General features: G+C 37.7%; 1 protein-coding gene across 1 annotated transcript; it reads left to right on the forward strand.

Moving 5' to 3' along the window:
• The first annotated feature begins 33,618 nt into the window (after positions 1 to 33,618).
• Positions 33,619 to 56,729, forward strand: LOC149830391 (linoleate 13S-lipoxygenase 2-1, chloroplastic-like). Its single transcript, XM_090016486.1, has 10 exons — positions 33,619 to 33,654; positions 33,756 to 34,119; positions 34,863 to 35,131; positions 47,583 to 47,820; positions 48,599 to 48,928; positions 49,026 to 49,111; positions 53,340 to 53,450; positions 53,838 to 54,142; positions 54,322 to 54,588; positions 55,706 to 56,729. Exons 2-10 carry the CDS (start codon positions 33,756 to 33,758, stop codon positions 56,463 to 56,465), a joined length of 2,730 nt encoding a protein of 909 aa, XP_089872612.1. The 5' UTR covers positions 33,619 to 33,654; the 3' UTR covers positions 56,466 to 56,729.
• Positions 56,730 to 72,089: the final 15,360 nt, after the last annotated feature.

A 72,089-nucleotide genomic window follows, 5' to 3' on the forward strand; every position in this document is an offset into this window, starting at 1 on the left:
TGGTTTTTGGACTCTATTGGATTAGAGTGACACTGAAAATCAGGGTTTGAGCTAAAATGAGTTGGATTGAGCTGGGTTTTAGACTTTCAAAACTCAAATAAACTGACAAGGTACTGACTCAACTGATCTTTTCGATTAAATTTTCAAGAAAAGTTGTCATTTTTAGAGAAATGGTACGGAATGGTCACTGGAGTGAAGTGAATTACGAATCTGAGCTGACTTTGAGCTAGAACAAAGGTCAGTAATACTGACATGAACTAAAATCGAAGCTCGAACACTAACTCAATTGACTGAACTCAGCTCAATTTCAGTTGAAAGAGCTGAAATGGACTAAAATGGGCTCCCGGACACTAAAAAAATGGTTTTGAACTAAAATTGGAGCACTCAAACTCCTGGTGAACTCAAGTTAGACTCTAGAGAATATGACTGACGGTGAATGACTGACTCAGAGACAATTGGCTTAGATTTGAGTGAGAAATGAGCTCATTTCTGAAGAAATGATCCCATTTTGGCAGGAATGGTCAGAAATGAAAATGGTTTGTTCATTGTGAGCTCAGATGAGCTTGAAATGACTGATATTCTAAATGTTCTGAACTAACCAGTGAGCTTTGTTGACTCCGACTGACTGGGGTCCGGGATGACCTAGGGGTAAAATGGTAATTTTCCTAGTGACAATGGGTAAAGTGGTAATTTTTTGAAACTGACCCGGGGTTTGACTCCTACACTGACCTAACAGGGTTGGCACTACTCGAGGAGGGTTGTTTGAGAATGGATAAGAAAAAATTGGGGTGTTTACAGATGCCCCTCTTTGCTACTAAGTCGGTTTAAGACCGAGCTTAGTGGCAAAGAAAAACACACCAAATTTGGGCTATAAAAATGCCCCAGTTAGAAGGATCTTACTGGATATGAAAATATTAGACCTGATGAAAATGATAGATATGAAGTGAAGAATGAAGAAGAAAAATTTACTTCAAAAAGAAGTGAGATTCAGGTTTTGCCCTTAATCTGGATGGGACGGAAAATACCTCGTGTAGAAACGAAGCTCAGGTTTGACCCTTAACCTGACCGGGAGATAAAATACCTCATCAAAATGAGGCTCAGGTTTAACCCTTAACCTGATCGGGAATGAAATACCTCATCAGAATGAGGCTCAGGTTTAACCCTTAACCTGATCGGGAAATGAAACACCTAATCAAAATGAGGCTCAGGTTTAACCCTTAACCTGACCGGGAAGATAGAAAATGGTAAGTTAGATGGTGAATAAGACAATTTTTTTTTGAAGAAGAAGAGGAATACGGCGACTCTTTTGACAACGCAAAAGATGAATTCTTTCGACAACCCGAAAGATGAGAAAGGTGATCCAAAGGAACAAGGCGATTCTTTCAACAACGCGAAAGATGACAAGGCGATCCAAAGGAGCAAGGCAATTCTTTTGACAACGCAAAAGATGAATTCTTTCGACAACGCGAAAGATGACAAAGGCTATTCAAAAGAATAAGGCGATTCTTTCAACAACGCGAAAAATGACAAGGTGATCCAAAGGAGCAAGGCGATTCTTTTGACAATGCAAAAGATGAATTCTTTCGACAACATGAAAGATGACAAAGGCGATCCAAAGGAACAAGGCGATTCTTTCAACAACGTGAAAGATGACAAGGCGATCCAAAGGAGCAAGGTGATTCTTTTGACAACGCAAAAGATGAATTCTTTCGACAACGCGAAAGATGACAAGCGATCCAAAGGAGCAAGGTGATTCTTTTGACAACGCAAAAGATGAATTCTTTTGACAACGCAAAAGATGACAAAGGCGATCCAGAGACAATTGGCTTAGATTTGAGTGAGAAATGAGCTCATTTATGAAGAAATGATCCCATTTTGGCAGGAATGGTCAGAAATGAAAATGGTTTGTTCATTATGAGCTCAGATGAGCTTGAAATGACTGATATTCTAAATGTTCTGAACTAACCAGTGAGCTTTGTTGACTCTGACTGACTGGGGTCCAGGATGACCTAGGGGTAAAATGGTAATTTTTCTAGTAAAAATGGGTAAAGTGGTAATTCTTTTAAACTGACCCGGGGTTTGACTCCTACACTGACCTAACAGGGTTGGCACTACTCGAGGAGGGTTGTTTGAGAATGGATAAGAAAAAATTGGGGTGTTTACAGATGCGCGTCTTTGCTATTAAGTCGGTTTAAGACCGAGCTTAGTGGCAAAGAAAAACACACCAAATTTGGGCTATAAAAATGCCCCAGTTAGAAGGATCTTACTGGATATGAAAATATTAGCCTTGATGAAAATGGTAGATATGAAGTGAAGAATGAGGAAGAAAATTTTACTTCAAAAAGAAGTGAGATTCAGGTTTTGCCCTTAATCTGGATGGGACGGAAAATACCTCGTGTAGAAACGAAGCTCAGGTTTGACCCTTAACCTGACCGGGAGATAAAATACCTCATCAAAATGAGGCTCAGGTTTAACCCTTAACCTGATCGGGAATGAAATACCTCATCAGAATGAGGCTCAGGTTTAACCCTTAACCTGATCGGGAAATGAAACACCTTATCAAAATGAGGCTTAGGTTTAACCCTTAACCTGACCGGGAAGATAGAAAATGGTAAGTTGGATGGTAAATAAGACAATTTTTTTTTGAAGAAGAGGAATACGGCGACTCTTTTGACAACGCAAAAGATGAATTCTTTCGACAACCCGAAAGATGAGAAAGGTGATCCAAAGGAACAAGGCGATTCTTTCAACAACGCGAAAGATGACAAGGCGATCCAAAGGAGCAAGGCAATTCTTTTGACAACGCAAAAGATGAATTCTTTCGACAACGCGAAAGATGACAAAGGCGATTCAAAGGAACAAGGCGATTCTTTCAACAACGCGAAAAATGACAAGGTGATCCAAAGGAGCAAGGCGATTCTTTTGACAATGCAAAAGATGAATTCTTTCGACAACATGAAAGATGACAAAGGCGATCCAAAGGAACAAGGCGATTCTTTCAACAACGTGAAAGATGACAAGGCGATCCGAAGGAGCAAGGTGATTCTTTTGACAACGCAAAAGATGAATTCTTTCGACAACGCGAAAGATGACAAGCGATCCAAAGGAGCAAGGTGATTCTTTTGACAACGCAAAAGATGACAAAGGTGATCCAAAGGAACAAGATGATTCTTTCAACAACGTGAAAGATGACAAGGCGATCCAAAGGAGCAAGGTGATTCTTTTGACAACGCAAAAGATGAATTCTTTTGACAACGCAAAAGATGACAAGGAGATCCAATAAAACAAGGTGATTCTTTCAACAACGTGAAAGATGACAAGGTGATCCAAAGGAGCAAGGCGATTCTTTTGACAACACAAAAGATGAATTCTTTTGACAATGCGAAAGATGGCAAAGGCTATCCTTTCAGAGAAAAGGCTAATCTTTCAACAACGCGAAAGACGATAAAGGTTACTCTCTCAAGGAGGTAAAAGGTGATATCATGATGTGTCAAGATGGACATCGAGCTCTTCACTTCATGTCAAGATAGTAAGAAAATATTGCCAAAATGTTAAAAATTGTTTGTTGATTCAAAATGCTTGAAATTGATGTATATTGGTATGAAAATATTTTCTCTTTTCTACCTGAAGTCTTCAACTGAGCTTAACTCCATAGAATCACGATTTGAATTCAAAATGCTTGTGATTGGCTTTCTTTCAAGGAAGCTATCAATTTCCTTGATACGAGCAGAAAAGAGAGTATTCTTGATATTGTGAAAGCAATTGGTGAAAGAATATTGATAGTAGAATTTCACAAATTTTAAAGAGGATTCTTGGCAGACTTGGCAGTTTGATATCCTGGGATTCTTTTCTCATGATGATCTTTTTGCACTCTTTTTTTTTGGCAGAATTGGAGCTCTCTTGGGTTTTTGGAAAATTTATTACATCATCCTTCATATTGGAGATGTCCTGACTTTTCTCTCTCTCTCTTTTTTTTGGGGGGGTGGGGGGTGGGGGGGAAGGGTACGTCACAAACTCCTTCATCTTGGAGATGCTCTGATCCTTCTTTTCTCTCAGGGATTATATTGATGGTTATTGGCTCCTTGGTTAGAAATCTCTTGATGATAGTAGAAATTAAATATCCTTTAGGGTTTGTCGGGAGGCTCATCGCAATCGCCTTCATCTTGACGGTGATCTGAAATTTCCCTAGAAGGATCCATCACAAACTCCTTCATCTTGGAGATGATCCAAATCTTCTTTGGCCCTAGGGGTCTAACTCGCATAATTCGTCTTCATCTTGACGATAATTGAGAAATCTCTTTTGCAGATATTTAATTGCAGCTTAAACGATTGAGGAGATATGGAAATTGAATGGATTTTTCTGTATCACCCAGGATATTTCGACTGCCTTATTTTCTAAGAATGATCTTTAAAAATGTGTCATTGACTGCGATCAATACCGATCACTTATGGTTTTGCAACAATAGTGAATTTTCTTTGCTGGCCATATCGAAGATTTATTTTTCATCCTTTTGGCTGGCCAATAGAAATATTTTGAATTTTGAATCTTTTTTCGCAAAAACCTTGCTCTTTCGGAAGTAATGCTGAAGGTATTCTGAGGTAATTCTTTTGTGCAATAAAAATTTTGAAATCAACAAATATTTAATGACAAATTGGCAAAATTTTCTTGAAATCCTTGGTGAAAGAAATTGCTTGAGGTCTAATTGACACATCCATGACCAAATTGAGTCCTGAAAAGACTCAATAAAAGATCAACTCGAAAGTTGGGTTTTGTTTCGACTTACCAGCTCGAAAGCAGGATTTGGGTTGATCGACCAGCTCGAAAGCAGGATTTGTGTTGACCGACCAGCTCGAAAGTAGGATTTGTTGACCGACCAGCTCGAAAGCAGGATTTGTTGACCGACCAGCTCGAAAGCAGGATTTGTTGACCGACCAGCTAGAAAGCAGGATTTGTTGACCGACCAGCTAGAAAGCAGGATTTTGATTGAAAGATTGAATTTGATGGTTTGAAATTGATTGACATTAATGAAATTATAACCTGAAGGCTTAGAAAGTGATAAATATTGATAAAGTTGTAACCTGAAGTCAAGAAAATGACTGGTGTTGGTAAGATTGTAACCCGAAGGCTTGAATTTGGAAATTGATTTACCCGAAGGTCGAAATTAGAAATTAGTTTACTGGGAACGACATGGGTTCAATAGGAATTCAGCCTAAGAATGACATTGGTTCAATTGAGAACGACATTGGTTCACTGGGAACGACATTGGTTTAATAGGGATTCAGCCTAAGAACTTGGATCAAGAGGACTTCAACCTACAAATCACATTTCTGAAAAATATCAATCCAAAAGGGGTTCGACCTAAGAACTGTAAAGAATATTGGATCAGGAGGACTTCAACCTACAGATCAAATTTTTGAAAGTGAGATTAGTTCCAAAGGGGTTCAACCTAAGAACCGGGGATCAGTAGAAATTCCCCCTACATATCGATTTTTTGAGAATGAGATTGGTTCAAAAGGGGTTCAACCTAAAAACCACTGGGTTGAGAAGGACTTTTGGTTCACAAAGAGGTTCAACCTATGAGCCATATTGGTTTGATAAGCGTTCAACCTACAAATCACATTGGTTCCGCAGGGGTTTGACCTACGAACTATCAATTTCATAGGGATTTAACCTAAGGATCACAGTTTAAGAAGGAATGATTCAACTTGTGAGCTTTGAATGGACCAGATGCTAAACTGGGTTTTGAGGGAAGATTCGAATCAGAATTCAAATCTTAAAGAAAAAACTAAATGAATTGGGTTTTAAAAGAAAATTCGAGTCAGAACTCTAATTTTCTAGACCAATTCTAGACATTTGAATTAGATTTGGAAGAAAATTCGAGTCAGAACTCTAATTTTCTAGACCAATTTAGAAGGAAAAGAAAACTAAGGTCGGAACTCGAATCTTCGAAGGAAAACTAGATCCATTGTGGAAGGAAAAGAAATTCGAGTCGGAACTCGAATCCTGAAGGAAAAGTAGATCAATTTGGAAGGAAAAGAAATTCGAGTCGAAACTCGAATCCTGAAGGAAAGGTAAATAAATTAGAAGGAAAGTAAATTCGAGTCGGAACTCGAATCCCGAAGGAAAACTAGATTAATTAGAAGGAAAGAAAATTTGAGTCGAAACTCAAATCCCGAAGGAAAACTAGACCGGTTAGAAGGAAAGGAAATTCGAGTCGGAACTCGAATCTCAAAGGAAAACTAGACTAATTAGAAGGAAAGAAAATTCGAGTCGGAACTTGAATTCTGAAGGAAAACTAGACCGGTTAGAAGGAAAGGGAATTCGAGTCGGAACTCGAATCCCGAAGGAAAACTAGACCAATTAGAAGGAAAGGAAATTCGAGTCGAAACTCGAATCCTAAAGGAAAACTAGATCAATGTGGACACTGAATTTTAAACTGTACAAGTGTGAACACTGGATTTTGAAAATGTACCAGTGCACGCATTATGTTTTGAAAAATTACCAGTACGAATACTGGGTTTTGGAAAATTACCAGCACGAACACTGGGTTTTTGAAAAATTACCAGCATGAACACTGGGTTTTTGAAATTTTACCAGCACGAACACTGGATTTTTGAAAAATTACTAGCACAAACACTGGGTTTTTGAAAAATTACCAGCACAAACACTGGGTTTTGGAAATTTACTAGCACGAACACTGGGTTTTTTGAAAAATTACCAGCACAAACACTGGGTTTTAGAAAATTACCAGCACGAACACTAGGTTTTTGAAAAAATTACCAGCATGAACACTGAATTTTTGAAAAATTACCAGCACGAACACTGGATTTTTAAAAAAAATTACCAGCATGAACACTGGGTTTTGGAAATTTACCAGCACGAACACTGGGTTTTTGAAATTTACCAGCACGAACACTGGATTTTTTGAAAAAGTACCAGCACGAACACTGGGTTTTGGAAATTTACCAGCACGAACACTGGGTTTTTGAAATTTACCAGCACGAACACTGGTTTTTTGAAATTTTACTAGCACGAACACTGGGTTTTGAAGAATTACCAGCACGAACACTAGGTTTTTGAAATTTTACCAACACGAACACTGGATTTTTAAAAAATTACCAGCACGAACACTAGGTTTTGGAAATTTATCAACACGAACTCTGGGTTTTTGAAAAATTACCAGCACGAACACTGGGTTTTGGAAATTTACCAGCACGGACGCTGGGTTTTTGAAATTTACCAGCACGAACACTAGTTTTTTGAAATTTTACCAGCACGAACACTCTGTTTTGAAGAATTACCAGCACGAACACTGGGTTTTTGAAATTTTACCAGCACGAACACTGGATTTTTGAAAAATTACTAGCACGAACACTGAGTTTTTGAAATTTTACCAGCACAAGCACTGGATTTTTGAAAAATTACCAGCACGAACACTGGGTTTTTGAAATTTACCAGCACGAACACTGGTTTTTTGAAATTTTACCAGCATGAACACTGAGTTTTGAAGAATTACCATCACGAACACTGGGTTTTTAAAATTTTACCAGCACGAACACTGGATTTTTGAAAAATTACTAGCACGAACACTGAGTTTTTGAAATTTTACCATCACACAATAGTTATATGTTCCATTTCTTTGCCACTTTGCTTCCACCTTCACTGACAGTATCATACAGCAGCAGGACCCTTTCCTTCACTGCCATTTCACAACATCCAGGCCATTGCTGCCACCTTTCATTCCTTCCATCTACCACATGCCTATGCCTCCCTCTTAAGTCCACTATCCCTTTTGCTACAACCACCATTTGCATCACCTTTAGCTGCATTTTCCTGCACTCCACTTGAGCAAATACATTGCCCTCCATCACTGCCACACTTTATCATTTCTATCATCCCTTACATCACTTGCCATCCAGCTGCCCATCTACAGCATACCCCATTCACCTGCTACTGCATTTTTCCCTGTTACCTGCAAAATTATACCCTTCACCACCCGTTAGCATCTGTTAAGTCATCCCTTCACAATTCCCAACTTTCGACACATGTATATAACTTAGACATATGCACATCACTCATTTCATTGTCCATCTTAACAACCTCACTTGCATATGCCCACTTCAAATAGCACCTACCTGCCAAACTAGTCATTCCCTATGTACTTCACAAAGTGCATTCTCAACCATCTATGTAGATGTCTTTGCACTTTTCCTGCTATTTATAGAAGTGTGTCCAATATGCTATTATTTCTTTCATTTAGCTTGAACATCATATTTAGATGCATATGCATGTTTTCTCATTAATATAAAACATGTGCATGGGCATTTCATTCTATGTCCAATGTGATATTTTGCAAACTTCTATATGCATCTGTTATCTTTTGCTAACTCTGTTTTGCAGGAAAGATGTAAGTTGTTAAAATCCTTTCCTAGATTAGGAATTTATAAATTTAAATTCAATTCAAGTTTGTAATAGCTAGATATTAGTGGGAAATTTATATTTATTGTACTAGATCAGAATGGATGAGCATATAAATATCATGAATTATCTGTTTTCATATCATTCTCCTCTTTTATTTCAAAAAAAAAAATCACGAATGAGAATACGAATGACACGTGCACCATTATATTAAAAGGTGACTAAACCCTAAGTTGACGATTTGCATCAATGACCATAGTCAAGGTGTAAACAAAACTTATGGTTTTCATCTTTTATGGAATAACACTGGATCCACACTGGATCTCTTTTCAAAAATCATCATATTTTTAAATATTTTTCTTCTTTTATCAGAGTTTAACTTAAAATTAACTCAAAATATATATCAATAGTCATAGTCAGGATATATTGAGAGTTAATTTTATTTTAAACTCTATAAAGGCACCAAAATATGTTTTATTCTTCATTTGAATTTAAATATGATTATCATATAATACATGGTATGACCATAGTCAGAATGTATTATATTTTCAATCCCATTTCAATTCATTTAAAGAATAAAATATGCTTTTCAAAGCTCAATTTCAAATCCTTTTAAATTCATTCATCATTTAGGGTAGAATTACATCATATTTTCAAAGTATTTCAAAAATCCAAGTAATTTCGAGATAAATCTTCAAAATATATTTTTAGATCCTTTTTCCATCTCTATTCAAATTCATATATTTCAAATCCTATCTTAAATTCTCATTCTTTTCATTTAAATTCTTTATTTCCATCTTTATTTTTCAAAAATTCATTTTTCAATCTTGAAATGCAAATCCACATTTTCAAACTCTATCCGGATTTTTCAAAATTCAATCTGGATTTCTCAAAAATCCAATTCCATTTTTTCAATCTAGATTTCTTAGAGATTTTAAATCCTTCTTTAACATCCAGATTTCAAAGTCAAGATTCATTTCCAATTTCAAATTCTATTTCTAAATTCATTCTTTAATTCTGTTTTCAAAAGTCTAAATTCAATTTCAGAATTTCATATTCAAATTTCAATTTTAAATTTCGTTCTCATTTTCGAAATTCTACTTCAATTTTTATCTTCAATATTGGATCTTGCTTCTTAAAAAACAAGCTTAAGGTCATTTCAAATCTCAAATATGATTCTGACTTCAGGATTTCGAGTTATCTTTCTCAAAATTCAAGTTTATTCTAAACTTTGAGTTTATAATCCAAAATTCAACTTTTCTAAATCAACTTCAAACCTTTGAATCATTTCTTCAAGTATCTTCAAATCTATTTTCAAATCACTTGGATAAATCCAAAAGTTTCTAAATTATTCTTCTCAAAAAAAGCATACATCTCTGCATTCAACACAAGCATGATTCTTTGTGCATTTAGACTTAGAATAATTTCTTAGATAATATTTAGGCAAGGCAACAAGGCATAAATTTGATCCTTGGTTCGACTACCCCTGGTAAAGGTGCCAAGAACGGTCGAACCTCGTACCGACGAGCAAATCCCGTCTCTCATTTTTCCCGTAAATTTTTCAAAATGGAGGCGATTAATCTTTCAAAATATTTTCAAAAATTAAGGTCAAGTGAGACCTTCTCAAAAGAATTCCTCTATTTTCTTTCTTTTCTTTTTTTTCTTTCTTTTCTTTTCTTTCTTTTCTTTTTTTTCTTTTATCTCCTCTTTTCTGTCTTTTATTTTCCTTTCAAAAAGGGAAATAGAGGTTAGAAAGGAAAAAAGAAGGAAGAGAAGAATACAAGAGGAAAAAATTTTGCGATGATCACAGAAGTTGGCGACCGTGATGGACCTGTCTTCGTCCGGTTGGATTTATGCCTTTGCTTTGCTTTGATTTTGTCTAAGTCTTTATTCTACAAATGTCAACTTTATTTTCATGCAAACCTTAGGAGCTTAGACTCTGTCCTAGCTTACATAATGCATATAGGATTTAAGTATGGTTTGGTAGGACCATATTGAGGAGGTTATTCCATGCTCACTTAGGCTTAGGTCTGAAATACAACTCTCCTCAATTCTAGGGATTGAATGCAAACAATGTATGCAAGTGTATGCTTCTCTTCATTTAAATTTTATCTCTTTAGGACTTGCATTAGAAACATTTATTTTTTTTTCATGTTGAACATTTTTTTCAAAAACATCCCTTCCTATATTGTCCCGGTCTTCATGTTGCTGGGTTGTCTCACTGAACCATAGTTTGGGAGAGAGCCTCACAACTGGACCACTTATTTGGGTTAACTCCCCCCTACCACGTACTTAAGGGTCATAGTCTGAAGTATATCGGTAGGTGCTCAAGGATGTTGGGAAGCCGTTCCCTTAGAACAAAAGAAATTTCTATGCCACGTACTTTGAGCTTTGCCTTGAGTATATCGGTGTATCTTGATCAAAATCAGATGATCTGAACCATAGAGTTAGGATTAAGGTCCTAACAGCCTTTTCAAATATTGCATTTAGAGTCAGCTTCTAGGGAGTGTTGTTATGTGCATCATTGTTTGTATAGTTGGATTCTTTTGTGGATATTATCTTCTAAATCCTATTTACTTCATCTTTTCAAAACCCTCGATGATGATTTCAAGAATTCCTTTATTTTCTCAAAAATCCAGGATTGTATCTTTTTCATTCTTTATTCTTTCGTAATTTTTAAACCCTAGACATTCTTTTAAGTCTTCTTCTATCTTTCAAAAGTCCAGGCGTATTTTTCGTTTTCTCTTCTGATTTCTTCAATTCTTTTGATCCTACCTGCAATTTTTCAAAATATTCAAGTCTTGTCATCCATCTTCAAAATGCTCTTCTTCGTATATTCTATCTTCTTTATATAAAATCTCTTTCATCAGAAGATCTCTTTTTAAATCTTTTAAATTTTTCCTTCACTATCTCTCTTCCTTCGATCTGAACCCTTCCTTTATTCTTCAGAAAACATCGACATTTCATCATGGTTCAAACAAGGGCAGGCAAGAGGGAAGCTCGGCAGCACAATGACAGTGATGTAGAGGAAGTGAACTCTCCCAGATTATCCAGAGGACATGACTCGGAAGAAGAGGATGTTGATCCAGCAATGTACAAAATATTCCAGAAGATGATGGCAAAAATGATGTCCGAACAGGCCGGGGCAGGTTAGAAGAAAACATCCTCTAAAAACAAGATTAAGAGAAAGCTAGTGAAAAAGCATGTCAGGATCAGAAAGAAGAGAATTCAGCAGGACAGCACCACTCAGGGTATGGAATTGGTAGAAGAGGATTCCGAAGAAGAGTAGTTTGTATTCATACCAAGACATCTGCAACAGCCTAAGAAGATGGCAAAAGAGCCTGAATCAGTAAATAAGCCTAGAAATGAGGTCCCAACATAAAATCCAATCCAAGCATTGACTAAGATAGTCAAGGACCTACAAATCCGAGACAAGAGAAAGAAAGCATATACCAGGCAAGACTTCTACCTCAATTTGGATGGGGATAGCGGCTTGGAAAACCTCCCCAGAAAATTCATTAAATTTGATGGATTCGGCAATCCAAAAGCCCCATCTCGTAATGTTTTTCGTAGAATGTGCTAGATTCAGTGAAGACAACTGCGCCCTTTTCTTGTACTTCCCTCGCAGTTTGGAAGGCATAGCGGCTAAATGGTACACTAAGCACATCAACCCAGTGGAATTGCGAGATTTCGACAAAGTTGTTAATCTGTTTATGGAGCGATTCATGTTCAATACTGAGGTACTGTCCACCCTCAATCATTTGTATAATCTGAAACAGGATGACAAAGAAAAGGCCATAGATTTCATTCGAAGATGGAGAGACAGATGCAACAAAATGAGAACCCCCATCTCAGAGGAGCACGCGCTCCATGTTATCCTGAACAACTTCTCTTAACCTCTCAAAAGCCTTATTTTCACCTACCCATCAAAATCGTTTATCGAACTTATTGAACGAGCTGAATGGCTCGAGATGTGAATGGATAACGGAGTCTATGACGGTATCACCCTGGCAAGGAGCGGTCAAGATGCGAAAAAGAAAGCTCATTTCACTCTTTTTGCCAGATCCTCATTCGACAACAAGGGTCACAAGAATGATCATGGCAACAATTCAGAAGGATTCAAAGGTCAAAAAGGGAAGTTTTTCAACAATAATAAGCCTTTCCAATCCAACCCTCAGCAGCGGGAGAAAAATCAGGAAAAACCAAAGTGCAAGGACTAAAGTCTCGACCGCGAATTCACCCCTTTGGAACAAACGCTCGAGGAGGTTCTGGAATATTTGCTCATGAAAAACATGATCCGTCTGCCAAAAGTTGTCGATCCTCCAGCAATCTTGGGCAAGTTTAAAGAACACTTCTGCAAGTTTCACCGAGCAGTGGGGCATGACACAGAGCATTGTTTCATTCTCAAGAATATCATTCAGAACTGCATTGATAAAAATATTTTGGTGGAAGGTGAAGAAGAACAGTCGGCCATCCTGACTGAGCCTTTCCTGAACCACTCAAGAGAATGATGATGCCCAAAGTTTCTTTGTTTTCTTCCTTTATGTTAGTCACCTTATAGGGGCAAGTCAGCCTAGTCTTTTGTGACCATTTTGGTCAAAGTACTTGTAAATATTCAAGTTTTTTGTTTTCAGATTTGCTTATCAATGAAATGTCAAATTTTCTTCATATCTTTGGTATTCAATTCTTTTTTTTGCCATACTGGGGCATCTTTTATTGTTAAAATTATATTTACATTTCAAAAAAAATCTTCTTTGTCGTCAGCTTCTATTAAATTCCTAATCTTTTCAGGATAAGGAGCAATCCTGACATCATCCACGAGAGAAATGAAATTACCTATGAGGGTTTATTCAAAATCGTGAAATTTTGAAAATTTCTACAAAATTTTTGTCATGATCACTGAGGGTTCAACATTCTTTATCCAAGCTTTTCAAGTCAACCCTCGTATTGATTTTCTTTTCCAAAAATTGGTCTTGAACCATTTGTCTTCAAAAATCAACCCCGTGTTGGTCTTCTTTTATTGGTTTTGAACAATTTTGTCTTCAAAAATCAACCCCTCATGTTGATCTCTCTTCAAAATCAACCCTCGTGTTGATCTCTCTGCAAAATCAACCCGCGTGTTTATCTCTCTTCAAAATCAACCCTCGTGTTGATCTTTTTTCCAAAAAATAACTCTCGTGTTGATTATTATTTAAAATCAACCTTTTGGTTGATCCTCTCCTCAAAAAAGAATTTTCATTAGTTTTTCAAAATGAATATTCTCATCACTTTGAAGATCCCGTATGCAGGCAGGATCAGACAAACTCCTTTTCTCAAATTTTTATCATTTTTTCATCAATCTTTTGTCAATTTTTATCAGTTTTATCGATTCTTTTATTCATCTTTATCAATTTTATCAATATTTATTAATTTCTCATTAATTCTATCAAATTTTATCAATCTTTATTCTTTATTATCAATTTTTATTCATGAATCTCCCCCTTTCAGATTAAAAGATAAACCTGAATCATTTTTTTTATTTTTTTATTTTCAAAATTCTCCTCAATCTTTATTAATTTTCCCACTCAGGTTAAGGGATAAACCTAAACTTCCCACTCAAGTTAAGGGATAAACCTGAATTTTCCCTCTCAGGTTAAGGGATAAACCTGAACCTCGTCTCGCAAGGTCCTTCTTCCTTCAGGTTAAGAGATAATCCTGAAGTCATTTATCGTCATTCAAGTATCATCAATTTTTCGTCAATTTTATCAATTCTCATCAGATCTTCGTCAATTCTTTATTCTTTATTAATTTTTATCAATTTTATTGATTCTTTATCAATTTTTATCAATTCTTTACCAACCTTTTATCATTTTTTGTCAATTTTATTCCTTTCCCCTTCAGGTTAATGGATAAACCTGATGCATCCTTCTAACGAGGTATTCCTTTCCTTCCTTCCCCGTTCAGGATAAGGGGTTAATCCTGAAAATTGGACCATATACAACTAACTATCATGGTCTATTCAACCCACGAGTTGAACCCTCCCTTCATAAATTGTGATCTTTAGGTTGAACCCCCATGGAATCAATAGTCCATAGGTTGAACCCCTGCTAAACCAATGTGATTTGTAGGTTGAACCTCTATCAAACCAATGTGGCTCACATGTTGAATCCCTTAGTGAACCAGAATTTTGGCTCAACGTAGTGGTTCTATAGGTTGAATTCCTACTGATCCGAGGTTCTTAGATTGAATTCCTTCTGAACCAGTGTCATTTTCAAAGATCTGTGATCTTTAGGTTGAACTCCTACCGATCCGCAGTCCTTAGGTTGAACCCCTTTTGGACCATTCAAAGTCGATCTTTAGGTTGAACCCCTACTGATCCACGATCTTTAAGTTGAATTCCTACATATCCGCAGTCCTTAGGTTGAACTCCTTTCGGACCATTCCAAGCCGATCTTTAGGATGAACCCCTACGGATTCGCGATCTTTAGGTTGAACTCCTACTGATCCGCAATCCTTAGATTGAACCCATTTCGGATCATTCAAAGTCGATCTTTAGGATGAACCCCTACTGAACCACGATTTTTAAGTTGAATTCCTACGGATCCGCAGTCCTTAGGTTGAACCCCTTTCGGACCATTCAAAGTCGATCTTTATGTTGAACCCCTACTGATCCGCGATCTTTAGGTTGAATTCCTACTGATCCGCAGTCCTTAGGTTGAACGCCTTTTGGACCATTCCAAGTCAATCTTTAGGTTGAACTCCTACTGATCCACGATCTTTAGGTTGAATTCCTACGGATCCGCAGTCCTTAGGTTGAACCCCTTTCGGACCATTTCAAATTCGATCTTTAGGTTAAACATTTACTGATCTGCAATCTTTAGGTTGAACTCCTACGGATCCACAGTCCATAGGTTGAACCCCTTTCGAACCATTCCAAGTCGATCTTTAGGTTGAACTCCTACTAATCCGCAGTCCTTAGGTTGAACCACTTTCGGATTATTCAAAGTCAATCTTTAGGTTGAACCCCTACTGATCTGCGATCTTTAGGTTGAATTCCTACGGATCTGCAGTCCATAGGTTGAACCCCTTTCGGACCATTCAAAGTCGATCTTTAGGTTGAACCCCTACTGATCTGTGATCTTTAGGTTGAATTCCTACAGATCCGCAGTCCTTAAGTTGAACCCCTTTCGGACCATTCGAAGTCGATCTTTGGGTTGAACCCCTAGTGATCCGCGATCTTTAGGTTGAATTCCTATAGATCCACAGTCTTTAGGTTGAACCCCTTTTGGACCATTCCAAGTTGATCTTTAGGTTGAACTCTTACCGATCCGCGATCTTTAGGTTGAATTCCTATGGATCCACAGTCCTTAGGTTGAACCCCTTCTGGACCATTTCAAAGTCGATCTTTAGGTTGAACCCCTACTGAACCACGATCTTTAGGTTGAACTCCTATGGATCCACAGTCCTTAGGTTGAACCCCTTTCGGACCATTCGAAGTTGATCTTTAGGTTGAACCCCTACTCATCCGTGATTTTTATGTTGAATTCCTACGGATCTGTAGTCCTTAGGTTGAACCCCTTTCGAACCATTCAAAGTCGATCTTTAGGTTGAACCCCTACTGATCTGCGATCTTTAGGTTGAATTCCTACAGATCAGTAGTCCTTAGGTTGAGGCCCTTTTGGACCATTCCAAGTCTATCTTTAGGTTGAATTCCTACGGATCCGCAGTCCTTAGGTTGAACCCCTTTCGGACCATTTAAAGTAGATCTTTGGGTTGAACCCCAACTGATCTACGATCTTTAGGTTGAATTCCTATAGATCTGCAGTCCTTAGGTTGAACCCCTTTTGGACCATTCCAAGCCAATCTTTAGGTTGAACTCCTACCGATCCGCGATCTTTAGGTTGAATTCCTACGGATCCGCAGTCCTTAGGTTGAACCCCTTTTGGACCATTTCAAATCTGATCTTTAGGTTGAACCCCTATTGATTCGTGATCTTTAGGTTGAACTCCTACAGATCCGCAGTCCTTAGGTTGAACCCCTTTCGGACCATTCGAAGTTGATCTTTAGGTTGAACTCCTATTGATCTGTGATCTTTAGATTGAATTCCTACTGATACGCAGTCCTTAGGTTGAACCTCTTTTGGACCATTAAAAGCTGATATTTAGGTTGAATCCCTACTGATCCGCGATCTTTAGGTTGAATTCCTACGGATCCGCAGTCCTTAGGTTGAACCCCTTTCGGATGATTCAAAGTCGATCTTTAGGTTGAACTCCTACTGATCCACGATCTTTAGGTTGAATTCCTACGAATCCGGAGTCCTTTGGTTGAACCCCTTTCGGACCATTGAGATTCAATTTGTAGGTTGAATTCCTACTGATTAGAGGTTCTTAGGTTGAATTCCTTCTGAACCAATGTCAATTTCAAATTCAATTTATAGGTTGAATTCCTACTGATTCGAGGTTCTTAGGTTGAATTCCTTTTGAACCAATGTCATTTTCAAATATTCGATCTCTAGGTTGAATTCTTGCCGATTCGAGGTTCTTAGGTTGAATTCCATCTGAACCAATGTTTATTTCAAAGATACGATCTGTAGGTTGAATTCCTACTTATCTGAGGTGTCATTTTTTTTGGATGGACATTTTTGTCATTTTCTTAAACCCTCGTTTCATGGCGAGAATAGCAAGAAATAATACTTAAGTCTTTGCAACTGCACCGAACTTCGATACTAATTGATGTTGACAAACATGGGGATACGAGCCCCATGTGCTTACATACGTGGCGCTCATTGAGACCCCCCGAACACGCGATGACTAATGATTTAATTAATTCAAGAAATTCAAAAGTCAAGAAACAAAAGTGAAGTAAAGCAATCAAGAATATAATAAGCTGAACGTGATAACTAATTGATTACACTAATACTAATAAATAAACCACATGAACAAGAGGTAAAAAAAATTGGCTAATGATGCCCTAGGCTAATCGGCTAACCCGAATCGAACATAACTAATATTAACTAAATGCAAGAAAGAAAAATTAACTAGCGAATACATGACACAATGAAAGATGCTGTACGGTTCTTTTTCAGAATTACATTAAGCTGGATGTAAATGATAAAACAAAACTAACTTATGCCAGCTATGAAACTAAACAATAAACAAAGTAAGAAATTACTATACTACCAATCGGTTTAATCAACAATATTAAATTGGCTAACGTGGTGACATACCTACTTAGCCTAATTGAATTAAATGAATGGTAAGCTACAGCGCTACTCAGAAATGAACACAAAATAATTGAATGGCTACTCTAACCTATTCTCAAGGAAAACGCAAGCAAACTAAAGTTGACTATTATGCATTAATTGGCAACACCGAAAAAAAAAATAAAGCAAAAGCATGGAATAAATGACTCTGATCTAATGTGCTTACTGACGTGAGACTAATTCTAAATAACTTGTTGACAACTTTTAACATGACTTAAAACAAGAAAGTCGCCCTATTGAGAATCGGCTAAACTGTTAAAAACGATAATCCAAAAAAGAAAAGATAATAATAAAAAAATCACTATTTCTAATTAATTCGGAAAAGGTAGTTTCTGAAATAAACTTAAGCTAATTATTTACTGCTAAATGAAAATACACAGGGTTTAAGTCTAATCTATGTATACAAAAAAAAACGGCAACTAAATAAAAGAAAGAAGGAAAAGATATATCGGCTATAGGGAAGTACGGGGAAAAACTTTCTTTAATGATAAAAACGAACAAGGAAGGTGTGAAGCATTAATCTAACTTAGATCTATCCTAAAACTGGTCTAAACTAATCAAGAAATATGACAATATATGAAACCCTGGGCTAAATCTAATGATATACTTATAAAACATGATTATTCGATACTTAAATCAGGAAATGGCTAATACTATCAAAACAACATATATTTTTTTCTTTTATTTTATTTTCAGATGCAAAACATAAACTAACCTAGATGAATATTCAGACGATGAGATGATCTATGAAACTATATGCAATGCGATGTGTTATGCTATGCAAAACCTAAATCTTATGTGAAAAAAAGAGAGAAAGAAATGACTTGTCACCGATCACTTCCGAGTGAGGGGTTGAGAAGAGAAGATGGTGATTCCAGTTGTGCACACGTTACCTCGATGAAGAGGAAGAAGTTGCCGACGACGAAAGGGGTTCGAACCAAGAAGAAAAGGATGAAAAATGAGAAGAAAAAGAGAAGATGGGGTTGCGGAGAGAAATCGGCAAAAGGAAAAGAGAGAGAGAAGAGGGAGGCAAGAAGCAAAGGGCATGTTTTTCAATCTGGAAAAACGTGTTTCAGCCTTTGAACATAACTATTTATTTTAAACTATTAGGTTAAACACATTTTTCAAAAAGAGTTCGATAGTTTTTCAATAATTTCCAAAAACGGTCTTTTGAAAATCGCGTTTCCTAAAATACACATTCCTAAACTAATTAAAACTTTTACTTAAACCTTTCTAAACTAATTCAAACATTAATTAAAAATTCTTAAACTAATTAAAACATTGAAAAACGCAGGGCAAGCTTTGAAAAACATGATTTTCTGATAAATTCAATTTTAATGTGGTTTCTCAAAACTAACAATAAAAATAGATTTTTAGAGCGATTTTAACACGGACCATGCGTAAAATAAGATGAATAAAATGCAAATATGTATGCATGAGGAAACCCTCCGCCCATGTCTATTTAAAGGCATGCAAGGGAGGAGGTGATTAGGGCTGACCCGGGTCAGATCCGGATCCAACTCGGGTCATTTATATATATATATATATATATATATATATATATATATATATATATATATATATATATATAATCATGGGTTTTACACCAGCGATAGTCATACCTAACACTAATTAATTTGATAAAAAAATGTTTTTGATTAATAGGGAAAACTTGGGTGTATTTTTAAGATTAAAAAACCTACTTTTTTATTATTATCAAAGAGTTAGGTGTGTTTCTTAAAATTTTCTTTTATTTTATTTACTTATCGTCTTATATATCTTGACGAAGCAGGTTATATGCCCCCCCCCCCCAAGACGGTTGCTAGCTACATCTCATGTTCGAGGGTCCTAATGAGTGCCACGTATGTAAGCACGTGGATCGTATCCCCATGTTTGTCAATATCAGTTAGAGTTAGAGTCTGGTGCGGTTGCAAAGACTTAAGTACCCTTTCCTCCATTGGTGTCATAAAACGACGATTCTAAAAAAAAAGCGGTTGCAAAGACTTAAGTACCCTGAAGATGGTTATTTAAGACCCAGTCACTGCACTGCAGGATTATTCGAGAAAGGAATCCCCCCTGAAGAAGGCCATGAACATCAACCCCCTCTCTCTCTCTACCCTTTCTTTCTGCCTCTGTGCACATCCAGCAGATGATCCTATACTGCTCCATCAAGCATCGACTGACCTACACACTGACTGTAATATGGTTCAACTTGATGAGTTATAAAGCCTGATTCAGAGTTTTTGCCCTTACATGAGGGGGGTCAGGGGGCTCCCCCTGGCGCCTTGTATAAATTCTTGCTTTTCTTTCCCTCTTGTAACTGTCGAAAAAGAGCAATAAAGTGTTTTGTTTGGTCATGACGCTTATATGTCTACTTTGGTTGTTTCTTTCTCGAGATTTTCGTAACACCCTTTCCTGCGATTTTCTGTTTTTTTTTTTCGCTACTGATTTTTGTAAATCGCTACTCGATTTAGCGATTTTTTATTTTTTTAATACTTGATTTACCGATTTTTCATTTTTTCAATACGCGATTTTTCATTTTTTTCACCATCGGATCTCCGGCTCTTTGCCTCCCTAAATACAGTGTTTCATGGAGAAGGAAGAAAAAAAAGAAGATGACGAAAAGTTCAAACGTAAAAGAAAGAGAGAGTGTTTCAGGTTTGTTTCATTGTTTGAACTTTGAAGAGTTAACATCATCCTCGACTATCTGGATGGAGGATATTTTTGTCCTTTTTTTGAACCGTCATTTCCCTTTTTTTTAAATGAGGACATTTTTATAATTTTCTTGAACCGTCATTTTATGGCGTGAATAGCAAGAAATAGCACTTAAGTCTTTGCAACTGCACCAAACTTCGATGCTAATTGATGTTGACAAAGATGGGGATAAGTGCCCCATGTGCTTACATACATGGGTCTCATTGAGACCCCTCGAACAGGCACCACCCTCTCATATCTTGAAGTACGCTGGCGGCTAAACAAATGCATTTTGTCTTGATGTTTGCATATTTTTAAGAGTCAATTTGTGAATACTCAATTTCACCAATGTCTTGCATCAAGTTGGAAAGGGATACTTGGCGAGTCTTGTGGGTTTCGTCACGCGGCCACTCAAATAATAAGCACCCTTTTATAATGATAGCTAGCCAGTCAAGTAAGAAGCTCCCTCCCTTGAAATCTCCTATATATTTGAGATGCCTTAGATTCGGCTTGTGGCCACTTGCTCTTTGCATCTCCATTGGTCCACAAAGAGCTCTCTCTCTCTCTCTCTCTCTCTCTCTCTCTCTCTCTCTCTCTCTCACATCAGGCCTCAACTCGAAACCATCCACCGAGCACCTGTCCTTTTGACTCCCCCACTGTTCTCCGTTGGACAAAATTGGAGATCACTTTCGTTGCTGGGTGTGCCGATTCTGGCTTCGATGAAGCTTCGTCATCGTGGGCGTCACTGTTCTTTGTTCATTGTTTCAAGTTCATCGCAGGCAGTTGCCGACATCGAGAAGTCGACCGCTGCTGTGACCGCCACCATAGGTGTTCAACTAACTGTGGAAGGCCTTCTCTCCAACCTTGGGCCCAATCGTGCGCTTGATGACATAAAAGATTTGTTTGGCAAATCCATTCTAATTGAGCTTGTTACCACTCAACCGGACCCTGGTAGGTGCATGGTTACAACATATCTGTTTTCTTTTTTTCTTTGAAGAAATGAAAGAAACTAAAGTGCATGGTTCAATTATTTAGTTTTTTACGTACATGTTTTGACGCTAAGATCCAAACAGGTAAAGAATTAAAATTGCTAATCTAAAACTGAAAGGAGGGTCTTCAGTGCTTTGAGTCTTCTTGTCGCTTCTTCTTCTTCCATCTTTGAATGGTTATAATCTTTATACTTCTCCTTTACTGATCCTTATTCAAGAGGGCTCCCTAAGGGGGCACTTTTGAGGGCTTAGGGGATCTCAGAATGTACCTCCAGGGCATGAAAAGGGCTCTACGAGACATTCCAATGCTTCCCTGTAAAACACAAAAACACAAAACAAAGCAATACGAGAGAAAACTAATAAGAATTTACTAACTAATGATAAAAGATATTCAGAAAAAACAAGATTTGATTTGACTAAACTAAACTTGAACTAAGCGAACAAACTAATCTAACAACCTAACACTAAATGACAAAATAACAAGGCAGATTTAACTAACTAGAATTCAAGAACTAATTCTAACCAAAGAATTTCAAGAAAAACTAACTGATAATTTAATTAATTCAAGAAATTCAAAAGTCAAGAATCAAAAGTGAAGTAAAGCAATCAAGAATATAATAAGCTGAACATGATAACTAATAGATTACACTAATATTAATAAGTAAACCACATGAACAAGAGGTAAAAAAAAATCCGCTAATGATGCCCTAGGCTAATCGGCTAACCCGAATCGAACATAACTAATATTAACTAAATGCAAGAAAGAAAAATTAACTAGCGAATACATGACACAATGAAAGATGCTGTACGGTTCTTTTTCAGAATTACATTAAGCTGGATGTAAATGATAAAACAAAACTAACTTATGCCAGCTATGAAACTAAACAATAAACAAAGTAAGAAATTACTATACTACCAATCGGTTTAATCAACAATATTAAATTGGCTAACGTGGTGACATACCTACTTAGCCTAATTGAATTAAATGAATGGTAAGCTACAGCGCTACTCAGAAATGAACACAAAATAATTGAATGGCTACTCTAACCTATTCTCAAGGAAAACGCAAGCAAACTAAAGTTGACTATTATGCATTAATTGGCAACACCGAAAAAAAAAATAAAGCAAAAGCATGGAATAAATGACTCTGATCTAATGTGCTTACTGACGTGAGACTAATTCTAAATAACTTGTTGACAACTTTTAACATGACTTAAAACAAGAAAGTCGCCCTATTGAGAATCGGCTAAACTGTTAAAAACGATAATCCAAAAAAGAAAAGATAATAATAAAAAAATCACTATTTCTAATTAATTCGGAAAAGGTAGTTTCTGAAATAAACTTAAGCTAATTATTTACTGCTAAATGAAAATACACAGGGTTTAACTCTAATCTATGTATACAAAAAAAAAATGGCAACTAAATAAAAGAAAGAAGGAAAAGATATATCGGCTATAGGGAAGGACGAGGGGAAAACTTTCTTTAATGATAAAAATGAACAAGGACGGTGTGAAGCATTAATATAACTTAGATCTATCCTAAAACTGATCTAAACTAATCAAGAAATACGACAATATATGAAACCCTGGGCTAAATCTAATGATCTACTTACAAAACATGATTATTCCATACTTAAATCAGGAAATGGCTAATACTATCAAAATGACATATATTTTTTTCTTTTATTTTATTTTCATATGCACAACATAAACTAACCTAGATGAATATTCAGACGATGCGATGATCTATGAAACTATATGCAATGCAATGTGTTATGCTATGCAAAACCTAAATCTTTGGTGAAAAAGATAGAAAGAAACGACCTGTCATAGATCGCTTCCGACTGAGGGGTTGAGAAGAGAAGATGGTGATTCCAGCTGTGCACACGTTACCCTGATGAAGAGGAAGAAGTTGTCGACGATGGAAGGGGTTCGAAGCAAGAAGAAAAAGAGGAGAAGGGGTTGCGGAGAGAAATCGGCAAAAGGAAAAGAGAGAGAGCAAGGGCAAGAGAGAAGAGGGAGGCAAGAAGCAAGGGGCATGTTTTTCAATCTGGAAAAACATGTTTCAGCCCTTGAACATAACTATTTATTTTAAAGTATTAGGTTAAACACATTTTTCAAAAAGAGTTTGATAGTTTTTCAATAATTTCCAAAAACGGCCTTTTGAAAATCGTGTTTCCTAAAATACACATTCCTAAACTAATTAAAACTTTTACTTAAACCTTTCTAAACTAATTCAAACATTAATTAAAAATTCTTAAACTAAATAAAACATTGAAAAATGCAGAGCAAGCTTTGAAAAACGTGATTTTCTGATAAATTCAATTTTAATGCGGTTTCTCAAAACTAATAATAAAAATGGATTTTTAGAGCGATTTTAGCTTGGATAATGCGTAAAATAAGATGAATAGAATGCGAATATGTATGCATGATCATTAAACAACGAAAAGGAAAGGAGAAGAGGCAGGGGTGCAGCCCCTACCTGCCGAATCAAACAAGACGTAAGGGGCAGGGGCACAACCTCTACCTGTTGTCCAGCCTGCAAAAAAAACAAGGGCAGGAGGGGCACCCTTGTCGGCTTGTCAAAAACAGAAAGAGGCAGGGGGTGCAGCCCCTACCTCTGGCAGTTGTCTCGACTAGAAAGGAAGGAGAGGTTGTAGCAGCACCCTCCCTCTGCCAGAAAGGATGAAGTGAGGGCAATGTGCCCTCCCTTGCAGGAGGAATAAAAGAGAGGTAGGGGGTGAGCCCTCGCCTGCTGGAAAGGTCAGAGCCAGGGGTCTTGCCCCTACTTGCCGAGAAAAGTAAGGCGGCAGGGGCGACACCCCCCCCCCCTTTGCCTGACAAAAAGAAAGGAGGCAGGGGGCTCCTCCCCTGCCTACCAAAAATGAGTTGGTAGGCGCGAAGCCCCTGCCTGACATAGAAGAAAGCGGCAGGGGCCTTGCCTGCCAGCAAAATAATGCGGCAAGGGCTAAGCCCTTGCCTGACCAAGAAAAAAAAAAGGCAACAGCGGTGCTTCGCCTCTGCCGGCTAGTCAGACAGACGTAGGTTGCAAGGGTGACACCCTTGCTGGTCTGCCAGAAATGAAATGACAGGTGGTACGGGCGACGCCCTTGCCCACCTGCCAGAACAAGACGAAGATAGGGAAGAACGAGACGAAGAAGAAGAAGAAGAGGAAGGGGGAGAGAGGGGTTACCCGAGGTGGCCGACGAGGGTGAGCCCAGGGATGCCGGCAGCGAAGAGGGAATCAGGTGGGGTCGTGTGTCGATGAGAAGGTCCGGTGAAGGGGAGAGTAGTCGGGTGAGGTGAGAGAGATATAAAGAGGGAGCTGTGAGAGATGTGCTCACCGGACTAAGCTTGTGGGCGAGACGGGGCTCGAGAGAGAAGAGGGAGGCAGAGAGGAAAGTCGTGGTGGAGAGGGGGCATCGGCGATAGGGGGATGGCATCGGGTGAGGCCACGGGTATCGGATGAGGATTCCGACGTGGGGGGCCTTCAATGAATAGGAGAAGACGAGGGGGGGGGGGGGGAGGATGAGCGACAGTCGGAGGGAGGGTTTCCTCTTTTACGAAAGAGGAAACCCTCCCCACATGTCTATTTAAAGGCATGCGAGGGAGGGGTGATTAGGGCTGACCCAGGTCAGATCCGGATCCTACTCGGGTCTTTATATATATATATATATATATATATATATATATATATATATATATATATATATATATATATATATATATATATATATAATCGTGGGTTTTACACCAGCGGTAGTCATACCTAACCCTAATTAATTTGATAAAAAAATGTTTTTGATTAATAGGGAAAACTTGGGTGTATTTTTAACATTTAAAAAACCTACTTTTTTATTATTATCAAAGAGTTAGGTGTGTTTCTTAAAATTTTTGTTTATTTTATTTACTTATTGTCTTATATATCTTGACGAAGCAGGTTATATGTCCCCCCCCCCCCCCCCCAAAGACAACCTTTAGGTATATCTCATGTTCGGATGTCCCAATGAGTGTCATGTATGTAAGCACATGTGGCTCGTATCTCCATGTTTGTCAGTATCAGTTAGCGTTGGAGTTCGGTGCGGTTGCAAACACTTAAGTACCCTTTCCTCCATTAGTGTCGTAAAACAACGATTCTAGAAAAAGAGTGGGGGCAAAGACTTAAGTACCCCAAAGATGGTTATTTAAGACTCAGTCACTGCACTATAGGATTATCCGAGAAAGGAATCCCCCCTGAAGAAGGTCATGAACATCAATCCTCTCTCTCTCCCTTCTCTTTTTGCCTCTGTGCACATCTAGTAGAAGATCCTATATTGCTCCATCAAGCACCGACTGACCTGCACGTTGGTTGTAGCATGGTTCAACTTGATGAGTTATGAAGTCTGATTCAGAGTTTTTGCCCTTACAGGAGGGGGTTCGGGGGATCCCCCTGGTGCCTTATATAAATTTTTTCTTTTCTTTCCCTCTTGTAACTGTCGAAAAAGAGCAATGAAGTGCTTTGTTTGATCATGGCGCTCATATGTTTTCTTTGGTTGTTTCTTGCTCGAGGTTTTTGTAACATCCTTTCTCACGACTTTTTTTTTCGCTACGCGATTTTCGTAAATCGCTACTCGATTTAGCATTTTTTTATTTTTTCGCTACTCGATTTAGCGATTTACAAAAATCGCATATATAGGGACTTGCCATTTATTTTTGCTACAAGATTTTCGTAAATCGCTACAAAAATCGCATAGCGGTTTATTTTTGCTACGAGATTTTTGTAAATCGCTACTCGATATAGCAATTTATGAAAATCACATAGTGATTTGCCATTGATTTGGCTGGGAGGTGGGTCCTATTGGACAGCATAGCGTCGGAGGTCAAGATGAGGATCTCGCGGTGCCAAAACTCGACGAATGCCCGCCAAGACTTGAGGGTGCAAACACTCGTGTTAAGCAGCGTCAGGGTGCTCTAGAAGGCATAGCCCTGATTGGAAGTATTGCCAACGTAGGGGCAGACGGATTGTACGTTGAAATACTCCATTGTAGGTGTACTGGAGGAAGATTCTGTTGTAAATGTCCCTCGAAGGTGGCGGAGGGGTTGCCGCAATCAGTTGCCCGTTGAACAAGGGCAACATTCTGACAACTGCTAGCAGAAAGAGGATGATAATCACCATCGAATCTCCGGCTCTTTGCCTCCCTTAATACAGTGTTTCACAGAGAAGGAAGAAAAAGAAAATGATGACGAAAAGTTTAAACGGAAAAGAAAGAGTGAGTGTTTTAGGTTTGTTTCATTGTTTGGACTTTGAAGAGTTAATATCATCCTTGACTTTCTGTGATCATCGCAAAATTTTTCCTCTTGTATTCCTTCTCTTTTTCTTTCTAGCCTCTATTTCCCTTTTTGAAGGGGAAATAAAAGACAGAAAAGAAGAGAGAAGAGAAGAAGAAAGAAGAGAGAGAGAGGAACTCTTTTGCGAAGGTCTCACTTGACCTTAATTTTGAAAAATATTTTGAAAATTACTCGCCTTTATTTTGAAATATTTGCAGGAAAATGGAGAGACGGGATTCGTTTGTCGGTACGAGGTTCGACCATTCCCGACGCCTTTACCAGGGGTAATCGAACCAAGGATCGAATTTATGCCTTTTGCTTTGCTAAAATATTGTCTAAAAATTTATTTTAAGCCTAGAATGCACAAAGAATCATGCTTGTGAAATGTAAATACAAAGATGTATGCTTTTGAGAAAATAATTTAGAATTTTTTTGGGATTTTCCAAATGATTTTTTAAATAAATTTGAAGATACTTGAGAAAAATTATTCAAAGGGTTGAAATTGATTTAGAAAAGTTGGATTTTTGGATATAAACTCAAAGTTTAGAATAAACTTGAGTTTTTGAGAAAAATAACTCAAAATCCTGAAGTTGGAATTATATCTGAGATCAAAGGACTTAAAAATGGCTTTAAGCTTATTTTTGAAGAAGGAAGATTCAAGATTGAAGATAAGAATTTAAATAGAACTGGAAAATGAGAATGGGACTTTGAGATTGAATATGAACTTTGAAATTGGATTTAAACTTTGAAAAATAGAATTGAGAATTGAATTTGGAAATGGAATTTGAAACTGGAAATGAAAAAAACATGGATTTGGACTTGAAGTTTGGAATTCGAGATAGTATCTGAAATTTGGATTTGAAATTGGATTGGAAATCCATATGGAATTTAGAAATGGAATTGGACTTGAGAAATCCAAAAGGATTTTGAGAATGGAATTGAATTTGAAATCTGGATTTCAAGATGGCATTGGATTTGGAGTTGGATTTGAGAAATCCAAATGAAAATTGAAAATGGGATTTGGAAATAGAATTGGATTTTCTGATGGAAAAAAGGAAATGACTTTGGAATTAGTCTTGAGAAATCTACATGGAATTCGAAGATAGGATTGGATTTTTGAAAATCCAGATGGGACTTAGAATTAGATTTTAGAGATTCTAGATCGATTCTTGAAATTGGAAAGAAGGATAGAGGATGAAACTTGAATTTCGAAATCAGGTGATGAATCTGGAAATTTCAAAGTGGAATTGAACTTTGAAATTAAATTGAATTTGAACTTGAATCTTGAATTTGAAAATGAATTTGGAATTTCAAAGTTGAATTGAACTTTGAAATTTGACTTGAATTGGGGATTGAATTTTGAATATAAAAATGAATTTGAAATTTCAAAGTCAAATTGGACTTTGAAATTGAAGTTTGAAATTTTGAAATAAGATAGGATTTGAGGATAGAAAGGAGAATTTGAATTTATAAATAAGAATTGAAGATTGATCTGAGAAGTGAAGAAGCTATTTGAAGAATTATCTCAAAATCACTTGGATTTTGAAAAAGAATTTTGAAAATGTGATATAATTCTATCCTAAATGATGAATGAATTTAAAAGAATTTGAAATTTGGTTTTGAAAAGCATATTTTATTATTTAAATGAATTGAAATAAGATTGAAGATATAATATGTTTCTGACTATTGTCATAAAATGTATTATATAATAATCATATTTAAATTCAGATGAAGAATAAAACACATTTTAGTGCCTTTATAGAGTTTAAAATAAAATTAACTCTCAATATATCTTGACTATGACCATTGATATATATTTTGAGTTAATTTTGAGTTAATTTTAAGTTAAACTTTGATAAAGAGAGAAAAATATTTAAAAATATGATGATTTTTGAAAAGGGTCCTAGTGTGGATCCAATGTTATTCCATAAAAGATAAAAATCTTAAGTTTTGTTCACATCCTGACTATGGCCATTGATGCAAATCGTCAACTTAGGATTTAATCACCTCTTATTAGAATGGTGCATGTGCCATTCGTGTTTTCATTCGTGAATTTGAGAAATAAAAAAAAATGATATGAAACAAGCCTTATTTACATGCTCATACATTCTATCCTAATTCTGAAAATGAAAATTTTTCATTATAATCTAGCTATTACATTATTGGATGAAATTTGAAAAGATGAAAAGCCTCTAATTTAAGAAAGAAAAACTAAATTCTTCTTGTATTCCTGCAAAATAGAGTTTAGCGCAAGGTAGAGATAATGGCAGATATAGAGAAAATGGAATAAACTATGCTAAAGACCAACATACCTATGATCATATGTCTAGGCTAGTGATAAAATGTAGATGAGGATATAAGACTCATGGGGATAAAAAAATGTAGGTCTACTATGAACATGGAATGTAAAAACTATATACATAATGTTAGAAATTTCAATGAGAAGGTTTAGATACATAGGCTATTGAGACAATGAAAAGGTATTATATAATGCACAAGTATGTATGAATGATGATGGCATTGTGAAGTGATGACCGCAGGGGATGATTATGGTGATAACAATAGCAAGATGAATATGGGTGTTAGGTGCTCTACATTGATGGTATACAGCAACATGATCACAGAAAATAAAAAAATGATAAAGTGATGATGCTATGAGATGGAGAATCATGGGATGAGATGCAACTAAACACATATTGTTGTAAGTGGGTGATAACAGGGATGAGAAGCTGTTGTTTCATGGGCTGAGTGGTGGAGGTAAGGAGATATAATGACACATAAAGGCAAGGGCACAACTGATGTGCAGAGAATGAAGTAAATGTTGATGATATATAATGTGTAGGAAATAAGATAATGCAGTGAATGACAGTATGCAACAGGTAGGTGTGGAGTCAACAGATGCTGCATATGAACAGTGGGGGGTTGAAGATGAGTATATATTGACTTGATCCATACATCATGTAGAGGTGCAGGGTAGGCTAAATGAGAATATGATGTTGGAGACCCACGGCTATATCAAAGTCCTGAACATTATGATTCTGCATGTGGATTCATACAATAGTAGGAGTCAAGATGGTATAACTTGTCACGTTCAGGTGAATGCCTCAAAGCTTCATGCCCAACTGTGTCAGCCACATCACCATGACCACCACATGAGTTACACGAGTCATATAGGGGACAAAAATAAAAACCTGGCATTATATCTGTAAATTTGCAAAGAGTTCATAATGAATTCTATATTGAATAACTGCAGATGATTTAGCAGAAGGGGAATAACATCACCAAGCACTCCAGGATAGATGGTTGGAAACCAAACTTAGCTATAGACCGGATCAACAAGGGAGTAAATCTGTGATCAACCAGCCCAAAACCATTCTATGATACGATCAATGACGAATGCACTATTTTCCAAAATGCTGCTGAAAATCAATATGCATGCTAATAGATGCTCAATGCCGAATGCACTATTTTTCTAAAATGCTAGTGAAAATCAGTATGCATGCTAATAGATGCTCAATGATGAATGTACTATTTTTTCTAAAATGTTGTTGAAAGTCAATATGCATGCTAATAGATGCATCTGAAATTGACTTATCAATTCATTTCCACTATAAATGGTTGGTGCTTGTGGTGAATAGATGCTAATGGAAAGTGAGGAATGCACTGGGAGTGTTTCGTGCAGATGGGTGTTGTGGCTTATAGGCTGGGATATCGTGGTAATGCAGGAGAATGAATATTGGCTGAAGGCCTGGCAGTGTTGTCGTTTCCATAATGGAAATTAATTTTGTTCAGAACCGTGACAAAGATTGCAAGTCCATCTTGCCGATATCAATAGCTTCTTGGCAATAGAACTCACCGGACTTCTAAAATTACATATAGTTTCAACAGAAAATTATCCTAAGTATGTAGCAAATGCATTTAGGATTTTCTTCAACATCTAATAGCCGCATTAACGTGGATTGGAGATTTGTATTCAACCCCAAAAAAAAAATCACCATTTATTCCCTGTAATGAACCCTGGATTCTATTAATCTTGAGAAGCATAGAAGTTCGTTGAAGGTTGCAAGCCTAACTCCATGTGACGCATGTGAGATGCAAGTTTCAAACCTAACAGGAAAGGCATCAGACCTTTTCCTTTCCAAAATTCCTGATTAAGATTCCAAGGTTATGTTGTTCATTTTTTAGGACGAATCATCACTCAGGAATCCTGAACTTCCAAGTGCAAAAAAAAGAAAAAAAAATCTAAATGCAGCAACTCAAATAAGGGAAAGGTTATTTTGGATTTGTTCTCAGATACAACAATGACAGGTTTTTTTTTTCTGATGATATCGAAGGTAATAGAAATGCAGGATCGACTCAACACAGGGAAATTATCAATACCGTGACAACCATCGTTTACTCCCAAAGCAAAAAATGTAAAGACACAGAACACCACACAAACAGGGCAATGTTATGATGGAAATGTACTAGATAAAACAAAATGCATTGAATGTATCAGACCAATTGATAGAATACAACAAAATAGAATGAGATTGCTAGCAATGTAAAAAGGGAAATGCATAAGCAGAAAGGGAATGTTGAACCATTTCCGATAAAAAAAAAGCTGTAGAAGTAAAGTGAAACCTATCGATCAAAAGAGAAATTGAATTTACACATGATGGGGGAAAACATATGACAAAATATGCCCTATGTTGTAATCTTAATGGAAAAAAAAAGAAAAAGAAAGAACAGCATCTAAATACCATGTTGTTCGAACCATGGTAAATGCAGAGAACCACAGAGGTTCAAGACCATTGGGTACAACTGATGGAATTAATAATACATTGAAAATGACAAGTCCGGCAAGCACACAGTTTAAATATATATTGAACAAAGTGAACAAGATGCAGTCAATTAACAAAACTGAAGATGGAATGTAAACAAAATAATCTGATGCAAACGTTGAAATCAAAGTTAAAATAAGAAGAGAAACAAGATATAAATACAGGGGAGGGGTCATCAAACGAATCATCGTTCAGATTCAATCAAAGACAAAAGAAGTTGAACGTTGATTCAATGCAGATCCAAAACTAGAGAGTTTGTAGATCTACTTCCTAATCCAACCATAATAATGGATACTGGGAAAGAAAGGCAAAATCAAATAAAAAAAATGACAAGATAAACTGCAAAAGGAATGTTAGATCTAACACCAACGGACATTCGCACTTGCATAAGCCTGAAGAATATGATGAAATAAATTATAAAATCGAAAAGAAATAGAATGCTGGAACCACCCGTTCCGTTGATATTGCACAGAGGTAGATTGATTTGCTATAAGCAAATCAATGTTACCAAGGGTGCTTCAATGGGGTAAGAACAAGGGAAAAAAAATAATACAGAGAAATTTAACAGAGAAAAGGAGAAAGGGGATCACTTACCGTAGATTGGCAAAAGCTGAGATGAGAGAGGCTCCCTCTTTGGATATTGTTATCGCAGGATCGGATTTATTTGCATAGTAAAAGGGGACAACAGAGAAATGGGAAAGAGGAGGATAAGAATAAGAGGAGAAAGAGGGAAGAAGGAAGATGCGTAAAGAGGCTTCAGATGGGTGGAGGGGTGAAAGCGATGAGGAGGGCTTCCCCTTCGTGCCCCTTTTAAAGAGGGAGAAGAAGGATCGGGAAATGGGAAGGCCGCTAGACATCAATGGTTGAAGAAGAAGAAGGTCGATCGAAGGGTTGAGGAAGAAGGTAGATGGGCGAGAGAGGAAGAAGAGAGCTCGTGATCGGGAGAGGGAAGAAGGAGAACGTGATCGGGAGAGGGGCTCCTGCGGCTAACGGAAAGCCGTTGGGATATTACAATGGAGGTCCCCTATATCTTTCAAAATTTTACAAAAGAAGGTTTTTAGAAAAGAAGTTTTTCAAAAGGGGTTTTAGCTAAAAGGGGATTTCAGAAAAGGAGAGAAAACTAATTTTCCAAATTTTTGGAGGAAAGACCCGAAAATGTGACATATGAGAATTTTAACAAGCGGGACCCAAATGAGGTTTTTGAAGCATTTTTACAAATTTTTTGTTTTAAGATTTTTCTAAAATGAGGTTTTTATGAAAAATGCAGGATTTGTTTCGGAAAATGAACCTCAAAATGGATCGGGATCCAAGATTTTCAAAAAATATTGGGTTTGGATCTCAATTTGAGATCGAATCCAGATAAAACATCCGAGAAAATTTTAAAAAAAAAATTTTTTTTTTTTTTAAAGAATAAGAAGTCTGAGATCATAATTGGATCCAGATATTCGATTCGTATCAGAAATTGGGTCAAAAATGAAAATTGAGTCTGGATCCCAATGAATCCGAGAAATAAATGGAATTTTGATTAAAGATTGACCCGATTTATTCAGAGAATGGGCCCAGGGGTAAAAAGAAAATTTTGGGATTTTTTGGAAAATTTGGGGTGTTCACACTTTCTGGATGGAGGATATTTTTGTCCGCTTTTTTGAAACGTCGTTTCCCTTTTTTTGAATGAAAGACATTTTTGTCATTTTCTTAAACCGTTGTTTCATGACGAGAATAGCAAGAAATATTACTTAAGTCTTTGCAACTGCACCGAAGTTCGATGCTGACAAACATGGGGATACAAGCCCCATGTGCTTGCATACGTAGCGCTCATTGAGACCCCCCGAACACGCGATGTAGCCAACGGTCGTCTTCGGGGAGAACACACACCACCCTCTCATATCTTGAAGTACGATGGAAGCTAAACAAATGCATTTTGTTGTGATGTTTGCATTTTTTAAGAGTCAGTTTGTGAATACTCAATTTCACCAACGTCTTGCACCAAAGTTGGAAAGGGATACTTGGTGAGTCTCGTGGGTTTCGTCACGCGGCCACTCAAATAATAAGCACCCTTTTATAATGATAGCTAGCCAGTCAAGTAAGAAGCTCCCTCCCTTGAAATCTCCTATATATTTGAGATGCCTTAGATTAGGCTTGTGGCCACTTTCTCTTGGCATCTCCATTTGTCCACAAAGAGGTCTCTCTCTCTCTCTCTCTCTCTCTCTCTCTCTCTCTCTCTCTCTCTCTCTCTCTCTCATGGCTGCATTTCAAAATGACACATCTTTTCATAATTTTAAGATGCACGCAGAGATGTTGATCAGGCCTCAAGTTGAAACCATCCACCGAGCACCTGTCCTTCTGACTCCCCCACCGTTCTCTGTTGGACGGAATGGGAGATCACTTTCGTTGGCCGTGCCGATTCCGGCTTCGGTGAAGCTTCGTCGTCGTGGGCGTCACTGTTCTTTGTTCGTTGTTTCAAGTTCATCGCAGGCAGCTGCCGGCATCGAGAAGTCGACCGCTGCTGTGACGGCCACCATAGGTGTTCAACTAACTGTGGGGGGCCTTCTCTCCAACCTTGGGCCCAGTCGTGCGCTTGATGACATAGAAGATGTGGTTGGCAAATCCATTCTAATTGAGCTTGTTACCACTCAACTGGACCGTGGTAGGTGCATGGTTACAACCTATCTGTTTTCTTTTTTTCTTTGAAGAAATGAAAGAAACTAAAGTGCATGGTTCAATTATTTAGTTTTTTAAGTACATGTTTTGACGCTAAGATCCACACAGATAAAGAATATCTTCAGGGTGCCAGAACACGAGAGCTCCAGCTACTTTGGATTAACACCATATAAACACATATATGGTTTATTTTTCCTCCCATGTTAAGAGAGAGAGAGAGAGAGGGCGCTCTTCGTTCTTTCTTTGGATATTTAGGGGGAGATTGATTGATGCCCTTGGAGGATAAAACAAACGTGTCCGTGGAAAATATTTGGTTCACACAATAAATACAGAAAAACATCTTTCCTATCAAAATTAATTCAATGGCTTCTCTTGGTATCATCATGATCAGAAGATACCTCCAAGGACTACTCTGTCTCTCTCTACTTGGCAGGAAATATTATAAAGAAACTGGTATAAGAAATCACTCAAAACTGTAAATTTAAGGATCTCTTGGCAAGAAACTTACCGATCAAGGACCACACATGCACCATCATCGCCACGGCCTTTGAATTTTGTAAATGCTAATAGTACTTTCACCATCATCATCTTGATCAGAGCTTAATTTCTTCTTTTCATGCTAATAGCTAAAGCATTTTTGTTATTACTAGTATTTATTGGAAGCGAATTGTACAAAGAATTATTTAATGTTTTGGTTCTAAAAGTAAGTTTTCTTATATTAAATATCAGGCACTGGGGAGGAGAAAGAAACCATAAAGGCATGGGCTCAACTAGGCCAGAAAGAAGAAAACATACAAAAATATGAAGCAAAGTTTGAGGTGGATGCAGGTTTTGGTGAGGTGGGTGCGGTGTTGGTCACAAATGTGCACGACAAGGAGATTTATTTCAGAGACATACTGCTTAGTGGGTTCCCCAACGGAGACATGCATATAACATGCAATTCTTGGGTTCATGCCCAAAAAGATAACCCTGAAAAGAGGGTTTTCTTCACAGACAAGGTAAACCTGCTTCCTCCAATTAAGCACATATATGCAATCACCAACAGGCTCATATGTTGCACCATCACAAGCTGCATACCATTTTCTTCATTATCCTGCTTGCACATGCACGTTCCACTATGCAGACTTGCCCTAGAGACAAGTTTCGATCCAAAATCAGGGACCAAGTACAATCAAATATAAACATTCTGAACCACATCCCCATCTTAACGCGCAAATTATCGAGTCTATTACATTGTTAAGACTCATGGAATTTCAACTTTTAAAATCAACATTCAAATCTTATGCCGACATAATCCAGGTTCAAATTCAGATCCTATGTAAATCCAATATAAACACTTCAAACGATAATCGATTGGATCCATATCCATAACATTTGGATCTGATTAAAGATTCTTCCCCGAGTCGGCTGCATCGAGTAAATCAGGGGAGGTGGGGTGATCTTTTTTTTTTTTTGAATAACTGGAAACGACCCCCTGGTTTCGATTAGGGATTAGGGTTGTGTTCCTCACTTCCTCTTCTTCACCGTTGGCTGCGGCTGCAATCCTATACGCACTGGTGCCATTGACTGCATCACTATTTTTATAGTTTTTGAAATTTAAAAAAAAATCGACTTTTTAAGTAGACCGCGCATTCGAAACGATTTGATTTTATCCAACTCGGTTTGAGTTTCGAATCTTTTTTGAAAACCGGTTCAGTTCAGAAACCGATTCTGACAACACTGGTCCTTTTGGATCTTGGGTACCTTGCATTTACATCAATAGGACCACTTTTTTTTTTTTTTTTTTTTGGGGGGGGGGGGGGGGGGGGGGGTCTGGATGAATGGTATCCAATCATAATAGATAGATTGTATGGCTTCTAGACATCCATTCTAGATGATTTAGATGTCGTTCAATTAGAACTTCAATGGACGAGAAGATTCTTGCTCGTGCATTGTGGGGTTTGAAATCAGAGGTTCATTAAGAGATATTGTCTGTATTGCTTGGATATCTTGCATCTTTCGTACCAATATCATGTCTCATTATCCTCAAGATTGTCAGTATCTGTTTTCGTAGAGGACCACTTTTGTTTTGTGTCAAAGTGTGACAGAAACCATGTTTTAACCGAAGATGTTCCCGAAGGTGATTCTTGATATTCCATGCAAGTGCTGTACGCTTGAGTAGGAACCTCTGAACATCCTATTGTTCCTTTCCAACCAAATACATCTCATCAGTAAAATCCAACACCTCCAACACGGTGATGGAAGGGAATTGATTCTTTTATTCATATCATACTTTATTCACGTGTTCACCTGTTCCTTATATACATGATACAAGAAAAATTACATCAGTAAAATACATTCTGCACTTTCTCTGTGATAGAGATAAACACTATCCTGAAATCTCGAGAATCACAACAATGGCAGTTGCTGCCCACACGAGGGAGCACAATTACGATATGAGATAAGAGTGTACAATATCCGGTGGTGGAGCGCCTTGTGATAGGACAATCGACCCAATCTGAATCTGTATAAAAGGAAAGATGCATAGGGCTATTATCACGCAATTGAATTTCTTTGCCGGGGGTTCCCTTCAAATATATGAGTAGTTTCATGGCTGCATCCCAATAAGGTTGGTGAGGTTCCTCCATAAACTGGCTAAGAATATGAACAGAATATGTGATGTCAGGTTGTGTAATTGTTAAATATATGAGCCTTCCCACAAGCCGTCGATATGAGGTTGGATCTTTAAGTATTTTGCCACTATGATCCAACTTTAAGTGTTGCTCCATCGAAATGTCACTAGGTTTGGATCCAAGATACCCGACGTCTTTCAATACGTCCAAAACATATTTTCATTGGTTCAAGAAAATTCTGTGTTGAAAGTGAGTAACCTCAATGCTGAAAAAACATTTTAATTATCCTAGGTCTTTAATGTGAAATTGCTCATGAAGTAGGGATTTCAGTTTGGAAATGAGAAAATCATCATTCTTAGTAATGATGATGTCATCCAAATAGACAAGAACAATTATCCATTTGGTTTCCATTATCAAGAAAAATAAAGAATAGTTAGCAAAAGATTGCTTGAAACCTGCGTGCTTGAGGGCTTGAGAAAATTTGGTGAACCATTGATGGGACGCTTGTTTGAGTCCATAAAGAGACTTGTTGAGACAAACTAGTTTTTTCCCTTTTGTGGTATATCCAGGTGACAGCTTCATGTATATTTCTTCCTCCAAGTCCCCATGTAAGAAGGCATTGTTGACGTCTAGTTGGTATAAGGGCCAATGTGAAGTAACTGCAATTGATAATAAGAACCTCGTGGTGACAAGTTTGGCAACTGGAGCAAAGGTATCATGGTAGTCCAAACCTTCTTGTTGTGTGTACCACTTTGCCGCCAAATGTGCCTTATACATTTCAATGGAGTCATCAAAATTGTACTTGATCTTGAAAACTCATTTTCAATAGCCTTCTTTCCTAGGGGCAGGGTAGTAAGGGTCCAAGTATTATTTTCTTTCAACTCCTTGACCTTATCTCTCATGGCCTCACTCAATTTCTTATCTTTCATGGCAGCATTGCAATCTGTTGGTTCATCATAACAAAATATAGAAACTAAGAAAGCTACATATTTTTTAGAGAATTGAGAAAAAGATAGGTAGTGTGAAAGTGAAAAAGAGGACTTCTTTACCTTAGAGTTAGATGTGTATGTGTAAAGTGTGGCATGTGAACATTGGTAGTTATTTAGGTACATGGGTCTACTTTTGGTTCTGGTAGATCTCCTTCATTGATCCGATGGATCCATAGGAATTGTGAGGGGGGAAGTTTCAGGTAAGTGTGCAAGATCAATTGGATTGGACGAGATGGTTTTTTGATCTTCGTGTTGATCATCTAAAATAGGAAGGGGTAAGACATGATTACTAAGGGTTTTCTCAACGTATGAATGAAATGAAAATACCTTCTCATGAAATATGACATCACGACTCACGAAGATTTCTTGTTTATCATGATTGAAAACTTTGTATCCCTTTTGCCCATGAGGATATCCAACGAAAATACACTTGTGCACACAGGCATCAAATTTGTTTTTGTAATTGGTATTGTGTGCAAAACACAAATAGCTAAAAACTTTTAAATGTTGATATTTTGGTTTAGATTTATATAACATCTCACACGGTGTTTTACAAAAATCTTTATCCAAACCTGAAGTGGGTAATTTCTTTATTAAATAAGCTGCTATGAGAATACATTCACCCCAAAATTTGATAGGTAAGTTTGCTTGAAATCTTAAGGCTCTTACAACTTCTAGTAGGTGTGTATGTTTATGTTCAACTACTCCATTTTGTTGGGGTATTAAAACAAAAATGTTATTGCAAAATGCTATTGGTGGAAAGAAAATCTTGAATATCATAATAAAAGAACTCAGAACCATTATAAGACCTAATGCATTTAACTTGTAAGTTAAAGTGCACTTTAACCATATTGATGAATGTCTAAAGTAATTCCTTAGTTTGAGATTTGAAAGCATCAAAAATAGCTAAGTGACACATAAAAATTCATCCACAATAGTGAGAAAATAATGTGTGCCAGTAATAAAAGAAATGGGGTATCCTCCCCAAATATCAACATGAACTAAATCAAACAAAAAAGAAGAACATGAGTCACTTTCAGAGAAAAGTATACAAGTTTGTTTTGCTAACGAACATATATTGCATTGGCAATTGTTAGAGAGAATCAATTCATTGTTTTGAGATAAATGCCTCTGGCGTTGAGATGATGGATGACCTAATCGTCAATGCCACAGGTTGAAGGGTTCTATTTGGTTGGTGGAGATTGCAGCAGTATGACGCAGCTCCATCTCTAGGTAGTATAGTCCTGCACGCACTTTACCCATATCAATCATCCTCTTTGATCGATGATCCTAAATTTCACAATGAGTAGAAAAGAAGTGAACCTCACAATTTAAGGATTCAGTAAGCTTACTAACCGATATTAAATTGAATTTAAAAGATGGTACGTGAAGGACATGATCCAATGCAATGTCTGGGGAAATGATAGCCTTTTTCCAATATGGGTCACATAAGAAAATATACCATTTGGAAGTCTAACGGGTTGTGAACAATGGGGTTGTACAAAAGACAATGTGTTTAATGAGCAACACATATGATTGTTGGATCAAGAATCAAGAATCCACACACTAGAAAGGAAATGAGTTAAGTTGGCAAAATGATTACCTGTCATGTTCAACATTGGTTCTTTTACCTTCTGATATGAGAGATAAGAATTTGTTGTATTGATCCATGGTGAGTTGAGGGGAAAGGTTATTGGTCCAATGTGTTGCTTTGGATTGAACTTGCGCTGCAAAGGTTTGAGAGTAGCGACATTTCACATTTGAGGCCACAACATGTTGATTATTGAAGCTGACAGGTTTTGTTGGAAACCCATTAATATGATAGCAACGATCCTTAGCGTGCCCCAACTTTCCACAATAATCACATTTTGATCATTCACTTTATCCTTAGCTCTTGAAGTGGAGGTTGTTTGGTGGGAATTGATTTTGTCGTCCACCATGTTCAGCGATAGCAGCCACATTATTCTCGACTATTAGCATTATTCTAAGTTTTTTCTATTTTTCTTCTTGTAACAACAAGTTGTAGGCTTTATTAACATTTGGCAATGGATCCATGATCAAATTAAATTTGACTTCTTATGAGAGCATAAGATTCATTTAGGCCCATTAAGAAATTTATAAGTCTCTCTTGTTAAAGTAGATCCGAGATAGATTTGGAAGCTCAACAAACACATGTAGAGATAGCCAGTTGTGTTGACAACTCGTCCCATAGATTTTTCACCTTTGTATAATAATTAGATATAGATAGATTTTCTTGACGAAGGGTCACAATGGAGAGATGAATCTGAAAAATTTGTGGTCCATTAGTTTAAGAAAAATGTTCATGAAGTTCTTTCCATACCTTGGCTATCGTTTCTCCATAAATCACACTTTTTGTCAAATCCCTTGATAAGGAATTCAATACCCATGAGAGAACCATGTTGTTGCATCTGGTCTATTTGGTAAATGTGGGTGAAAACACGTTTGGTTTCATAACAGAGCCATCAACGAAGCCCAATTTATTTTTGAGTGACAGGGCTACAATCATGGCTCGACTCCATGACGCATAGTTATCACCTGTGAGAGGGTTGGTGACCAATATTTGGCCGGGGTTATCCGAATGATGTAAAAAATATGGATTATCATTCGACTCATCAATAGTTGACTCTAATTTATGCCCTCCAGATCCACTACTCTAAATTGATAGAGCACTTCCATCCGCCATGATGAAAAAAAATGATTAGCGATCTAGCTTTAATACCATGTTAAGAGAAATGTGAGAACATGGTGATGGAAGGGAATTGATTATTTTATTCATACGGTACTTCATTCACGTGTTCACATGTTCTTTATATACATGATACAAAGTTAGAAGAGTTACAAGAAAAATTACATCAGTAAAATACATTTTGCACTATCTCTGTAATAAAGATAAACACTATCCTGAAATCTCGAGAATCACCACAATGGCAGTTGCTACATCACAAATGTAGCAATTGCCCACACGATGGAGTACGATTATGATAAGAGATAAGAGTATAACAACATCCACTTATCGTGGAATGGTTCTAACCATTTCCACGATAATAGAACCATTCCAAGATAAGTGGGATAAATCCAACTAGTCAACAATATTCAATTGTTGGAGCCCAGCAATATCCCAACGATCTCCACGATAAATGGGATGTGCCAACATCGTTTAACAATAATAAGGGATCTAAGGGGGGTATTCAAGTCCCAAGTTAAGTTCTTATCCCCCAAGAAAGATGAAAAAATCAATTGAATGCTAGGGCAGCTCTAGAACAAAGGTGGTGTGGTCTCCTCTATTGCAGCACACAATGAACACCTACTAGGAAAATGAAACTCCCTCTTTTTTAAGTTACAGAGTTTGTTAAAATCCTGTCCAACATGACCAACCACCCGGTAAAGGATGTTTGCACCTATAATCTATGGTCCTACAATGGTTTTTTAGGGAGCCCTTGCATCGAAGGTTTTGAGAGATAAATATACCAGTGAAATATAGTAAGATCTGGGTCCATAATTGATTTCCACCATAGTTGGTCTGCACATTCATTCAGCGTAAATAGAGGACAAGATAACCATCAAATTCAACCATTCCTAGATGACTTGTTCAGCAGGGTTCCTCCTCGAAATAATGTCCTTACCACCAGACTGAACGAAAACACAAATGTTACAATAGTTACAAGATAACTCACCAATTCTTGGTAATGTGCACAAGACAAACTCACCAATTCTCACTGGTTTTTTGTGAGTGGTGAGACTGCATACATATCAAAATGATAGTTACAAGATAACTCAGTCTGGAATCTATTATCTGATTTTTAGCAGTGAAAACAATACATATCTTAATACATTAGGAAGTTACACAAAAATGTTACATTTAAGAATTCAAGTCAATCTTCTTTGGATTGCATGGGTTGTGATTGGAATGTGGATCACACATCTCAGCGAGAGATCTTCTTCCTCATTTGGTGTTATCTGCTGGAATGGTAGCTGGTGAAAGTTACCATTTACGTTATCCTGGTATGGTAACGTTTGGAAGTTACCATTTACCTTAAGGTCCAACAATTGGAAATCAAAACATCCTTATGTGTAGTTGTTCCATAAAACAAAGGGTATGCATCCATTAGGGGTAGGGGTGTCAATGGGTCGGGTTTACCCGGACCAAACCCTATAGGGTCCTAGTATGGTGACAAATAAGAAGACCCGATTAAGACCCAGGTTCAGACCCGAAGGTCCGATTAATACATGGACCCAGGTATAGTATGTGAAATATCAGACCTGGGTCTGACTCGAGTTCCGATTAAGACCCGCAATTTTTTCAATGTAAAAATGATAAAAAATATTATTTTACTGAGTAGGGTCCGGGTCTGGTTCATGTAGTTCTTATCGGGTCCAGGTATGGTTTCTCTTATAGTAGACTCATTTAAACCTAGGTCTGGACCTGATAGCATACCCAAAAATCTGTTCCAAGTCTGGTTCCACTTGGGTTCAAACCAAACCCGACGCGTTGACACCCTTAATTAGGAGCAGATCATTAAGCCATAGGTCCTTCCAAAAATGAGTAACCATCCCATTCCCAACCTTCATCATTGAGCTAGCAGTAGCCTATCTTGATCAAGAAGGTTGCACCATGTCTTCTAGATTCCGGAGTGAGTTAGACATCCACCTCCATGGCCAGCCATGTAACCCATATTTGCCTCTCATAACATAGGCCCAATGCTTATCTTTTTTACACAGTAACCACAGCCACTCCAAGTGAAAGGTCGAGTTTAGCCTCTTCAAGTTTTTCAATCCCAACCACCACGATCCAACGGTTTAGACATGAGCTCCCATGATGCCACCAAGTGAGGGGTTTTACGACTTAGAACCTCCACTCTAAATAAATTTGTTGAACATCTTAGTTAGTCTTTTTTCCACAAACTAGTCTTGTTGTTGCATCCAATGTTCAACTCAGCCAACCTTTATCATATTGTTGATCCAATTCATAACCCTTGCCCAATGAGAGTCGCTGGGCACGCCAACACGTAGGGGAAAGCTCAGGAGATGCATAGCCAACAAGCCAATGGAACAACCGAAGATTATGGGAGTTGCAGTTGCTACATCATCCACTACATTGAATATAATGATATGCCTCCTATTTGCATTCACCAGCAAACCTGAAATAGCATCAATACATTGCAAAACCAACTATAGGGATCACATGTTTTGCAAGCTTGCCTCTCCAAAAAATTAACAAATCATCAGCATACAGGAGATGACTAAACTTCAAAAAGTCAGGAAGAGAAACACGAGAGAAAACTATCATTGAAGAGCAAAGCAGATATCGGATCTTCTTGCTTTAATTCATACTTAGGTTTAAAGAACTTTCCTTTCATTTCATTAACAGAGACCATAGCAGAAGCAAAGGAGATTAGTCATCTAATCCAAGAAATTCATTTTTGAACAAAACTCATGATGCATAAGCATGACAGAATCAAAGACCTTTTCTAGATCTACTTTGAGGACGACGGTTTTGTTTTTATAATGATAAGGGGGGAGGCAACTAAACATCCAGTACAGGGGAAATGCACTTAGCACCGATTTGAATAGCTCGATTCTTCCAGCCAAGGATATCAGTTTCACTCCATGCATTAAGCCTTTTGTAAATCTTGGAAATTAGTGGCTCACAATCTTATATGCCCCGTGAAAAGAGGCACACCCAAGTACGTAATTGGGAGGGCTCTCCATGCATTAAGCCTTTTGTAAAACTTGGAAATTAGTGACTCACAATCTTATATGCCTCGTGAAAAGAGGCACCCCCAAGTACATAATTGGGAGGGCTCCAACTTGCCATCCGCATAGCAACTGAAGTGCTCGAACTCGAGCACGGGGAATGTTGAAGGGAATGAAGATCATCTTAGAGGGGCTCACGTAGAGGCCCGAGGCCTTTTTAAATTCTCGAAGGGTGGTTATGAATTGAGGATGGATAGGCCTTTGTCCCTAATGAAGTATAACGCATGTCTTTTCTTTTGGAAGAATTAATTTAAATTTCTTCAAGGAACATATACAACCATGGATATGCTCCATTGTGTGTGTATGCACAGGAATTGGTCTCTCTATAGCATTTATTTTTTGACTTATTTTGTATATATTTTATATATTTATATATGTCATTATTTTCTTGAGATTTGTTTGAGGAAACCATAGTTTTCATAATCTCATGAGTTTTTTCCATTAAAATTTTCCTGAGAATGAGATTTGTGACTTTGTATTAGAGCCCTAAGTTTAATGGGCCACTTGTCTTGGTCTTAATGTACTGACCTGTATTTGGTTTGGACAAGGCCTGCTTGGGCACGTACTAAGGTCCAAACATATGTAGAAAGTAGGTGCTTACATCCAACGGGTCAGATCTGAATAATAGCTTTGACCTATATCTCCACAATTTTTTCTTTTTTTATGTCAAAGAAAACTTGCCGAGGACTAGGTTAATTAATGAGCCCCCCCACCCACCCACCGTGGAAAACCCCGGATGGGGTCACCCATGCCCAAGCCCTTATGGAGCCTACTAGTAAAAGTCGTCTACATACCCCACGGGATTCGAACCTGGGATGAAAGGGTCAAAACCTTCTTCCCAGGCCCACCACCACTCGCACGACCTAGGCAGGTGTCCCATCTTTTTTTTATAGTTCCTTTCTTTTAATAGTCTTTGTATCCTCATTTGATAGAATAGTTTCTTGGTAGAAAGATGTATTAAAAAGTGATTCACGAGGAGTGCCTTGAAGTTGATAATAGTGAAAAAATTATAAAAGTTATACAACATAAAGAAACTTCGTCATAGAATGAGGTTGTAGAAGAATAAGGTAAAAGTTTTATGGAAAGTGATTATATTGTACGATCAATATGACGTGTTTTTTTAATGCCTCAAATTTTTTGTTATTCTTCTCATGTCCAAAATCGCAAATATCTCGTTTTTAAAAAACCTTTTTACCCTTCGCACAAGTGATTTCCTAAATATACGTGAATTTTCTATCAAACATGTAACTATTTTTCACAGAACACTTTCTATTCTCAGATTTGTATCTCTCTGATCCAACATCGAAAACTTACATTTTTATAATTGTTGAAAAGTTGAGACATAGGCCTATAACTTTTATATTTTCAAAACATAAATCCCTTCTAGGGTTCCCGTTTCTATATTCCAAAACTGAAATAGAAGCATACTATGTAGACTGGAACAAGTGTGGTTGTGCCTTTTGCGCTTATTCTATGTTATTTTTAAGTCATATGCGCTGAAAATTGAAAAAAACTAAAAAAAGAATATAGATCAGAACGTTAGTTTTTCAATACCACCAAGATCATGTTGATTTGATGAGTGATTAGGGAAGATAGATCGTTCGGTTGTTCCAGTCTATAGAACATGCTTATATTTCGATTTTGGAGCTAAAAAATAAAAACTCTAGAGGTGTTTTCGGCTCTAACTCAAAACAGAAAAGTTATAGGTTTGTGTCTCAACTTTCTAACAATTATAAAAATGCAGGTTTTTAAGGTCAGAGGAGAAAGATATAGACCTAAAAACAGAGATTATTTTGCAAAAAATATATATGCAATTTCCTCTTAAATTAATTAGTTCCTCTTATATATGTGATTTTCTTTTTATATATGCAATTTTGCTCCTAAATATGCAATATTTGAATATATTTTCTGTGATTTTCTTTTAAAGTTCCTCCTATATATGAAATTTGTCTCCTAAACATGTGGTTTTCACATATATTTTCTATGGTTTTCTATTAAATATATGCAGAGTTCCTCCTATATATGCAATTGTCTTCTTATATATGCAATTTTTTTCCTAAACATCTGATTTTTGTATATATTTTTTGTAATTTTTTCTTAAATATATGCATAGTTTCTCCTATATATGTGATTTTCCTCTTATATGTGTGATTTTCCTCCTAAACATGATATTTTTGCATATATTTTTTATGATTTCTTTTTAAATATATGTGGAGTTTCTCTTAAATATATGCATAGTTTCTCCTATATATGTCATTTTTTGTTCATGAAAATCATATATATTTAGGAGAAAAAACATATATTTGGGAGAAAATCGCATATAAAAGAAAAAATTTGCATATATTTAAGAAAAAATGCATAAATAGAAAAAACATCACATATATAAGTGAAAAATCATATATATGGGAGAAAATCGCATGTTTAGGAGAAAATCACGTATATAGGAGGAAATCGCATATATTTAAGAGCAAATTACAGAAAATATATGCAAAAGTCGCATATATATATTTTTTAAAATAGTCTGTATTCTCATGTTTGTATCTCTTCACTCTCACGTCAAAAACCTGTGTTTTTATTGTCATTGAAAAGCTGAGATACAAGCCTATAACTTTTTTGTTTTGAGTCATAATCGAAAACCCATTTGGGGTTTTTGTTTTTTAGTTTCAATATCAAAATATAAGCATGCTTTGTAGATTGGAACAATCAAATAGTTTATCTTTCATATAATGTTTCTCTTCAACTACTCATCAGATTAATGTAATCTTGGTGGCATTGGAAAGCTAATGTCCTTATTTTTCTTGATTTTCAGTGCATATGGCTAGAAAATTGCATAGAATAGATTAAAAAGTGCAGTCATGCCTATTTCAATCTACAGAGTATGCTTATATTCTAGTTTTAGAATGCTTAAATGAGAACCCTAGAAAGATTTTCGATTCTAACTCAAAATAGAAAAGTTACAATCCTGTGTCTCAACTTTTCAATGATTATAAAAATGAAAGTTCTTGATGTCAAATCAGAGAGATACAAATCTAAGAATAGAGAGTATTCGGCAAAAAAACAATCACATATTTGAGAGAAAATTCACATATATTTAAGAAATCGCATGTGCAAAGGGTAAAAAAGTCTTTTTAAAATCAAATATTTGTGATTTTGGATATGGAGAGAATAGCTAAAATTGTGGGGTATTTCAAGAAACATGTCTGACGTATTGTACGATCATTTTCAGGAAGTTTTAGCTATGCATGGATACATTTTTATTTTTTTCTGCTATACCAAGGAAAAAACTCCTCATCACCCACCGCACATTGGCAATCCTCCAATTGGTAAAATCCCTTGAGGTCCCCTCTACCCACCATGGAGTACAAGTTATAGATGCATGTGATCATGGTCCATATTGTTTCCTTGGAAAGCAAGATAGAGGATTCTCTCACACTTTTTGCCAACTCATGCCTATTAAATTAGACAATAGCTTTTCAATTCTAGCATGGCATATATTTTTTCTTACCTTTAATGAGAGATGAAAACATGATTGTTTCACTTACTATTTGTTATAGATATGTGGCCATCCCAACCTTAAGAAATATTGTTGTACATATCATCGTAGTTATTCCTTCTTAGTCTTAAACATTTCACAGTTATTAAAATAAATGCCAACCTTTTCGATTCTAGCATTGTATCTTCTCTTGTTTCTCATTATATGTCATTATATAACCCACAAAAGAAAGTGAACACCGAAATTTATTTTTCATATGACTTGTCTATCATTACGTTTTTGTTATTTTATCAAATAATGTAAATCTCTCTCTCTCTCTCTCGTGTGTTAAGGATTGCATGATACATTTTATTTTGAAAATAGAAGAAAAAATATGAATTAATATGTAGGAAGAAATAAGCACAATATGTACTAGGATGTCTTAATACGTATTACATCTTCATGCTTATTACAAGTAGTTTAATAGCAAGAAGTGCCAAGGCAATTATCTATGATCTACTTTCTTTTTTCTGAATCTCTCTACAGTAATTAATAATTGTACAGTGTGGTGCCTAAACAAAAGATCTATATGCAAAAACAGAGTTACTTGCCAACAATGACACCGAAAGGCCTTCAGAAATTAAGGCTGAAGGAACTTGAAACTCTTCGAGGCAATGGTGAAGGTGAAAGAAGGAGCTTTGAGAGGATCTATGACTATGACACGTACAATGACTTGGGCAATCCAGAGGAGAGTGATGACTTGAAGAGGCCAGTTCTAGGCGGCAAGGAACACCCATACCCTAGGCGCTGCAGGACTGGCCGACCTCGATCCAAAAAAGGTACCTCTACACATTTAAGGCAAATATTCTTATGCCATCTAAAACAGTAGCTTGGCATCCACAGGGATCTTTTAAGTGATCCCTTATGTGCCACAGCCAATCTCATGACAGCATAAATTTTGCCTTCTGCTAACTGTAATTTCAAAAGAGATGACTGGGTCCTACAACCATCTTTTGTCAAAGAAAGTGACTAAATTGACTCCATTGTTGGTTTTAATGTCACAAGGAGGGCGGCTTTATAGAAAAAAGGACAAAAATGTTATTACCTCATGTAAGTAATTTTTTTTTAAGATGGGTAGAGGCGCAAGTATTTGAAATGCATTAAGATAAAGTAGCCTGTTAATTTAATAACCATAAATATCATTTTCAGGAAAACCAAGGTGAGGAATATCTCACAATAAATTCAAAATGTTTTACTTATTGAGAAATTTATAAAGATGTAAAAAGTAATAATTTCTTTCTGCATTAATATCATGATTAAATAAATCTGAAACTTTAGAAATAGACAATGTATTTGTATAATATTACATTCTTTAGGGATATCATCTACTAATAGCTAATAATTGTGACAGGCAATAACCCAAATGTTGGGCAGCTTCTTGTAAATCAACAATAAAAATTAGGCAGCATTTCTTAAATTTCTCTTCAACTTTTATTAGTAAAAGAAGCAGGTTTTTACATTTTATACTTGAAATAATGGATTGCTATTTTATGTTAATCATAGTTTTTTAAATGCCTAAATCTTCAACTTTGATGCCAATCCTATCGTCATGATCAGATCCCTTATCAGAAACCAGAGTTGGTGCTTTGCAGTCACCATATATCCCAAGGGATGAGGCTTTCTCAGAGGTCAAGGGGGTGACCTTCTCTGTGAAGACTCTGAGGTCTGTCCTCCACACTTTGGTGCCAAATTTGCTTGCTGTTTTGAAGGATGACCAAGCAGGGTTCCCTTTCTTTACTGCCATTGATATCCTCTTCCTAGAAGGGCTCAGGCTAAAGAAGCCTGGTAATAGGAGCATGCTAAGTACCCTCTTGCCAAGGCTAGTGAAACTTATTGAAGACCCAGGAGAAGAGCTGTTGCTCTTTGAAACACCAGAAATTATTGCGAGTATGTTTATTTTTGTAGCTTCGCTTTACTTTCTTGCATCCTCACACAATCTCTATGCTGAACTTATGGAGCAAGGGAATCATGCTTTTTTTTGCAGGGGACAAATTTTCTTGGTTTAGAGATGAAGAGTTTGCTCGCCAGACATTGGCAGGAATCAACCCATTTAGCATTGAATTGCTCAAGGTATATATATAGTTTGCTCTGAAACAAAATTATTGGTGTTTATATTGGCAATCTATGTAGGGGTGTCAACGGGTCGGGTTTACCCAGACCCAACCCGAACCAAACCCTATAGGGTCCGGGTATGGTGATAAATTAGAAGACCTGATTAAGACTCAGGTCTGGACCCAAAGGTGCAATTAATTCATGGACCCGGGTATAGTTTGTGAAATTTTATACCAGACACAGGCCTGACCCGAGTTCCGATTAAGGCCCATAATTTTTCAATGTAAAAAATGATAAAAAATATTGTTTTACTGGGTATGACCCAGGTCTCATTCATGTAGTTCTTATCGGGTCGGGGTATGGTTTTTCCTATTGTGTGTCCGATTAGACTCGGGTCCAGACTCAATACCATACCCAAAAATCGGGGCCAGGTCTGGTTCTACCTAAGTCCGAACCAAACCAGACCCGTTGACACCCCTAAATCTAAGTACTCTCTTTAGCTATGGCCCGGTGGGATCGCCGGGTTGGTTAGGGCAAGCGTCAGGGTGTCTGGAGGACCCAGATGTCACAAGTTTGATTCTTCTTCGGATCAAACCCATGACAGGTATGAAGCAGTAGTGTGGGGCCAGTCCACTCTCCTGGGGTTAAACATTGTATGGTGGGACCAATTAGGGCTCGATCGTGGTGGGCTTATCGTCATTAAAAAAATGAAAATAAGCTCTCTTTAGCTTTTTCTTTTATTGTTTCTGCCCCTCTAAATTATTCACACAGCAGAAAAAAGAAAGCCAATTAGAAGGTTTATATCTGCAGTATGGAAAATCCCTTATCCTATTTAAGGTATTCAAAACAAGATAGTGTGTAGCATAGGGGTCTGGAGGTAGGGTTGCAAACGGGTCCAATTCAGGAAGGGACTTTTGCAAATTTTGGTTGTTTTGGATCAGAACCGATCTTACTCAATGTATTTTGGGATCTGAATCCCTATCTAGAGGAGAAATGTTTCAGGTGTTAGACTTCAACACAAATTTTCTAAAGAGCAAAAAGGTTGAAGAAATGGTCCAACAAAAAGCACTGACCGAAGAGTATCAAACGGGGGACTCAATCTTTTTTTATAACGATCAGACATTCTAAGAAGTATGGGTTGAGATATGTCACAATCATGTGGCCATGTTTTGGTGTCTGCAGTGTAAAACTTCACTAGTACTCCCCTCTCCTCACAAAAAATAGTTTTCCATTGGTTTTCAAGCTGGCAGCAAGGACACACTCAAGAGTATTGAACTTGTGACATCCTTCAACTCGAACACCTGAGACTGGCCAACCTAGCCAGGTGAAAGAATTTCTCTGCTAATTTCCATCCCCATCCAATACCTTTCCAATCCCAAGAACTGTGGGCACTATCACTGCAGGTCCACAAACTTTGAAGCTTCAAGTATTTGTCCCTCATGTATTCAGTCCAGAGATATTGTTTACTAGGGATGAAGATACCTCCCAAATAGGCCAAACAGACCCTATTGATATCAGAGATTCGCCTTAACCCAATCCTACCCTCCAATTTCAGTCGACAGAATAGGTCCCATTTTATTAAATGCATATGCTGATTACTTTCACAACCATTCCATAAAAAAATTACAGAAACTTTTCTCAATAAGACATGCTACAGAACGAGGAATCTTGAACGCAAGTAACCAATACACAGGAACACTACCAATCCCGTGTCTAATTAAGCAAACTCTCCCATCATAAGATAAAAATCTAGACTTCCACCCTTAATCCTCCTTCAAATTTTCAAAAGAATTTCTTGACAGAATTCAGCCTTCAACTTCCCATCAAAAAAGACCCAAATGTTTAAGAGGCAGACTACTTGAAGGCCAGCTCAAGATAGAGCTCAAATTCCCAGCTAAAATAGAAGAAATATTAAAAGGTACAATGAAAGACTTGGAACAGTTTATCCTCATTCCTGCACATTTCTCAAAATCATTATTAATACTTAACTGAAGTCCCTCTAGTTCCTCGTATAAAACTGAGATTCTAATGCTGAACTTTCCAAAAGTACGTTGACTCCAACTTCTCAAGTTGTGTTGAATCTCCAACGGTTTATACACCACTTTCTCCATAAGATAGCCGGGAACCTTTAGATTCCAACTATGAACAATAATATCCCTGCACTCTTCGTAAGAAGTCCAAGACTTGTAGAATAGAAACGGACGAATTCCTTTATAGAAACCAAAATGAACGTGAAGAATAATAGAACTATGATCTGAGGAGGTCTTAGGTAGAATTTTTAAGGAAGAATTCCCGAAAACTGATAACCATTCAATATTAACAAAACACCAATCTAACTTGCACACAATCCTTTCATTACCTCTTTGATGATCAGTCCAATTGAATCTGGTGGAATCATCTACAATCTCAAATAGACCAGAATTGTTAATAAAACTGCAAAAATCGTGACAGGAGGAAGGAGGAGGATTACCAGATTTGTCCAAAGGGCTTTTTCATGGCATTAAAGTAGCCCAAAATCACACCCTGTTCCTCCAATTCAGAGCAATCGAAAAGCAGTAAAATTGTTATGATGGTTTAAAGAATAAAAAGGAAACAGACCTCGGATCCCACAAACAGAGCACTCGAAAGCAACCCTGATTATCAAAGTCACTATGCAGCACCATATAATCAGAAACACGATGCTTAAATCGAACTAAACTCTGCTCATTTAACCGAGAGTCAATAACAAATAGAATAGATGGTTTATGAAATGAAAGATGATCACAGAGAACTCTTTGAGTTTCACCATTAGCGAGACCCCTAACATTCCAAGCTACAATTTTCATTGATAACTTGGATCAGGAACAGTGTTGGGAAGAGCAACACTCCCCCCCCCCACCACCACCACAACACACACACACACACACCATCTTCCAGCACCTCATCCTTGGATGATAGAGCAGAGTCTGAAACCCGCACAACACTCACGTCTCATCTGATCTGCTTTGAATCTGCGTTTAGGCGCCCTACCTGTATTACATTCCCCGGCAACAGTATTAGTGTTCCAAATATAAATATCTCCAAGAGAAAAAAATAATGAAACATCTCTTCTGCTCTAAACTCACAGCCAATAAGACTAGAATCTCCTTGAAAGTTGTTAATAGAAAAGGGCATCTTGGTTCCTTCTTCTCCTTCCCAAGAAGAAAGCAAAAAAGTTCGCCTTGAGGTGAGGAGAGGTAAGGTTCCACCGTACGTCCACCAAGAACCGGATGTTGATCATATTAACGGCGTCTTTGATGGCGCTGAAAATTTCTCCACCAAGAACAAATTTCTCCATGATAAGCAGTCGCGATGAGGGGGGGCGGCGACGTTGTAGATACCTTTTCGCATGAGAGCGGATCTTATTTATTTCATTCTTAGTGTTTCCTATCTCCATTATATTCACACTCTTACAAGTGGAGGGGGGCTTTTGAACTCAGACGAGATTATTTGGTTGAATCAAGTCTAGCCACTTCACCTAGGATTTTTTTTTTGAAATTTTGCGAAGTAAAGCAACCATTCATAAAAATAAACCAAGATATTATTTATTGAATTATGCTTATATATAATATATATGCTTTGACTTAGAATTTGAAGTTTGAGACTCCTGGATCATTGAGATCTTTAACTTGGTTATTTGGTACATCTATTGGGGTTGTTTTATGAAAAATCAACATTTTTGAATGGTTGGTTTGTGCTATCATGACAGTGTGTCTTGGGTTCGAATCCTATGGGGGTTGTCCCCTAGCTTGCCTATTCAAAAAAGAGAAAAAAGAAAAAGAAAATTTGCTTTAGCCCAAAACCTGAAATTATGATGAAAACTAAATTTAAGATCCAAACATTCAGAATTATGAGCAAAGATTGATTTCTAATTCAAGACATTTTAGTAACAACATTCAGAAATCTCTACCTAGCGTGACAAATAACTGACATTTTGAAAATATTGTGAGAAAAAATGCGACATTTTAGTAGTCAATGTCTTAAATGAAATTAAATATCCTGGCCTTATCATCTAGATAAAAAATATCATTGAATATATCAGGATATTTGCATTTATATGATTTTTTATGGCCGATAAGTTGCTGTTCAAAATGTTTTTCACTTTGGCCCAGGCAGAACACACAGTAGCTAATAGCATACTTGTACATGTAAGTTTGATCTTAGAACTCATACATCTTACATGGTTTTCTCTTCCTAAGATGACTAATTCTCAACTTCATATTTGCAGGAGTTTCCTATTGTCAGCAAACTTGATCCAAAAGTCTATGGCCCCTCTGAATCAAGCATCACCAAAGAGCACATTGAGAAGCAAATCATATCTTTCATGACTGTTGAAGAGGTTCTCTCTCTCTCTCTCTCTCTCTCTCTCTCTCTCTCTCTCTCTCTCTCTCTCTCTCTCTCTCTATATATATATATATATATATATATATATATATATATATATATATATATATATATTCGGCCATTTTGTGATTATCATCTATTGCGTTTGATCTGGTGTTTATTAAGGGAAAGTTGGCAAGTTTATGAACTAAAAGGTTTCTGGTAGCTAAGTTGGAGTGACTATGTCAGTTTTATGAATGGTCCATATGCAACAACAGACCTGATCCAGTTATAGACTTCTAAAGACCATTTGATCAAAGTAAGCTTATTGGCATGAGCCAAGTCTAAGTCTTTCTCTAATGAAATATGTGTCCTTGCATGCACGGTTGGCACCTGAGAGAAGGCCATAGAGAAGAAGAAGCTGTTCATCCTTGACTACCATGATTTGTTTTTGCCGTATGTCAACAAGGTTAGAGCACTATCTGGTACAACATTGTATGGATCGCGGACCCTGTTCTTCCTTACAGATGTGGGAACATTGATCCCAATTGCTATCGAGCTCACGCGCCCGTCTTCCTCAACCAAACCGCAATGGAAACAAGTGTTCACACCCAGCATCTTGGACGCAACCAAAGTATGGCTATGGCGGCTTGCCAAGGCACATGTGCTAGCCCATGACTCATGCTATCACCAGCTAATAAGCCATTGGTAAGAAAATGATCATGGGTTTGGGGACTAACTAGATTAATTACTAAATCCAAACTAGGTTGAAGAATGGCTCATGCAACATTCTGTGTCAATGTCCCTTTTTTCATATGCCCTCTGTGTTGGTTGAATTTTACATAATTTGTCATAAACATTCTGCTTTTGATCTGCGCCATATGCAGGCTAAGAACTCATTGTTGCACTGAGCCTTACATAATAGCTGCTAATAGGCAGCTAAGTGCCATGCACCCCATCTACAGGCTGCTGCACCCACACTTTCGCTACACAATGGAGATCAACGCACTCGCGAGACAGGACCTGATCAATGCTGATGGCATCATTGAGAAGTGCTTCTCTCTGCTGAAGTACTCGATGGAGATAAGCTCGGTCGCCTACGACAAGTTGTGGAGATTCGACCACCAGGAGCTGCCTGCAGATCTCATCCAGAGGTAAGCCCAGCTTGGCCATTTCGTTTAGTCTAATACAGCTAACAACTATCATCATTGAAGAAGAATAGTGTCATTTTTAGTTCTTGTGATAGCTTTGCTATCTAAGCAAAAGCAACTTAGTCTGTGTTTGGGAGCCTTACATTGGGATAGAAACACCATTTCCATGTGTCGCCAAAATATGGTTTTTCCAAAATATAATGCTGCCAAATTCTGGTGCTTCAAAATGCGGAGTTGGTGCCGGAGTTGCAAAAAACATCCTCATGTGAACGGTGTTGAAATGTAGTGTTGAGATTAATAACTCCATTCCCAGTGCAGTGTTTGGGCAGCGCCGCTGCTCTCAAACAGTACAGGATATTAGGGAAACTGCAATGCACTGCTCCCAAACAGCAGAGAGCGCTGTTGCTGAGCCAATAGACGGATGGGCTTTAGTGGCCCTGCAAGGGTTGTGAGTTCAGCACCAACTTAAGGGGGGAATAAGCTTGGCCTAGTCAAGCAAGCCTCAAACAAGTCTTGCCTTTTAAAAAACCGAGCCATCTTCTAGGAGTCTTATAATTTGACCAAACTAACTTTGCTCAAGAATTTGCCTACCCAAGTGGAATCAGATCCTGTGTTCGGGGCAGAACACTTATATGAGTGTTCTGCCCAATTAGAGGGAGCCAGGTGGTGGCTGCCCTCCACCTTATAAAAGGGGAGACATCGAACACTTCATAAGTGTTCGGCCCCAAACGCAGAACCAGGCCTCCAGCCAAGTAATGCTTGTAATAGTCTACCAATGTCCATCAATAGACATTGTGAAGGCCATTTGCAAATTAGAAACACATCTTACTAATTACTTGGAGGATGGAGGAGATTTTATAAAACAATGTGTTATATATATATATATATATATATATATATATATATATATATATATATATATATATATATATATGATCGGATTTGTTTAATTTCAAACTCAGTACCTTCGCCATGAAATATTGTCCTTATGACTTTAGGACATTTTGATTAACATCATGATGAACAAGTATCAATTAAAGTATATGCATCAATCATGTAAATCATAAGAGTAATTCATTGGCAATCTTTGTATCTTCAAGATATATATCCAATCTTGTAGGGGCATGGCTGTAGAGGATCCAACGGCGGAGCACGGCCTAAGGCTTGTGATTGACGACTACCCTTTCGCAAACGACGGCCTGCTAATCTGGTCGGCAACGAAGCAGTGGGTCCATGACTATGTCACACACTTCTATGCTGATTCTGAAAGTGTGGTTTCAGACCCTGAGCTCCAATCATGGTGGTCTGAGGTCCGAAACAAGGGCCATCCAGATAAGAAGGATGAGCCATGGTGGCCAATCTTAGACACAAAAGAAAGCCTAACACATGTGCTAACTACCATCATCTGGGTAGCTTCTAGCCACCATGCTGCTGTCAACTTCGGCCAGTACCCTTATGCCGGTTACTTCCCAAACCGACCGACAATAGCCCGATCCAACCTTCCGACAGAAGATGATCCCGGGGATCGGTTCCAGGATTTTCTGGACAACCCAGAAGCTGCATTGTTGGCCTGTTTCCCATCACAAACACAAGCAACCCTGGTTATGGCAATACTTGATGTGTTGTCAACGCATTCAGTGGACGAGGAGTATCTGGGTTTTGGACAGGAGCCATCTTGGAGGTCCGACCCGATGATCAAAGCTGCATTTGACAGGTTCAATGACAGGTTGAAGCAGATTGAGGGCATCATAGATGGGAAGAACTCCAACCTTGAGCTTAGGAATAGGACAGGGGCAGGAGTAGTCCCATATAAGCTCCTCAAGCCCTTCTCTCAACCCGGTGTCACAGGGCAGGGAATCCCAACAAGTATTTCCATTTGAAATGGAAGCAAACATGAATGAATAAGACAAGGAAATTTCATCAGTTGTTATTAGACCATGGCGTGTACCGGTCTTGTTTTCAGGGTATACTAAGACTATTTAGATGACAATAGGCAAAACCTTGTTTGTCAAAAAACTTGGTTTTGCTTAATAACCAGGTTTTCAGCAAACTTTGGTTTGCCAAAAACTCTTTGAGATGGATGTGTTTTTCTTTTTCCCGAGATTTCAAAAGCTATACAAATGAAATAATTTTTTTTAAACCAATGTATGCATCATCGTCTCGATAAAATGACTTATGTTTAAAGAACCAATATATTATCATTTTGCATTCCTTCTGTAATGCATTTCCCTGGTGACATGACCAGACACGCAGACAGGAACACTGATATGTGCAAATGCATGTGTGAATATATTATTTAATCTTTAATTATTTTTATATTATTTCAATAAAAATGCATGTGTGAATATTAAAATATTATGAACATAACTTTGCATGTCAAACTGGGCCGTGGTATTCTTTTGAATTTAGCCATTCAGTTGAAGCTCGATTAGACACCAGAATATAAGGACGACCAAGATGCTTTTCTGCCCCCCGACGCTGAAAATTAACACTGTCTAGAGATATTTTGTCTTGTCCCATTGAGGGTTCATTGTGTGCCATGCATATGGGAAACATTCCTTCATAAAATGGACCCTCCCAAAACAGGTGCACAGACGTTTCCTCCTCCTCCTTACACTGACATAGGACACACATGTTGGGCAGGCTGAATCCTCGCCTCTTGAACACTTCATGATCCGTCAGCAGCTTGTCTTGGAGGATCAACCACATCCCCTCATGGACCCTCGGATCAGGTATGAATGGTTCCAAAGTGTGTCGATTGGGAGCCATAGCATTCGGTACCAAGTGTTGATGCTGAAATGACCAATCCATTCGGTACCAAGTGTTGATGCTGAAATGACCAATCCATTCGGTACCAAGTGTTGATGCTGAAATGGGACGTGAGTTGCAGCAGTGGGTCTGATTGAGGACAGGTCCTTCATTAGGTTCATCCACTGTTCCAAGACCAACGATGATGGGTTCCTCTGAAGTTGAATTTCCCAATCGAAGTTTTGGTTCTAATTAAAATTAATTTTAACTTTCTTGCCTCTTGCATCCCAATAAAGAGTCGGGTATATAGTTTTTAGTCACCCCTCCTTCAACCAAGCGTCTTTCACAAAGACGGATCTAAGGTCATTAATGGAAAGACCGAAGAGCTCCAAAAATATTGGCAACACCCACAGGTTGATGATATTATCTTCGTTAGCTTGGCCAAAAATGAGGATGTCATCGGCGAAGAGGATATGAGAAAAACTGGGGAATCTGCTCATGTCTCCATGAATCAGAGCTCTCGAGGTAGCCGATTGAATCATGCAAGAGAGGCCTTCCATGCCACTGATGAAAAGCAAAGGTGAGACTACTGGATCTCCCTATGTAAGTCAAAGAACGCACCTCTCATGCCATTACAATTGATCGCCAGGGAATAAATTTGAAACAACTCCTTAACCCAGTTGCACCATTTTCCTCCAAAATACATTTTTTTCATACAAGCAAGAAAGAAGTCCCACTTCACCCTATCAAAAGCCTTAGTATGGTTCAATTTGAGTAAGAAAACGTCTTCGCCACAAGGAGTAAATTGTGTGTGCGCTAGGATGTATACCCCTCGTGTAACTTCCAACCTGAAATGAAAGTGTATTGATGCTTGGAAATGAGCTATGGAACCACTAGTTGTAGGCGTGTGGCCAAGGCCTTAAAGATGACCTTGTAAATTGTTCCACTCCATGCAATAGGTCTTAAATTTTCAATGGTGTTTCTTGAACTATTCCTTGTATGTAAGCACCGTGATTTACCTTTCGAGTGCCTTGGGCAAAGAGGCATTTGAATGAAATTCTTGAAAGCTGAGCATTAAGTCATGTTTACATGCCTCCCAAATCTCCTGAAAAACTTCAATAGGGAAATCGTCCACACAGGAGGCCTTACTCGAAGGGATAGACCACGCCACTCTCCTTACTTCCTCTAGATCAAACGGTTTAGAGATAACAATTACTTGCTTGATCCCCAAAGGCCCAAGCTGCAGATTACCAAGATCCAGTTATAGTTTGTCTATGCTTTGGAATCGCGCCTCAGACTTTTAAGTTATGAACTCTATTAGGCCAGCCCCTTGGAATTGAGTATCATTATGAGTCAAGGGATCCCCAAATTTTTGAAAACAAAAATAAGGGTTTTCATGAGAATAAATTTAAAAATGGATCTTAGAGGTTGGATCCGAGTTTGTGGAGTCTATTCTTCAAGGTTACACATCTTTCTTCCTCTATTCAGTAGGGATCAGCCATACCAGGAGCTCAAAATCTTCAACATTGGGGTTGAGGCTTGCAAGAGGACGTACCTCATACATTGATCTTTGGAAAAGCATGCTCAATGGTATAAGTTGCCACGGCTCAAAAAAAAGAAGAAAACTCAAAAATATATGAAAGTCGGGGGAGTAAACTTATAAAAACAAAACAAATAAACAAAAGAAATAACAAAATGTATTAAATCTTAATTCAGACTTAAGTAGCCCTTTTTATGTTGTTGACGAGCATAGTGAAACACGAGCAACACTTTATCTAGGTACAAGCTCCAGAAGAAAGATGAGATAGGGGATTTGGGTCCTAGACTAAGCCAGTTGCGCAAGGATTTTGGTAGGGTAAGGGTATAGCTAGAGACTCGAATTTCATATTATCAGAATAGGGAAAGTGGCCCCCTATTTATAGTTTTTCTAGTGAATATAGATACCTTTTTCAAGTATCCAAAATCCATCCTTTCGGATTCGACCTAGATTGTGATGGATGACTCCTATTGGGTAGTTGAGATTCAACCAAGGCATATTGCCTTAGAGGTAAGGGTTTGATTTTTTAAAGAGGTTTGAAACTCAGAATATTTTGTTCCGAGTTTGGAAGGAGAGTAGGATAACATCATGTCGGCGATGCGTTTTCTGAAAATCGACAAGAAATGTTGAGGACAAACACTAAGTGGCTGACAACACTATGTGCTGGCAAGATACTAACAAACACATGTTGTCAGGGAAATCATGACAACAAACACCGGAAAAGGCTAATTGCTAGTGTCAAATGGGAAAAGTGTTGACGACACTTCATGTATTGTTAACTACTGATAACTTGTTTTGGCCATAACTTTTGGTCTATGAATTTTGATCAGGTAATGTTAAGTTTTTGAGTAATTATATAAGGACTGATATTCATACATCCACTAAGAAATTGAGAATAAAGAATCTCTTGATTTGAACGGTGATTGCAGTGCCTTAATTAGTGTGAGGGAACACATGCTTTGGTGAATCATCCTCTAAGAAAGTGATGGGGCACCTGAGTCATGACTTGGGACACCAGTGTTGCCAGACTTTCTGGTTCTATAGCTAGAGGAACCTTGACTTTATTCAAGATGTCTTCTAATGTTTTTTTATGTTTTGTTGACATATTGATCAATTTCAATATGGTGATAGGTGTTGTTGATGAGTTGTGGAGCCTAATTCACTGTTTTTGCCCTTGCAAAAAGGGGGGTCCGAGGGCTCCCCCGGCGCGGGTCCCGGACCAGAGCATTGGGAAGCTGTGAAGTGGATATTGAGATATCTAAAGGGGACATCAGGTATGGCACTTTGTTTCAGTAGGAGAAGTGCAAACTTGCAAGGTTTTGTAGATGCAGACCTTGGTGTAGACGTGGACAGATGGAAGAGCACTTCTGAATATGTGTTTACATTTGGTAACACCGCGATCAGTTGGATGTCAAGACTTCAGAAATGTGTTGCCCTATCAACCACAAAAGCTTAATATATTGTTATTTCTAAGGACAGAAAGGAGATGGTGTGGTTGAAGAATTTTCTGAAAGTGATTGGCAAGGAACAGGACAAAAGTGTTCTCTTCAGTGACAGTCAGAGTGCCTTGTGCCTTGCAAAGAATCCAGTATTTCATTCAAGGACAAAGCACATTCAATTAAAGTATCATTACATTCGAGAGAAGATAAATGATGGGACATTGTCATTAGAGAAGATCCTTGGTGCCGAGAATCCAACAGCTATGTTGACAAAGGGTGTGACCACTGAGAAATTGAGGTTGTGCATTGCCTCAGTTGGACTCCTTCAATGAGCATGAGAGAGGGATGTCGTTTCAGAGATTCAGAGAAGAGGGGAAGAAAGACAGTTGGAGAATTTTTTTTTTCTTTGTATCAGTCTCCAAGTGGGGGATTGATGAGTTGTGGAGCCTGATTCACTGTTTTTGCCCTTGCAGAAAGGGGGGTTCGGGGGCTCCCCCCGGCGCGGGTCCCTTGCCTTGTTTATATTCTCACTTTTCTGACTTATGTTTGGGACCCGGTTTTCAGTGGATCCGACCTGATTTGGTTAGGGTTAGGGTTGTTGCCCTTACCTTGTTTATATTCTCACTTTTCTTTCCGCAGCTAGTAACTGTCAGTTAAGAGTAATAATATTTCTCTCTGGGCGGCCGTGGTTTTTTACTCTCTCTCGGATTTGAGGAGAGGTTTTTCCACGTAAATCTGTGTTCTTCTTGTGTTTTGTTTGATCGTTCTTGTTCTTTGTTTTCCTCTTGGTTGTCTCTTGCTCGTGGTTTTTCTAACAGTTGTGATTTTGGACATGTAACCCTTGATGTTGTACTATCCCATTTTTGCAAGATCTATCCTTGCAAGAGTAGTCTAAACTTCAATTTTGAGTACTTGCTATGCACGGGGTCCCATTTGATGGGAAAAGAGAAGAGCTCCCTTTCATAGGTTCTTTGGTTGGTATATCCACCTTCATTGGGTGAGGTGGTCGACCCCTTTGCTTATGGCCCAATTCTAGGTGATAGTGTATGGTTGGTTCAAAGATCTCTCTTATAGACTGATCTAAGTACATGATATTGACTTCTTTTTTACTTTCTTGTTCCTCCTATGCAAGCTTGTCCCAACTTGACAACGGGTATGATGATCTATCTTAGAACTTATTGGTATAGCTTGTTATCCTACTCATTGATGAAAACTTGAGGAAGCACCATAACGTGTAATTGCCTACAGTGCAAGGACTATTGTAATTGTTCTCCTTAGTTGGTAGCTTGCATTCCCTCAAGATTATTTGCCGCTCGTGATTAAGAAACAAGCTAGTGTAAATTCTCAAATCCTCATTTCCCTATTGTTGGCTCTTCACTTTCTATGAGCATAAGATCCCCCTTATCTAAGAGATCTGAGATAATGTGCATCAAAGTGATTCACCTTTCAGTATTGTGTCTTACTGTTCAATGGAATTTGAAATTTTTGGTAGGATCTTTTCTCTTAATTGACGGAGGTTATGAACTTCTAGCAATTTAATAATGTGAGCTTATGACTTTGGTGAGGGACTATCAAAACCGAGTGAACTTGTGATCCCTGGTCTAGTTGAGACTCCAATTGGAACTTGGGAGTCCCTGCTTCTGCTCTCTATGTGGTCTGTATTGTCCTTGGGGTTTTTGCTGATTTTAGTTCTAAGATTATCCAAATTGCCCGTTGTTTTTGCAAGGGTTCATGATATTAATTAGGTTCTTGGGATTCGACTTCTTTGCCCCAGAATCTTTGTTATTTTTTACCTTACCTAGCAAACCATCATGCATACCTCTCTTATGGTTCAACTCCATCCAGTTGCTCATGTCTATAAGTGCCACAAAGCTGATAAATTTTAGTTTCTAATAGTCCCTTCAATGGCTAGTTAATGATGTTTATAATCAGAGTAATGGCATGGGACTCTATGATAGGGTCTTTCATGCAATGGTACATTAATCTCTATTAATTAATAAAATCTTAGGCATCCTCATCTTTCTTTTACCTGAGATTATAAAGTTGATTGATTATTGGCAAAATGTCCACCTTGAATATGAACCATTTGATAAATAAATTCATGAGTATTGAACTGTCAGATTTGGTGAACATCCAAAGTTGAAAACCATGACTAGGCTTCTCCTTTAAGACTCAGTGGGAACCATCATATCAGTGCTTGATCATTCTTTATACAATATGAAGATGCTTCTAGTTATAGGGTGATATGAGTTTAAGGATTCCTCGTTCCATTGAATTTAACAAATTTTCGGGAGGTGAGACCCAAAGTCTAAGTGTCTTAACCCAAAATGAAGTCTTTAAATCTTGTAGGGTCTTCTTTCTCCCTTAATTTTTTTATTTGTCAGGTTATATTTTTTAATTCTTCTTTTAAGTTCTGGACCGCTCTTTATATTCGTCATGGCTTTAACCTTCAAGGTTACTATCTCTGCAATTTTGTTGGACTGGACTTTCTTAACATAGTCGCTATGACTCTTCTACTTATAGGACTTTTTGTACTCCTTAACTTGGCTTTATTTTTTAAGAATTCCTATTGTATTTTCTGCATTAATATTATCATGGAGGCATTGAAATTTTTTACTTCTTTCAAAAGGAATACTCTTGAGAATTCTTAGGCTACCCCTTTGCCCTTATTTGGCTCCTTATGCTAGACTTCATCTTCTCCCTCTTCCTTAGTATCTAAATCTTTAACCATGTGTTGATCGAAAAAGTCCCCTTGAGTCAAAAGAGTTGACCTCATTTTATGAATTGGGCTTCAGGCTAATAAGGCTTAGAACTCTTTGGTGCCTCTATATCTCTTCCCAATATTTCTAGGTAGATTTTGGGTCAAACTCAGGTTGTATAGGTAGGTCAAGGTTTTTGTAACGTGGATGAGTTCCTCTGAGGATCTATAGAATCCTTCTACTAAACCATGATCTAGAATCTATTAACAAACAAGAGTCTACACCAATCTCATATCACATGAATCAAGTTTTTGAAAATTAGCCTTCTAGGTCTTCTGGAGCGCCCCACGAATATGAGGTCACTTCAAATGGGATCTAATATATAAAGGATTCTTCTTACCCAACCTTTGGCTTTATACCCAAGCTATGGCTTCTGGTATGTGCAAGCAGGTTTTTAGTCTCCTTAGTCCAACATCGATATATCAGAACTAGAATTTAGAGTATTTATTTCGCGTGAGGAAAGATGGATCTGATAGTAGGCAGAATGATCTGTCTTAACATAGATAATTGGGTGATCTGAAAGACAAGATGGAAGATGTTCTTTATTATAAGATAACCTCTATGCACTTATTAATAGTATTGAGAAGTCAAAATGTAAAACATCTTGAAATTTGCTAGATCAAAAGGCTCTTAGCACTTTCTAATAGTGGTTAGATGACAATATATCATTATGGTAGAAGTTATATGATCTCTATAAGAGAAAGATGATAGGGAATAAGGTCTTAATTTGGTAGTTGGTGAATCTTAAATTTAAGGAAGGGAGTTCAGTTGTTGAGCACTTGAATCAGGTGCAAAGCATCATGAACCAATTGGCAACAATAAAGATGGTGTTTAATAATGAGTTGCAGGCTCTCTTGTTACTCAACACTTTGTCGAATAGTTGGGAGATGCTTGTAGTCTCTTTGAATAATTTTGCTATGATGGTGTGCTTATACTTAAGTATGTGACTAAGAGTCTCTTGAATGAGGAAACAAGGATAACGTCATTGGGTGTCTCTGGTTCACAGATCTTAGCAATTGAAGACCATGGCAAATCCAAGATAGATAAAGGGTTGTGAAAAGTTTAAATCAAGGTTAAAATCTCGATCCTAGATTATTGGTAAATACTATCATTATGGTATTGTTGGCCACAAGAAAGTTGGTTACAAAAAAATTTAAGAAGAATAAGAACAGAAGAAAAAGAGTAGTATCAATGAAAAAGATAAAAAAACTGTAGCACTTGTGTCAGATAAAAAAGTAGTGGTTCTTTTGTCGAATGGTGAAGATTATCTCACAATGGAGAAGGGTGGCACACTATGAATCTTAGAATCAAGAGCATCTTATCATGCTACACCTTGTATGGACTTGTTCATGTCCTATAAGGCAGGTGATTATGGTGTTGTGCATATGGGCAACAAGGATACCTCATAGATTGTGGGAATAGATGTAAGTATTGAGACCAGCATGGGGTGTTAGTTTGTTCTCAAGGATGTGAGACATGTATCAAATTTGAGGATGAATCTAATTTCAGCAAGCAGATTAGATGAAGACAGTTATTGCATTACTTTTGGTCAGGCTGATTGGAAATTGACAAAAGAAATACTTGTGATTGCTACAGACGATAAGTATGGCACACTTTATGGCATGAAGAGATGGATCACCAAGGTTGAGGTGAATGCTATGGCTAATGTTACATTGTCAGATTTGTGGCATAGGTAGTTGGTACACATGAGCAAGAAGTGGATGGATTTTTCAGTGGAGAAAAACCTTCCTAAGGTGAAAGGTATGCATTTGAACTCATGTGATCATTGTCTAGTTGGTAAGCAATATAGAGTTTTTTTATAAGAATCACCCTAAAAGAGCCATTTATATTGTAAACATTGTTTATTCTAATATATGTGGTCCCATTAATGTGAAATCCAAGGGTAGTGCTTATTTTATTACTTTCATAAATGATGCATCTAGGAAAGTGTAGGGATATGTTATGAAAAGTAAGAATGAAGTTAGTAGTATTTTCAAAGCTTTTTGTGTTGCAATTGAGTATGAAACGAGAAAGTGTTTGAAATGGTTGTGTATAAACAATGGTGGTTAATACAAGGCTTTGTCATTAAAAAAGTATTGCATGAAACATGGGATCTGACATGAGAAGATTGTTTCCTGCACTCCATTGTATAATGAATTTGCAAAGAGGATGGACAGGAGAATTGTGGAGAAAATAAAGAGTATTGTCTCTAGTTCCAAGTTACCAAAGTCTTTCTTGGGTGAAAACTTGTGAACAACAATGTACCTGATTAACCAGTCTCCTTAGCCTTTAGACAGAGATATTCTTCATAGGGTTTGGTTAGGAAAGGTTGTCCTATAATCATCTTTATGTTTTTTTGCTGCAAGGTATTTATGCATGTACCTAAAGAGTTGAGATCTAAATTAGATAATAAAGTAGTGTCATATGTGTTTATTGGCTATACAGATGAGGAGTTTGGCTACATGCTTTGGGATCTCATGACAAACACTATGCACAAGAGTCATGATGTGGATATAGAGATGATGAGCCAATTAAAGACTTTGAGAAGTCTCAAAACCCTAAAAAAACTGAAGGTGATATAAGTGTACAAGAAGTTAAAGAACATGTTAAGGAAGAAGGGATTAAAGGAGGTTGTATTCCTTCTACTAGATATCGTCATTAGTATATTATGCTTACTAATAGTGGTGACTCAAAAAGTTTTGCAAAAATGCAGATTGACACTTATAAGAATGAGTGGATGTAGGCTACGCAAGAAGAGATGAATTCTTTACATAAGAAACATACTTATGACTCCGTGAAGTTACCAAAAGGTAAAAAGGTATTGCAAAATAGGTGAATTTACAAGTTGAAGAGTGAAGGTTAATGGTGAGTGTGGTACAAAGCCAAATTAGTGGTGAAAGGTTACACATAGAAGACATGTGTTGATTTTGATGAGATATTTTCTCATGTTGTTAAGAAGTCATCAATTTGGATGATATTGGGTTTGGTTGCAAGTCTTGATTTACAGTTGGAGTAGCTAGATATCAAAACAACATTCATTCATGTTGATTTGCATAAAGAAATATGCATGGCTCAACCACAAGGTTTTAAAACCGTATAGAAGGAGCACTTGGTTTGCAAACTAAAGAAGAATTTATATGGGTTGAAACAGACCATGTGACAGTGGTACAAGAAGTTTGATTCATTCATAATGGCTCATGGGTACAAAAGATCTGTAACAGATAATTGTGTTTACCATAAAAATTTTTCTAAAGGTAGTTGTATTATTCTTATGCATACGATAGATGATATGTTGATTAATGGGCAGAATATTTACATGGCTGATAGTTTAAAAGAAGACATGAGAAAGTTCTTTGATATAGGGGTAGCACAAAAAATACTCGGCATAAGGCCAAGAAGTTGTGGTTATCATGAAAATATGTTGGAAAGGAGCTTCATAAATTCAATATAAAAGATGTCACGCTAGTTGGAACCCCACTTGCAGGTGACTTCAAACTAAGCAGTATCCATCTAGTACAGATGAGGAAAAATGCATTGAGCAAGAATCATATGCTTCAGCTGTAGGAAGCCTAATGTATGTTATGGTATGCACACGCCCGAATTTGACTTGTGCAGTTGATGTGGTTAGCAGGTATTTGTCTAATCCAGGTAGAAAGCATTAGGCTGTAGTGAAGTGGATCCTTAGGTTTCTTCGGGGTAGTTCAAATTATTGCTTGTGTTTTGGAGACTCCAAGTTAGAGATAGTAGGATATGGCAGGAGATGTGGATTGCAGGAAGTTTGTTTCTGGTTATGTTTTTCCTTTTGCAAGGAGAGTTGTATCATGGTAGTCTAGATTGCAAAAGTGTGTTGTATTATTTATAATAGAGGTTGAGTACATTGCGATGATAAAAGCATGCAAAGATATTGTGGATGATGAAGTTTTTGTATAACATAGGTTTCAATCAGAAAACCTATGTGATTCATAATGATAGTGTTATACACTTGGTGAAGAATTCAGCTTTTCATTCTAGAACAAAACATATTAATGTTTGATATGGGATGTTTTAGAAAAAAAGTTGTTGCGGTTCAAAAATTAAGATTCATACTGACAAGAATCCTTCAGATATGATGACTAAAGCTCTACCAAACGAGAAGCACAACAGGTGTGGGAGCTTAGTGGGGATGACTGCTATTTGAGCAGTTTGGTTTTTTGCATGATCCACTAACATGGTGGATTCCCTCTCGTGTGACCGGGAGAAGATTGTTGGGCAAGCTGGTCCCACAACGGGCCTTGACCCAATAGAAAAAAAGGTGGGGAGGAAGTCCCTCCCACCTCACATCTTCCCACTTTCCCTATTGTGAAGGGGAAAATGAAGGGAAAGTAAGAGAGAACGTGGGTCTCTCTTGATGTTATGTGCATTGTCAAAAAGAAAGGAAAAACAAAAATAAAAAAGGGTAAGAGAAAGAAAGAAAGAGATAGCATAGAAATTAAGAAAAGAGAAGAGAGCCAAGAAGAGAGAAGAGTGGTCAGGTCTATGAGCTTCCTTGGTACTTTTCTTTGTGGTTTTTAGTCTCAGTTTTGATTTTTAGGTATTTCTCATGTTGCTCTCTAAAAAAAGTCGATGTACTTGTTAATTGATTGATTGCATAGCAGATCGGATTTGCCCCCATGGTTTTTCCCTTATTCAAGGGTTTTCTACATAAACTTGGTGTGTTGTTTTCTTTTGCGATTCTTTTTTTTGCTTTTATTTGCTTGCCTCTCATTTGGTGTTTTGTGTGGTTGTCGGATTCATATTTAGATTTGTTTGGGAGGTAGCATGTCCTACTATACATCCATATGGTCAAGTTGAATGGCTCCCAGAAACCCTTTTAATATTCTCTCGTTTCAACAATTATGAGCCGTTCATTTTAAAGTTGCAGATGCCATTAATAACTGACATTCTGCTTGCTAAGTTTTGTCTAGGAACAACACTAAGAATTCCTTGGACGGTTTTCTTTCCATGGAGCCTTCGATCTACTCTGATCTTGAAACGACTCCATTCAAGAGAATCAGATAAGAACATCTTTCTTCTCTTTTCTTTGTTTCTTTTTTTTTTTCTGCTCATGCATAACGTGTTGATGATTGCAATTTTGCAAGGACGGTTCAATAAGATTTGTGTGGCACAAGTCCATCCCAGCCTGAGTTCTATAAACTTTTTTGGAAGTCGTGTAAGTTCTATAAATTTAGATGGGCTTTTGCTAATTACAAGTTTTCTGAGAAATCAGAAGGGTTTACCTTGCAGGACCATTAAGTGACCCAGTTTTTGGAGAGAGTTCCTCGTCATAAAACGATAAATAAACAAATAAGAGAGAAAAATCGCAATGGAACCTTGTATAGAAGGCTGTGACAACTCAGGCCTTGGACATCAATAGTGCAACTACATTCCCTTTGGTATTTGCTCTCGCCCACCTGCTGTGTTGGTCTCCTGTTAAATGGTTGGTAATAGTACTTGTCAATCATTCAATAATGAAAATAAATAAATAGGTAAAGAAAAGAGATAACAATGAATGAAGGCCATATTCATTGAATTATCAACAAGGAACTGGAGTCAACGTCAATTTGATTGATGATAAAAGTAAAGAGCAGCACCAGTGGGATTGCACATGGGCTCACGCGCGTTGTTAACACAGATAGTTCATCATCATCATCATCACCATCCTTTGAACACACACACACAGATTTATCCTCACAATGTGTGTCTGCTGTTGTGGTTCAATTGTTGTCCCCCAAGCTTCCCAAATGCACATGCCCATTTTACCATTGTTATTGTGCATGGTTTTGGGCAAGTTCCTCCATATGCCAAACCTGACATTTTGTTTAACACTGTTGACTAGTTTTTTGGACTTATTAGAAACATGCTGGATCTAGACTTTGATGAGTGGGATCTGAGTGCCCCCTTATGTTTCTTGAATTTGAGGTGGCGTGGTCCCAACCTTGATCTGATTCTAATTGACATATAATACAGCTTTTCAAATGGCCACCATTGACCGATTCCAATTATAGTATTTGATGTTGTGCATGTAGCATGCATTATGGATAAGTCTTTGGTCCAAATGTGTATGGTGTTAATGAGTCAAAGTTCATAAGCACAAATTATTTTGACTCAATCTAGTTGTCACATACCATGTAGTTGGGATGTGGCAACACAGTGTTGAGTTTCATTTAGTGGAAATTGCATCGGGTATAAGAACGATTGGTACGCGTTGGGCTATCAGGGACGTGCAGTAGTAGCATGGCATGCAATGGACAATAGTATCGTTGTTTATGTGACAGTGTGTGGCGGCACAAACATGAAGCATTGGGCCAGTGGATTAGAGGATGTTGCTTTTAGAGATTTGGTTAAGTCCTTCTCTACTCGAATGAAATATCCTAAGCGTAGTTTGGTTTGCATAGCAGTGCATGTGGTTTAGGGCTAATTCTCACAGAGATGAGTAAATGCCTAGGCGTATGTGAGTGGTTTGGGTAGCGTTGCTCGCTAAGACGTACAACTATCAACTGTGCACGAGACTGGTCCATCAAGGGAACGATCTTCCCTTGTCCATTGAGATATCTATAAGCTCTTCTTGGGTGACGCTTTCAGGAGGTCACATTGCAGCCTTAGAGGTGTGACCTAATTGAATTAGGTTGTTGGTTCAGAGGGATACGATCATCATCCCCTCCTTGAAACCTAGATGATGATCGACGTTGTTGAATTGGGTTGTTTAAACTGAAATTGGTGGCCATGAGGTTTTGGCATTTAACTAAGTAAATTGGTTTTGTTTTAAAAACTATTTTCTAGAAATGAAATCGTTTGTTATCAGTTGTCTATGATGCATGGGTGGCAGTAGAGATTGGTGCATTAAATATTGAAATTTTAATCTGCATTGGTATGGCTTCATTCGAGTGGTTGTGGGTTATGGCCTCTGAACCAGGGAGAGCGCCCTGTGAATTTGTGTTTCACATGATAATTAAAATTAATTAAGGAAGTTATACTAAAGTTGCACATTCTAAAGGACCTGTCTCTCATCACGAGAGTGTAGGAGACAATCACGTGGATCTAAGATGACGATGAGCTCGTTGGACCTGTCATATGGTTTAAGAAGACCCACCCCCCACCACATGGATTAGGGGATTTAGTAGTCTTTAGTGGTGTGTGATACTACATTTGGGTTTGAGTCTTGGTGCCTGTGACTTCGTCTCCTCTCTAGGTTTAAAATATACAAAAAAAAAATGATTATTTGAATATACACTCCCTTATAGGCCAGAGAGCCCATAGTGACATCGTGGAGTTGTGCCCTCAATTAGGTAAACAGGATCGAAACAATAATTGTGTATATATGCATCATGTAGATACAGCATAAACTAAAATGTAAATAAATAAGATATGATCATACATTCAGGAGAACATTGTATTTGTGTACGAGTTGGTCCCATTGACACCTTGGTGAGTATTTTTTTTTTAGTGGTAGGACTTAAAGTGTTGTTTGCCACCTTAGAGGGATGGGTTGATGGTTCACTTTTAACTCTGTGTTTTGACTAGGAAAATGTAACACGCTAATTTTTAAGTTTCAAAAATCGTGGAAATTTTTTTTATTGAAATACACTACAAGAAAAATGCCTATTAGCGACGGACGTTATCCATCGCAAACTCCGTCGCTAATGTGTTTAGCGATGGATTAGTGATGAATTATCGACAGATAGCGTCCGCCGCATAATCCTAGTCGCTAAATTGCGATAGACTTTATCTGTCGCTACTTAGCGATGGATTAGCGACGGCTTATGTTTATCACTGATCCATCGCCAATTAGCGACGGATTATATCCGGATATAAACCGTCGCTAACTTTTGGTCGACAAGTTAGTGATGGATTAAAGGCCATTGCAAAACATTACCTGATTGAAATTGGCAACGGCTTAGCGACGGATATAATCTGTCGCTAATTCATCACAAAAATTAAAAAACAAAATAAAATAAAAAAGAGCCATGAGGCATGCGCCTCATACGCCTTGAGGCGCACGCCTCAAGGCAAGGTGCCCCTCAAGTCGAGGCGCACATAATCCTTTTTACAACGGGACTTTCAAAGAAGCTCGATGAGGTCGACTACCTGTGTACGTGTTGCTGCATTGCATTATAGCACACTCACCCGACGCCCAGTAATCCTAATTCCATCAAGAAACAACAAAAGAAATTCAGTTAACAAAGCAAGCATCGTAGTTACGCGGCAATGCAATCAGAAGAAACTTTGAACACATAAATCAACGAAGACGTAGATGACAACCAAACCGAGAACCCCTAGACGCGGCAAAAAAATAAAAGAGCGTCCAAAAAAACATGATTCGATCAAATCTCACCGCGGTTTTGAGTTCGTCGGCCTGCGACCGTTTAATAGCCGCTTGGAAAGTATGCGCAGAGGAGGCTAGGCAGGTTCTCGATCGATTTCTCATCCTGCCTAGTGGATGACGAGGGCGGCGGAGAGGAAAGCGTGGCTAAGACTCTGAGGCTTCAGTTGGAGAGGAAGAGGTTAGGGCACAGATCGATGCAAGGAGACGAGGAAGGGGACGACGAGCTCCCCAATCCAACCAGCATCGGCGACTCTGACTCCTCTTCTTCCTCGCATTCCTCCGCCACGAAGTCATATTTCGGCCGTCACCTACGAGGCTTCTCGGGGAAGCCGGATGATCTGAAAGAGAAGCACGTCATCCGGCGCTTTAATTGAACGACTGGGTCGGTTTAAATTTTGCACGGGGAGAGAGGAAAAATTTTGAGCCCTAGATGGGTCGGTTTAAATTGAAAAGTAGCGTCGGATTAGCGAGGGATTTTTTTCGTCACTAATCCATCGCTAATTAGGGATGGATTAGAGACAAAAAAATTCCTTCGCTAATTAGTGACAGATTAGCGACGGAAAAATTCTCTCTCTAATTTCGTCACTAATTAGCATTTTTTCTTGTAATGTTTGGTGACGGAAAAATATCGCCGCTAATTTGTCGCGACTTAGCGATGGGAATAGCGACGAAAAACTTTA

This window comes from Nuphar pumila, chromosome 8 (genome assembly GCF_984573655.1).
Source record: "Nuphar pumila chromosome 8, dmNupPumi1.hap1.1, whole genome shotgun sequence".
NCBI lineage: Eukaryota > Viridiplantae > Streptophyta > Magnoliopsida > Nymphaeales > Nymphaeaceae > Nuphar > Nuphar pumila.

Coding starts and splice junctions, on each gene's coding strand:
- LOC149830391 (XM_090016486.1), top strand. CDS start 33,756: ATGCACGCAGAGATGTTGATCAGGCCTCAAGTTGAAACCATCCACCGA. Junction 35,132..47,582: donor GGGTTTTCTTCACAGACAAG/GTAAACCTGCTT, acceptor ATGCAAAAACAG/AGTTACTTGCCAACAATGAC. Junction 48,929..49,025: donor AACACCAGAAATTATTGCGA/GTATGTTTATTT, acceptor TTTTTTTTGCAG/GGGACAAATTTTCTTGGTTT.